Source organism: Ranitomeya variabilis, chromosome 5 (genome assembly GCF_051348905.1).
Source record: "Ranitomeya variabilis isolate aRanVar5 chromosome 5, aRanVar5.hap1, whole genome shotgun sequence".
Classification (NCBI taxonomy): Eukaryota; Metazoa; Chordata; class Amphibia; order Anura; family Dendrobatidae; genus Ranitomeya; species Ranitomeya variabilis.
The window spans coordinates 505,697,493-505,769,581 of NC_135236.1; positions in this window are offsets into that span (position 1 = coordinate 505,697,493).

Consider the following 72,089-nt stretch of genomic DNA (forward strand, 5'->3'; position numbering starts at 1 on the left):
CTATTTTATTATTTTAGGCCTAGGAAGTCTGTCTGCGGTCCCTCCTTCCAATTGTCCTCCACTAACCACACCAATCCTGCCCGTGTACCCCTGGAACCTATTTTAAAGTGCATAGAGCCTACTTTTTTAATTTATTTTCTATTTATAAAGCCCTGATGGACTACGCTGTACCACGCTACGAGCTACCCAGTCGACACTTCTTTTCGAGAAAAGCCTTCCTGTTATGATCCTTAGTGGGTGAGGATCACAAATTACTCCAGCAAGGTGACTAAACATAGGACAAGCTCTAGGGAGGTGGAAAACTGGACTGACCGCAAAACTGAACCTATCCAACCACACTAGAGGCAGCCGGTGAATGTGTCTAAAATCCTAGACATCTCGAGCCAGCCTGAGGAACTAACTACCCCTAGGGAGAAAGAATGACCTCTCTTGCCTCCAGAGAAATAATCCCCAAAGATATAGAAGCCCCCAACAGATAATAACGGTGAGGTAAGAGGAAGGCACATACACAGGGTGAAAGCAGATTCAGCAAAAGAGGCCCACTAATTCTAGATAGCAGAAAATAGAAAAGGGGTCTATGCGGTCAGTAAAAAACCCTTACAAAATATCCACACTGAGATTTCAAGAACCCCCACACCAACTAACGGTGTGAGGGGAGAAACTCAGTCCCCTAGAGCAACCAGCAAGTAAGAAATCACATTTTAACAAGCTGGACAAAAAACATGATGAACGCTGATAATCAGAAACTGAACAAACAAAAACTTAGCTTGTCTTGGAGAGACTGGGAGCAAGGTAGTCACCAGGAATCTGAAGAGCACTGAATACATTGATAGCAGGCAAGGAACTGAGTATCCAGGTGAGCTAAATAGGAAACCAACCAAGGATAACGAACCAGCTGATGAAGCCAACCTGCAGAAAGAAAACACTACACAGTACCGCTTGTGACCACTAGAGGGAGCCCAAGAATAGAGTTCACAACAGTACCCCCCCCTTGAGGAGGGGTCACCGAACCCTCATCAAGACCCCCAGGGTGATCAGGACGAGCTGCGTGGAAGGCACGAACCAAATCGGCCGCATGAACATCAGAGGCGACAACCCAGGAATTATCCTCCTGACCATAGCCCTTCCACTTAACCAGATACTGAAGTCTCCGTCTAGAGATACGAGAATCCAAAATCTTCTCCACCACGTACTCCAATTCGCCCTCGACCAGCACCGGAGCAGGAGGCTCAACAGAAGGAACCACAGGTACCACATACCTCCGCAACAAAGACCTATGGAACACATTATGGATGTCAAACGATGCCGGGAGATCCAAACGAAAAGACACCGGGTTTTCCAAGATCTTATAAGGACCGATGAAGCGAGGCTTAAACTTAGGAGATGAAACCTTCATAGGAACATACTGAGAAGACAGCCACACCAAATCCCCAACACGAAGTCGGGGACCCACACCGCGGCGGCGGTTGGCAAAGCGCTGAGCCCTCTCCTGTGACAATTTCAGATTGTCCACCACATGGCTCCAAATCTGCTGCAACCTATCCACCACAGAATCCACCCCAGGACAGTCAGAAGACTCAACCTGACCCGAGGAAAAACGAGGATGGAAACCAGAATTGCAGAAAAAAGGCGAAACCAAGGTAGCAGAACTAGCCCGATTATTAAAGGCAAACTCGGCCAATGGCAAAAAAGTCACCCAATCATCCTGATCAGCAGAAACAAAACATCTCAAATAAGTCTCCAACGTCTGATTAGTTCGCTCGGTTTGGCCATTAGTCTGAGGATGGAAGGCCGACGAAAAAGACAAATCAATGCCCATCTTAGCACAAAAAGTTCACCAAAACCTGGACACAAACTGGGATCCTCTATCAGACACAATATTTTCAGGAATGCCGTGCAAGCGAACCACATTCTGAAAAAATAGAGGAACCAAATCGGAGGAGGAAGGCAGCTTAGGCAAGGGCACCAAATGAACCATCTTGGAAAAACGATCACACACCACCCAGATGACAGACATTTTCTGAGATACTGGCAGATCCGAAACAAAATCCATGGAAATGTGCATCCAAGGCCTTTTCGGGACAGGCAAAGGCAAAAGCAAACCGCTGGCACGAGAACAGCAAGGCTTAGCCCGAGCACAAATCCCACAAGACTGCACAAAGGAACGCACATCCCGCGACAAGGAAGGTCACCAGAAGGACCTAGCCACCAAATCTCTGGTACCAAAAATCCCAGGATGACCCGCCAACACCGAAGAATGAACCTCGGAAATAACTCTGCTGGTCCATCTATCCGGGACAAACAGTCTCTCTGGTGGACAACGGTCAGGTCTATCCGCCTGAAATTTCTGCAGCACTCGTCGCAAATCTGGAGAAATGGCAGACAAAATCACTCCCTCTCTGAGAATACCAGCCGGCTCAGAAACTCCCGGAGAGTCAGGCACAAAACTCCTAGAAAGTGCATCAGCTTTCACGTTCTTGGAACCAGGCAGGTATGAGACCACGAAGTTGAAACGGGAGAAAAACAACGACCAACGAGCCTGTCTAGGATTCAGGCGCTTGGCAGACTCGAGGTAAATCAGATTTTTGTGATCAGTCAGGACCACCACACGATGTTTAGCTCCTTCGAGCCAATGTCGCCACTCCTCAAATGCCCACTTCATAGCCAACAACTCCCGATTACCAACATCATAATTTCGCTCGGCAGGCGAAAACTTTCTTGAAAAGAAAGCACACGGCTTCATCACAGAGCACTCAGAGCTTCTCTGCGACAAAACAGCCCCTGCTCCAATCTCGGAAGCATCAACCTCGACCTGGAAGGGGAGAGAGACATCTGGCTGACATAAGACTGGAGCTGAAGAAAACCGGTGCTTAAGCTCCTGAAAGGCCTCCACGGCCGCAGGAGACCAATTAGTCACATCAGAGCCCTTCTTTGTCAAATCCGTCAAAGGTTTAACCACACTAGAAAAATTAGCGATGAAACGACGGTAAAAATTAGCAAAACCCAAGAACTTCTGAAGACTCTTAACAGACGTGGGCTGAGTCCAGTCATGAATAGCCTGGACCTTGACTGGGTCCATCTCCACAGTAGAAGGAGAAAAAATAAAACCCAAAAAGGAGACCTTCTGTACTCCGAAGAGGCATTTTGAGCCCTTCACAAATAAAGCATTAGCACGCAGGACCTGAAACACCATCCTGACCTGCTTCACATGGGACTCCCAATCATAAGAAAAAACCAAAATGTCATCCAGATAAACAATCATAAATTTATCCAGATATTCTCGGAAAATGTCATGCATGAAGGACTGAAACACAGAAGGAGCATTAGAGAGTCCAAAAGGCATCACCAAGTACTCAAAATGGCCTTCGGGCGTATTAAATGCTGTTTTCCATTCATCTCCCTGCTTAATGCGCACAAGATTATATGCACCACGGAGATCTATCTTGGTGAACCAACTGGCACCCTTAATCCGAGCAAACAAATCAGACAATAGTGGCAAAGGATACTGAAATTTAACTGTGATTTTATTCAGAAGGCGATAATCTATACACGGTCTCAAAGAACCGTCCTTCTTGGCCACAAAAAAGAATCCTGCACCAAGAGGGGAAGAGGATGGGCGAATATGTCCCTTCTCCAAAGACTCCTTTATATAACTCCGCATCGCGGCATGCTCTGGTATAGACAAATTAAAAAGTCGTCCCTTAGGGAATTTACTACCAGGAATTAAATTTATAGCACAGTCACAATCCCTATGAGGGGGCAGGGCACTGGACCTGGGCTCATCAAATACATCCTGGTAGTCAGACAAAAACTCAGGGACCTCAGAAGGAGTGGAAGAAGCAATAGACACCAACGGAGTATCGCCATGAATTCCCTGACAACCCCAACTTGACACAGACATAGCTTTCCAATCTAAAACTGGATTATGAGCCTGCAGCCATGGCAGACCCAAAACGACAACATCATGTAAATTATGCAGAACAAGAAAGCGAATCACCTCCTGATGAACGGGAGTCATGCACATGGTCATTTGCGTCCAATACTGAGGTTTATTCTCAGCCAATGGCGTAGCATCAATTCCCCTCAGAGGAATAGAAAATTCCAAAGGCTCCAGGACAAAACCACAGCGCCTGGCAAATGACAAATCCATCAGATTCAGGGCAGCACCCGAATCCACAAAGGCCATAACCGAGTAGGACGACAAAGAACAAATCAAAGTAACAGACAAAACAAATTTAGGCTGTATAGTACCAATGGTGACAGGGTTAGCAACCTTTTTTAAGCGTTTAGAGCATGCCGAGATAACATGAGCAGAATCACCACAGTAAAAGCACAACCCATTTTGACGTCTATGACTTTGTCGCTCAATTCTGGTCAGAGTTCGATCACATTGCATAGACTCAGGTCCCTGTTCAGAAAATACCGCCAAAGGATGAGCAGATTTGCGCTCCCGCAAATGCCGATCAACCTGAATGGCTAAAGCCATAGAATCACTCAGACTTGTAGGGTTGGGGAACCCCACCATAACATCCTTAATGGCTTCAGAAAGACCTTCTCTGAAATTTGCAGCCAGGGCACACTCATTCCATTGAGTAAGCACTGACCATTTCCGAAATTTTTGACAATACACCTCTGCTTCATCCTGCCCTTGAGAGAGGGCCAGCAACGCTTTTTCTGCCTGATTCTCAAGATTAGGCTCCTCATAAAGCAATCCAAGAGCCAGAAAAAACGCATCCACATTAAGCAATGCAGGATCTCCTGGCGCCAGAGAGAAAGCCCAATCCTGCGGGTCGCCACGCAACAAGGAGATAACAATTTTTACTTGCTGAGCGGAATCACCAGAGGAACGAGGTCTCAGAGATAGAAATAACTTACAAGTATTCTTAAAATTCTAAAACCCAGATCTATCTCCAGAAAACAACTCAGGAATGGGTATCTTTGGTTCTGACATAGGGCTATGAATAACAAAATCCTGAATACTTTGCACCCGTGCAGCAAGATGATCCACACTAGAAGTCAGAGTCTGAACATCCATGTCTGCAGCTGAGCACAAAACCACTCAGAGTTCAAGGGGATGAAAGAAGCTAGACAGACTGCAGCACAAAAAAAAAAAAATGTACTCAGGTCTTCTTTTAATCCCACTTCTGCGATGCATAAAACACTTTTTGGCCTGCTATACTGTTATGATCCTTAGTGGGTGAGGATCACAAATTACTCCAGCAAGGTGACTAAACATAGGACAAGCTCTAGGGAGGTGGAAAACTGGACTGACCGCAAAACTGAACCTATCCAACCACACTAGAGGCAGCCGGTGAACGTGTCTAAAATCCTAGACGTCTCGAGCCAGCCTGAGGAACTAACTGCCCCTAGAGAGAAAGAAAGACCTCTCTTGCCTCCAGAGAAATAATCCCCAAAGATATAGAAGCCCCCAACAGATAATAACGGTGAGGTAAGAGGAAGGCACATACACAGGGGTGAAAGCAGATTCAGCAAAAGAGGCCCACTAATTCTAGATAGCAGAAAATAGAAAAGGGGTCTATGCGGTCAGTAAAAAACCCTTACAAAATATCCACACTGAGATTTCAAGAACCCCCACACCAACTAACGGTGTGAGGGGAGAAACTCAGTCCCCTAGAGCAATCAGCAAGTAAGAAATCACATTTTAACAAGCTGGACAAAAAACATGATGAACGCTGATAATCAGAAACTGAACAAACAAAAACTTAGCTTGTCTTGGAGAGACTGGGAGCAAGGTAGTCACCAGGAATCTGAAGAGCACTGAATACATTGATAGCAGGCAAGGAACTGAGTATCCAGGTGAGCTAAATAGGAAACCAACCAAGGATAACGAACCAGCTGATGAAGCCAACCTGCAGAAAGACAATACTACACAGTACCGCTTGTGACCACTAGAGGGAGCCCAAAAATAGAGTTCACAACACCTTCCCAGCCCTCCACAGCATGTAAAAGACCGCATTGTCCATGCACTCAGGCAATCTGTGAGTAGAAAGGTGCACCTGACAACAGACGCATGGACCAGTAGGCATGGCCACGGAAGGTTACGCGTCAATACGGCGCACTGGGTTAATGTGGTGGATGCAGGGTCCACAGGGGACAGCCTACTAAGTCTGTCTGCAGTCCCTAATTCAAATTGTCCTCCGCTGACCACACAAATGCTGCCTGTGTACCCCTGTAACCTTTTTTAAACTGCATTGAGCCTACTTTTTTGTTTAAGGCCTACTACCTGTGTCTGTCTGCGCAACTCAATACAGCTGTCCTCCTCTGAAAAAAGCTGAGCTTCAATTGTCAGGTTTTCAGCTTATAGGAATTTGAAAACTGCAGTGGGGCTACTAGTTTGGTTGGGCCTACTAACGGTGTCTGCCGCTCCTTGGTCTTCTACACTTTGCAAAGACTAGCTTCAATCTTCAGGCTTTAGGGCTATTTTTTAAAATAGGAAACTCCATTTGGGCTACTAGTTTGGTTGGGGCCTACTAAAGGTGTCTGCTGCTGCTTGGTGTTCTCCTCCACTTTACATAGACTAGCTTCAATCTTCAGGCTTTAGGGCTATTTTTTAAAATAGGAAACTGCATTTGGGCTACTACTTTGGTTGGGGCCTACTAACGGTGTCTGCCGCTCCTTGCTGTTCTCCTCCACTGAACAAAGCAGTGCCGCCTGTTTAATACTGTTATCAATTTTGAATTGCATTTAGCCTAGTTACTTATTTGGGCCTACTCACAGTGTCAGCCTCTCATTACCGTTGTCCTCCACTGAACAAAGCAATGCCGCCTGGTTAGTCCTGTTACCAACTTTGAACTGCATTTAGACCACTTTATTATTTGGGACTATATCTGTGTTTCCTCCTCATCCTGCCAATTGCCCAGCCAGTGATAGATGAGTCTGCTGGTACATTGACCCAGACCACTACATTCCCCTTGCACGCTACACAGCCAGAATCTGACACTGCTGAAAGTCTGGTTCCCCTTCCCGCATACTATAAAACCTTACACCGGGACAAAGAGGAAGGTACAGATGAAAGTGCAGGTTCCTTCATCAGTTGGGGGGGCATACTCGTTGGCGACATCACTGGCACAGGGCCCCTCAGAGTACGCAAAAGTGTCGCTGCCGGTGGGAGGCGCCCCCGCCGTGCAAACACACCACCGTACTTTGAGGGTCCCTGTGCCAGTGCCAATGCGAACGAGTGGGCCCCCCCTGCTTGCTCAGGATCACAGCACTTGCAAAGTTGAAATACTTACCTCTCCCTGCTCCACTGCCATGACGTAGTCCACATTTCCTGGGCCCACTAAAAACTTTAACCAGCCCTACCCCCCACAACTTTACCCAAATGACCCCCAATTTCCAATGCCTAAATATTATTAGAAGGTAAATTAAGATTGGCAAGCTTCAGTAACAACAATGGATGTTTTTGCCATTAAAATGGGCACTCTAGGTGTTTTCCTGGCCACCACTCACTGCCGACTATGCTTCCCCATTGACTTGCATTGGGTTTCGTGTTTCAGTCGATCCCGACTTTTTGACATAATCGGCCGATTTCACTCAACTCGACTTTTGAGATAGTCGGGTTTCGCAAAACCCGACCCCAAAAAAGTAAAAGTCGCTCAACCCCAATAGTCACTCCTGAGCGTGCCAATATTTCAGTTTTTAATTTGGCATAATCCTGCTCATCCTGTAAGGCCAGGTCATAACAAGCCTTTTGGGGCTCTCCAGTTAGATAGGGGGCCAGCACCTCCACTCACTCCAGCAGCAGGTTCTCACGCTCTGCTACCTTTTCAAGCTCAGTAAAAAAAATGCCTCAGCATCTTCACCTGGGGTCATCTTTTGCAGGGTAAGTCTTTCCACCTTCCAAACCTATGAGTCATCACCTGGACTTGGGGGGAGGGAGTGTTTTTCTGCTGCAGACATCCCCTCTCAGGAGTTCCATCTTTGTTGCTGCTGTTGGATCTGTTGGATTATAAGGGGGTGAAGAGGAAGACGAGCCCAAAGGAGGTTGCTTTCCCTGCTCCATACCTGGAACCACTTAGTCGTACAGCTGGGTTGTTGGGAGAGGACTTTCTGCCCTGGACAGAGGGGACCATGTGACTGCTGGGGGCAGAGAGGAAGATAGAGGGGTGTGGTCAGAAAAGAGCGGGAGAGCAGAGCACGTGAGACAGAGGGGACAGCGCGCCAGAGAGAAAGCAGGCTGCAGTGCCACGCTTACCGAGAGAGAGTGCCCCCCATAAGGGCTGAGATACCAGCCATAGTGAAGGTTGGATGTGAGAGTGTGGACTTGGAAGCCTCCGTAATAAGTGAAGACTTTTCCCCTGACAGTGCAGGGACAGTGACCTGAGCGCGCAGCCTCAGTGACTGCAGTGACAAGCCAAGACTCCCTGAGTGTGACAAGTAAACTGCCCAGTGTGTGTAGCATCGCTATTGCAGAGAGATTGCCAGCTTAGCATACAGAGACTCGTGCAGCAATGTGGCTGTTCTACTTCCTGCTTCCAGTTTCACTCTGAGAAAAGGCTGCAAAGATTTAACCCCAAAGTCTCCAGTTCCCAAGAGACAGAGCAGAGACTTCAGAATCTACAAGTGCTGTTGGTGATGGCACCCACGCTGGAAAGAGGACACTTCCGTCAGGACTGATAAGTTACAAGAACACTCGTTAACCATTTCTATTCTGCTTAACTATTTCATAGCTTCAGTTAGCTTGTTCTGTATTGTTATACTGTTTGCTCTTCCTCTATTAACCCCCTCTGTTTTCTTTCTGCAAGAAGAATCTTACTCCTGCTAATAAATCCCCCACAACAGTTGATCTGTCTGTTTCGTGGTGACATACTCTACCCTGCACCTTATTACAGGATCAGGAATTTATTTGTCTCCCCCTGGGCTTGCTGGTGCTGGAGCTGCTGGTGCTGCTGCTAGCTTTGAATCAGGTGCTTGATCAGCTCCTCTATTTTATCTGACTACTGTTCCATCGTTATGCCCACCTTCATGCAGGACATGCAGTTTGTCCATAGCCATCACACTTGCTTCCTGTGGATCTTGCCCGCACTTCCAGCCACCACATGTGGCAGATCAACTCACTCAGCTGCTCACAGAGGTAATCACAAGAATCCTTTCCATTTAAGCTTCAATTGGTTTATTAAAAACCTATTGCATAAACCAGTGAAAAATTAGACAAACAAACATGGCCCTCCTGGCATAACTGAAAAACAAAATAACATACATTACAGGCTGTGTGGCTGTGGAGATCTGCCTGCTCAGGGAAAAAAAGGTTCAGCTCTCTATAACAAGAGCACAGCTCTGGAGATATCATCTCCAGAGACACTGAACACTGAATGAGTCAGAAGGCTGCCTGTGGAGACACGGGATGCATGGGCGCCAAGGTCGGCTAGCCAGTACCACATAAACAAGGGATTATCCCACCAAATGCCCACTCTCCTTTTAATGTGGGCAGAATACTACCCAGACAACAAATGGTGAGTGTAAAACAGTGTGGCAATATTTTATTGAACCACCAACACGCAACAGCATACAGAACAGTCCCAGCAAATATCCAAGATGGTGCAAATTACAGAGTCTGACCCTTCCGCTGACTCGCTGGAATTAGAGCAGCTTCCAGTTTTGCATACCCCCATCAGTGGCTCCCCATTTTTGGCGGGCCCCCACAGTGAGGAGGTAATGACAAGCTTGGGAAGCTAACCGAGAACAGTAAGGTACGTGGCAAGGTGAACCGATTGTCCCAATCTGGATTCAATGAAGCAGTCCTGTGTTCTACCAGCTGGGTCCATGGTACAGTAAGCTGAGATCCTGAAGAGTCACACGACCAAAAGAAAAAGGCTCTTTATATAGTGTCATGTAACCTATTTTTAGATTTAACAAATGTCCTTCTGTCTAGCACCATAGATTCTGGGCCTACACAATCTACACCTGGCATAATTAAGAAAAAATGTTGAGTCATCACACTGCCTAATTACCTTCTGGACCATCCCATGGGGTAGAGATACGGTGAATAGCCTCCCACCCACTCATCAGCTGTCCACAAAAACATAACCCTTAATATGGCCCATTAACCCCTCTCAGCACTTAGTATGCTGGAACATTTTTCCAGGTTGAAATCACTGAGGCTAACATCCTGAGTGAGGCTGGTTTCACATTTGCATTTTTTGCCTCTGCGTTTTAGCGCAAAAAAACGCATGCGTTTTTTTTCCTATATTTAACATTAAAAATGCATGCGTTTTTTTTGTATGCGTTTTGCCGCGTTTGACGACACATGCGTCGTTTCTATGCTTGCGTTTGGTTGCAGAAATGCAACATGTAGTAATTTCTAGAGGCATTTTTTTGCCGCAAAAAAACGTATTGCTGTCTATGTAAATGCATGCATTTTTTAGCACATGCATTTGGTTGCGTTTTAAACGCATGCGTTTCAATAGAAAAAAACAAGAATACACACTGATAAGCCACCCCCCACCATCAAGGTGATAAAGGGATCCAAACCCTAACCCTACCCCTACCCCTAACCCTAGGGATCCTAACCCTAACCGTAACCCTAACCCTTACCCTAACCCTACCCCTACCCCTAACCCTAGGGATCCTAACCCTAACCCTACCCCTAACCCTAACCCTAGGGATCCTAACCCTAACCCTACCCCTAACCCTAACCCCAACCCTAGCTATTTCTATTTATAGTGGGTTTTCTAGATGATTTTGATGATTGGCAGCTGTCACACACTTCTCAGCATGCGTTTCAAAAACGCAAACGCAGGAAAAAACGCATGTAAACGCGTCAAAACGCCGCTTTTTTTGCCGCATGAGAAAACGCATGCGTCTAAAAAACGCAGCGTTTGCACGCGTTTACATGCGTTTTTTTCACCACCTGCGTTTGCGTTTTAAACGCTGCGTTTTTAAACGCAAATGTGAAACTAGCCTGACACATATCTCCCCTCCAGTATTTAACCAGTGACCTTCTCACAAGAGATTAATCCTCTGCCAACACTACTGCTATCATCGTTGTTGATTTGCTGCAGTGATGAAGTCATGTTGATAGAGCTGCAGCCAATCACTGATCTCAGTGCCTGTACCCCTTGCATCAGCAAGGCCACTGAATTCAGTCATTGTCTGCAGCATTGCTGACATGATGTTATCTTTATAGCTGATCTATAAAAAGGACCACATCTGCTACTCGAGGCAACAGTGGACCCTGTGAGAAAAATAAAAAAATTCACATACTTTTGTTCACTTTTATTTTTGTGTTACTTCTGTGAGCCTTTGGAGCAATAATGATTGAAACAAAACATCTTCTTTGAGGCTGGTCATTCATTTTAAATTTAACTGTCAGTAATGATAGGTTTCTTAAAGGAAATCTGTCAGCAGGTTTTTGCTATGTAATATGAGCACAGCATAAGGCAGGGGTTAAAACACTGAATTCAGTGATGTGTAACTTATTAGGATTTGTTCTGTAATTTGCTTACAATTAATGTTTAACTGGTAATACATTCTCTTTAAGAACTGAATTACAATGTCATTTTAACATAATCTGTCAATGGTTACAAATTAGTATCCTGAAATAACGTACATAGCAGTCCTTTATGTATAATTTTAGATGAATTATTTGTACTTTTCTATGCCTTAGTATATATATACTACCAATCGCAAATCCTATAGACATCTTCCATCTTGTTGGGCACTTTTTAAATTCTGTACTTGTAGTAAATGAGAACGTGGCCAGTACTTTCAATGTGACTTTTTTTTTTGCTCAATATATCTGAATTGTGTAAAGGACATAAAATACCCTAATGGAGAATGACATTGCTCACTGGTGCTACTGTTATCTGTTCAAGAGGGCTTAAATAAATTACAAAATTGGATTGGAGAAATTCCAGAGACAATACATTGACAGGAAGTGCACAATGATGCTAGACTAAGATGTATAAGAAAGCAAGAGCACATCTGACTGTAATACGCAGGAACTCAATACTTGATGGGGACATTCTGCAAAGGTTACTGGCATTATTGACTGTTGCAGAAAAAAAAAGACTTTACAAAGAAGGAGCAAACATCAACCTAGCTTTCTTCTCACAATAAAATATGCTTTGTTTCCAATGAAACGACAAGAGGAATAGTGTAGAAGTCTTAGTTTAGAAAAAATAGAGGTAAATAGAACAAGTCTATTTTATTCTCTTACATTTTGCAGGCCTTTCCTTTATGTATAGTAACAGAAGTGCTATGCCATGAGCAAAAAATTATACAATTTGTGTACAAATTGAACAAACCATAAACTGTATTCTTTATTGTGTATCTGCAGCGCTATTGCCAGCGCATGCTCCACTTTTCTAAAAGGGGCAGCACGCACAAATGGTAAAATGCCCCCAGTTGTCAACTGGGAGGCATTTGGTTAATGTGAACATCTGCAGAGTGCCAATAGATGGGAGGCATCTTGTATATAAGGCTCCCTCCCTAATAGGGAGGTGCCTGAGCAACCACTATAGTTTAGTGTTAGGCCGGCGTCACACTAGAGAGTTTTACGGACGTATGAGAGGAGCAAAAACAACGCATTGCACACGGACCAATGATTTTCTATGGGGCAGCTCCTAGCTGCTGTATATTTCTCAGCTGTATTTTTCGGGGGTAGAAAATCGCAGCATGATGCGTTTCTCAGCGTATTGCGCAAAAAATCGGCCAATGAAAGTCCATGGGGGCGAGAAAAATAGGGATTACACCCAAACCATCAGTGTGACTTGCGAGAAATACGCACCGGTGTTCTATAGAAAGCCGGTAATTCAGCGCGGGGTACAGTAAAATCACACTGACAGAATAGAATAGATAGAATAAATGTCTACACATAGACGGCAGCAGGACTTACCCACCCTCTATAGACCAACCATGGCTACAGGTATAGTACGCTAACATGCTAAACCTTAAATCTATTTACTCCTTTGGGATAGAGTTATAAGCTGGGTAGTTACTTTTCCTAAATATGGTTTATTATCCCAGTTCACTCATACCCTGTTTGAATCCCTATAACAAATCTATAATGATCTAAATGCCATAGCTGTATCTATGTATATATATAGAATCTCAGATTGAGGCCTTTTATACACTATTTAACTTAGTGTGGTGTGGGTTTTACCATGCAGTTTGCTGCTTTGGCAAATTGTTGTCCTCTGTTCTTGTCTGTTTTTTGTGATTCTCACATATTTATTGATAACATGAAATTATTGTTTGAAATATTTAAATAAAGTTTATTACTTTTGCAAATTTTGTTACTTCCATCATGCTGTATAGTCCTAGAAATATTAATATGAGAACCTGGACTGTAGCATTATAGGTTTAAATGTACACATACAGTGTCTGCCATTACTGTGTAATAGTGGGAGGACAGAGCATGGGCACATACAGTGTCTGCCATTACTGTGTAATAATGAGAGGACAGAGCATGGGCACATACAGTGTATGCCATTACTCTGTAATAGTGGGAGGACAGAGCATGGGCACATACAGTGTCTGCCATTACTCTGTAATAGTGGGAGGACAGAGCATGGGCACATACAGTGTCTGCCATTACTGTGTAATAGTGGGAGGACAGAGCATGGGCACATACAGTGTCTGCCATTACTGTGTAATAATGAGAGGACAGAGCATGGGCACATACAGTGTCTGCCATTACTCTGTAATAGTGGGAGGACAGAGCATGGGCACATACAGTGTCTGCCATTACTCTGTAATAGTGGGAGGACAGAGCATGGGCACATACAGTGTCTGCCATTACTGTGTAATAATGAGAGGACAGAGCATGGGCACATACAGTGTATGCCATTACTCTGTAATAGTGGGAGGACAGAGCATGGGCACATACAGTGTCTGCCATTACTCTGTAATAGTGGGAGGACAGAGCATGGGCACATACAGTGTCTGCCATTATTATGTAATAGTGGGAGGACAGAGCATGGGCACATACAGTGTCTGCCATTACTGTGTAATAGTGGGAGGACAGAGCATGGGCACATACAGTGTCTGCCATTACTGTGTAATAATGAGAGGACAGAGCATGGACACATACAGTGTCTGCCATCACTGTCTAATAGTGGGAGGACAGAACATGGACACATACAGTGTCTGCCATTACTTTGTAATAGTGGAAGGACAGAGTATGGGCACATACAGTGTCTGCCATCACTGTCTAATAGTGGGAGGACAGAGCATGGGCACATACAGTGTCTGCCATCACTGTCTAATAGTGGGAGGACAGAGCATGGGCACATACAGTGTCTGCCATCACTGTCTAATAGTGGGAGGACAGAGCTTGGGCACATACAGTGTCTGCCATTACTGTGTAATAGTGGGAGGACAGAGCATGGGCACATACACTGTCTGCCATTACTGTGTAATAGTGGAGGACAGACCATGGACACATACAGTGCCTGCCATTACTGTGTAATAGTGGGAGGACAGAGCATGGGCACTGTTATGAACCTGGTGGTTAGGAGCACCCGGAATGACCTGATGAGTAAACTAATAATCGGAACAAGCTCTGGGAAAGTGGGAACTCTGCTGACCGCAAACCCTACTCCTATTACACAAACTAGAAATAGCCGTGGAGCGTACCTAACTCTCCCTAGACGCCTCTTCACAGCCTAAGAGCTAACTACCCCTAAAGATAGAAATAGAAGCCTAACCTTGCCTCAGAGAAATTCCCCAAAGGTAAAAGCAGCCCCCCACATATATTGACTGTGAGTTAAGAGGAAAGTCACAAACACAGGAATGAAACAGGTTTCAGCAAAGGAGGCCAGACTTCACTAAAATAGACAGATGATAGAAAAGGGAACTATGCGGTCAGCACAAAAGACTACAAAAAACCACGCAGAGTAAGCAAAAAGACTCCCCACACCGACTCACGGTGTGGAGGTGCCACTCTGCACCCCAGAGCTTCCAGCTAGCAAGAGAATATCATGATAGCGAGCTGGACTAGAAATTAGCAGTACTAAAAAATATCTTCAGGAAGCAGTAACAACAAATGAACTAGCAAAGACTTAGCTTCTGCTGGAGTAGACAGGTCCTCAGAGAAGTCCAAGAGAGATCTGAACCAATACTGAAACATTGACAGCTGGCATCAAGTAACGATCTGAGTGGAGTTAAAGGGAACCTATCACCCCGTTTTTTAAAGATTAGATAAAAATAGTGTGAAATAGGGGCAGAGCTGGGCTTTACATTAGTGCTTTTTTGGTGACTTTATTCCCCCGTTAGGCTGCCGAAATACCTTTGTGAAGTGGCCGTTTTGTCCTGTCACTCAAGTTGGTCAGGTCGGATGGGCGTGGTTAAATAGCGGTTCCTCCCCCCTGCTTCTCGGCGTGTCTTTCGTAAACGCGATCTGTGAATGGCACAGATCGTGCTTTTTCTTAGCAGTTGCGCAGTGAATTTGCCTCCGGCGCCTGCGCATTATGTTTTGCCCAACTGTGGGCATAGCATAATTTACATCACTGCGCATGCGCGGGTCGTAACTTTAGATTGAACGATAGATAGTTTGATAGAAATAACGATAGATAGAACGATAGGCAGGCGAGCGATTTTGGCACCAAACTTACGCTCGCAGTTCGGGCTGAGAAAAATTTACCGGCATCCAGATAAACACTATGCCCATATGATCACTTCCGGGGCACCAAGGCTAAAGTTACGACCCGCGCATGCGCAGTGATGTAAATTATGCTATGCCCACAGTTGGGCAAAACATAATGCGCAGGCGCCGGAGGCAAATTCACTGCGCAACTGCTAAGAAAAAGCGCAATCTGTGCCATTCACAGATCGCGTTTACGAAAGACACGCCGAGAAGCAGGGGGGAGGAACCGCTATTTAACCACGCCCATCCGACCTGACCAACTTGAGTGACAGGACAAAACGGCCACTTCACAAAGGTATTTCGGCAGCCTAACGGGGGAATAAAGTCACCAAAAAAGCACTAATGTAAAGCCCAGCTCTGCCCCTATTTCACACTACTTTTATCTAATCTTTAAAAAACGGGGTGATAGGTTTCCTTTAAATAGGGAAGCCAGCAAGCAATAAACGAGAGCAGCTGACAAAGCCAACCTCAGTGACCAACAGTTCCGCTCAAAGCCACCAGAGGGAGTCCAAGAGCAGAACTAACCAAAGTACCATTCATGACCACAGGAGGGAGTCCGAGAACGGAATTCACAACAGTACCACCCCCTTGAGGAGGGGTCACCGAACCCTCACCAGGGCCCCCAGGCCGATCAGGACGAGCCAAATGAAAGGCACGAACTAAATCGGCAGCGTGGACATCGGAGGCAACAACCCAGGAATTATCTTCCTGACCACAGCCCTTCCACTTAACCAGGTACTGAAGCTTCTGTCTCGAAATATGAGAATCCAAAATTTTTTCCACCACATACTCCAACTCCCCCTCAACCAACACCGGAGCAGGAGGATCAACGGAGGGAACCATAGGCGCCACGTACCTCCACAACAACGACCTATGGAACACATTATGGATGGCAAAAGAAGCTAGAAGGACCAAACGAAATGACACAGGGTTAAGAATTTCAGAAATCTTATAAGGACCAATGAAACGAGGCTTAAACTTAGGAGAAGAAACCTTCATAGGAACATAACAAGAGGACAACCAAACCAAATCCCCAACACGAAGTCGAGGACCAACACCACGACGGCAGTTAGCGAAACGTTGAGCCTTCTCCTGGGACAACGTCAGATTGTCCACTACGTGAGTCCAAATTTGCTGCAACCTGTCCACCACAGAATCCACACCAGGACAGTCAGAAGGCTCAACCTGCCCCGAAGAAAAACGAGGATGAAAACTAGAATTGCAGAAAAAAGGCGAAACCAAAGTAGCCGAACTAGCCCGATTATTAAGGGCGAACTCAGCCAATGGCAAGAAGGTCACCCAATCATCCTGATCAGCAGAAACAAAGCATCTCAGATAGGTTTCCAAAGTCTGGTTGGTTCGTTCGGTTTGGCCATTTGTTTGAGGATGGAAAGCCGAAGAAAAAGACAAATCAATGCCCATCTTAGCACAAAAGGACCGCCAAAACCTAGAGACAAACTGGGAACCTCTGTCCGACAAATCATACAAAAAACTACTAATACCTAAAATGTTAATTTTTAATAGATAAAGTTAAAAACTGTATAAGACAAAACCCGCAAAACTACAAAACTGTATCACCAAAATTAATAATAAAAATAATAGAGGCTATGGGTTCCCTATATACCCGTACCACCAAATTTGACAATACCCCAACCAGTAGTTAGTATAGCTAAACTGGTTTATAACATTAGTCCTAGTCGGTCATCATCCCGCAGGGCTGTTCCATATACCAGTCTCCCTACCAGGTGTGCCGTCTCGTGGATAAGAAAAAATGGGGATGGTGGTTACAACAGGTACCAGTTTTTCCTTATGATATAGGGAATAGCCTAAATTAATCTAATATTTAACTGTACACCACCAGTAATTGTACCTCAGGGTATAACGTATAATTCTAGGTGCCAATGGTCTAGCCCTGGTAATCCCTAGACAGGCTGTCCCTGCCTAGCATGCGGAGGTTGGCACCCCTGAATAAACACGCAATTGGCGCCCCCGGTCTCGTCGACTAACCCTCGATACCCCTAATCGCTACACCTACCTCATATATAGCCACGGGCACCCAGATGATTATGCCCGAAGGGAAGGGACAGGGGGAGGGCTAATATCCCCGGATGGGCCAATAAGAACAAGTCTGCACAGGTAGGTATGGAAGGTAGTTAGGTACTTATATATTCCAAATGACATTTTAGCATATATAACATCTTGTCTTGTCACATGTGCATTGCTTATAGATAGCCATAGATATTCACTCAGTTTATAAATATTTAGATACCTTTAAAGGAATGCATAGCTGAATGATATCCCTTTCAGCAAATATATTGCACATATGTCCTAGCACATATTTCTATTTAATTAGTATCCACAGTCCTGCAGAAATGATGACTCATATAATAGAGAATATATTTAGTGTTATATATATCGCTTCAGACGCCCACACTACTAAGGGCTATATTAAGCCACACAAACATACCTCCCTTTATTGCAAACTACCCGGCAGTCCATGTGAGATGATACCCTGAAAAAGCTCCATAACTTATCTGGTGTCCAGATGATCATCTAATGCCATTGTCCAGACGATCTTTTAGTGCCTCAACGCGTTTGTCTGCAAGCATTGTAGCATGACGGCCGTATGCTGTATCCCTGCGCAACGGTTTTTTCCAGTAGCCTCCTGACGAACTGGCATCTTGGCAGGGAAACGCGTTGAGGCACTAAAAGATCGTCTGGATCTGGATACACCTTTTTCAGGGTATCATCTCACATGGACTGCCGGGTAGTTTGCAATAAAGGGAGGTATGTTTGTGTGGCTTAATATAGCCCTTAGTAGTGTGGGCGTCTGAAGCGATATATATAACACTAAATATATTCTCTATTATATGAGTCATCATTTCTGCAGGACTGTGGATACTAATTAAATAGAAATATGTGCTAGGACATATGTGCAATATATTTGCTGAAAGGGATATCATTCAGCTATGCATTCCTTTAAAGGTATCTAAATATTTATAAACTGAGTGAATATCTATGGCTATCTATAAGCAATGCACATGTGACAAGACAAGATGTTATATATGCTAAAATGTCATTTGGAATATATAAGTACCTAACTACCTTCCATACCTACCTGTGCAGACTTGTTCTTATTGGCCCATCCGGGGATATTAGCCCTCCCCCTGTCCCTTCCCTTCGGGCATAATCATCTGGGTGCCCGTGGCTATATATGAGGTAGGTGTAGCGATTAGGGGTATCGAGGGTTAGTCGACGAGACCGGGGGCGCCAATTGCGTGTTTATTCAGGGGTGCCAACCTCCGCATGCTAGGCAGGGACAGCCTGTCTAGGGATTACCAGGGCTAGACCATTGGCACCTAGAATTATACGTTATACCCTGAGGTACAATTACTGGTGGTGTACAGTTAAATATTAGATTAATTTAGGCTATTCCCTATATCATAAGGAAAAACTGGTACCTGTTGTAACCACCATCCCCATTTTTTCTTATCCACGAGACGGCACACCTGGTAGGGAGACTGGTATATGGAACAGCCCTGCGGGATGATGACCGACTAGGACTAATGTTATAAACCAGTTTAGCTATACTAACTACTGGTTGGGGTATTGTCAAATTTGGTGGTACGGGTATATAGGGAACCCATAGCCTCTATTATTTTTATTATTAATTTTGGTGATACAGTTTTGTAGTTTTGCGGGTTTTGTCTTATACAGTTTTTAACTTTATCTATTAAAAATTAACATTTTAGGTATTAGTAGTTTTTTGTATGATTTGTTTTGATCACTATACCAACCCATCGATATTTGATTGAACCTCTGTCCGACACAATGTTCTCTGGAATGCCATGCAAACGAACCACATATTGAAAAAACAATGGCACCAAATCAGAGGAGGAAGGCAATTTAGGCAAGGGTACCAAATGGACCATCTTAGAAAAGCGATCACAAACCACCCAGATGACAGACATCCTTTGAGAGACAGGAAGATCTGAAATAAAATCCATGGAAACATGCATCCAAGGTCTTTTCAGGACTGGCAAGGGCAAAAGCAACCCACTGGCACGAGAACAGCAGGGCTTAGCCAGAGCACAAGTCCCACAGGACTGCACAAAAGAACGCACATCCCGTGACAAGGAAGGCCACCAAAAGGACCTAGCCACCAACTCTCTGGTCCCAAAAATCCCAGGATGACCAGCCAACACTGAGCAATGAACCTCAGAAATAACTCTGCTAGTCCATCTATCAGGGACAAACAGTTTCTCCGCTGGACAACGGTCAGGTCTATCAGCCTGAAACTCCTGCAGCACTCGCCGCAAATCAGGGGAGATGGCAGACAGAATTACCCCCTCTTTGAGAATACCAGCTGGCTCAGGGACTCCCGGAGAATCAGGCACAAAACTCCTAGAAAGGGCATCCGCCTTCACATTCTTAGAACCTGGAAGGTATGAGACCACAAAATCGAAATGGGAGAAAAACAGCGACCATCGAGCCTGTCTAGGATTCAACCGCTTAGCAGACTCGAGATAAGTCAGATTTTTGTGATCCGTCAAGACCACCACGCGGTGCTTGGCTCCCTCAAGCCAATGTCGCCACTCCTCGAAAGCCAACTTTATAGCCAGCAGCTCCCGATTGCCAACATCATAATTACGCTCAGCAGGCGAAAACTTTCTAGAAAAGAAGGCACATGGCTTCATAACAGAGCCATCAGAACTTCTTTGAGACAAAACAGCCCCTGCTCCAATCTCAGAAGCATCAACCTCGACCTGAAAAGGGAGTGAAACATCTGGCTGACGCAACACAGGGGCCGAAGAAAAACAGCGTTTCAGCTCCTGAAAAGCCTCAACGGCCGCAGAGGACCAATTCACCACATCAGCACCTTTCTTTGTCAAATCAGTCAAAGGTTTAACCACACTAGCAAAATTAGCGATGAAGCAACGGTAAAAATTAGCAAAGCCCAGGAATTTCTGGAGGCTCTTCACAGATGTAGGTTAAGTCCAATCATAAATGGCCTGAACTTTAACAGGGTCCATCTCGATAGTAGAAGGGGAAAAAATGAAGCCCAAAAAGGAAACCTTCTGAACTCCGAAGAGACATTTAGACCCCTTCACAAACAAGGAATTAGCACGAAGGACCTGGAATACCATTCTGACCTGTTTCACATGAGACTCCCAATCATCCGAAAATACCAAAATATCATCCAAATATACAATCATGAATCTATCCAGATACTTTCAGAAGATGTCATGCATAAAGGACTGAAACACAGATGGAGCATTTGAAAGCCCGAATGGCATTACCAGGTACTCAAAATGGCCCTCGGGCGTATTAAATGCTGTTTTCCATTCATCGCCCTGTTTAATACGCACAAGGTTATACGCCCCTCGAAGATCTATCTTGGTGAACCAACTAGCCCCCTTAATCCGAGCAAACAAATCAGACAGCAGAGGCAAAGGGTACTGAAAATTGATCGTGATCTTATTGAGAAGGCGGTAATCTATACAGGGTCTCAGAGAACCATCCTTCTTGGCCACAAAAAAGAACCCTGCTCCCAACGGTGATGAAGACGGGCGAATATGCCCTTTCTCCAAGGACTCCTTTATATAACTCCGCATAGCGGCGTGCTCTGGCACAGATAAATTGAAAAGTCGGCCCTTAGGAAACTTACTACCAGGAATCAAATTTATAGCACAATCACAATCCCTATGAGGGGGTAGGACACTGGATTTGGGCTCATCAAATACATCCTGGTAATCCGACAGAAACTCAGGGACTTCAGAAGGAGTGGAAGCAGAAATTGACACCAACGGAACATCGCCATGTACCCCTTGACAACCCCAACTAGACACAGACATTGATTTCCAATCCAATACTGGATTATGAACCTGTAGCCAAGGCAAACCCAACACGACCACATCATGCAAATTATGCAACACCAAAAAGCGTATATCTTCCTGATGTGCAGGAGCCATGCACATGGTCAACTGAGTCCAGTACTGAGGTTTATTCTTGGCCAACGGCATGGCATCAGTTCCCCTTAATGGAATAGGATACTGCAAAGGCTCCAAGAAAAAACCACAGCGCCTGGCAAACTCCAAGTCCATCAAATTCAGGGCAGCGCCTGAATCCACAAATGCCATAACCGAGTAGGATGACAAAGAGCAAATCAGAGTAACAGACAAAAGAAATTTAGGCTGTACAGTACCAATGGTGACAGACCTAGCGAACCGCTTAGTGCGCTTAGGACAATCAGAGATGGCATGAGTGGGGTCACCACAGTAAAAACACAGCCTATTCTGACGTCTGTGTTCTTGCCGTTCAGTTCTGGTCAAAGTTCTATCACATTGCATAAGCTCAGGCCTCTGCTCAGAGGACACCGCCAAATGGTGCACAATTTTGCGCTCACGCAAACGCCGATCAATTTGGATGGCCAAGGACATTGATTCATTCAGACCAGCAGGCGTGGGGAATTCCACCATAACATCCTTAAGGGATTCAGAAAGACCCTTTCTAAAAATTGCTGCCAGGGCACACTCATTCCATTGAGTAAGCACAGACCATTTTCTAAACTTCTGACAATATATCTCCGCATCATCCTGACCCTGACACAAAGCTAGCAAGATTTTCTCTGCCTGATCCACTGAATTCGGTTCGTCATAAAGCAATCCAAGCGCCAGAAAAAAGCGCATCTACATTAAACAATGCAGGATCTCCTGGCGCAAGGGAGAATGCCCAGTCTTGAGGGTCGCCACGCAACAAAGAAATAATAATTTTTACTTGCTGAATGGGGTCACCAGAGGAGCGGGGTCTCAAAGCAAGAAACAGTTTACAATTATTTTTGAAATTCAGAAACTTAGATCTATCCCCAGAAAACAAATCAGGAATTGGAATTCTAGGCTCTAACATCGGATTCTGAACTACATAATCTTGAATGCTTTGTACTCTTGCAGTGAGATGATCCAAACAAGAGGACAGACCTTGAATATCCATATCTACACTTGAGTCCTGAACCACCCAGAGATTAAGGAGAAAAGAGAGACAAAACACACTGCAAAGAAAAAAAAATGGTTTCAGAACTTCTCTTATTCCTCTTTTGAGATGCATTAACACTTTGTTGGACAGCTGTACTGTTATGAACCTGGTGGTTAGGAGCACCCGGAATGACCTGATGAGTAAACTAATAATCGGAACAAGCTCTGGGAAAGTGGGAACTCTGCTGACCGCAAACCCTACTCCTATCACACAAACTAGAAATAGCCGTGGAGCGTACCTAACTTTCCCTAGACGCCTCTTCACAGCCTAAGAGCTAACTACCTCTAAAGATAGAAATAGAAGCCTAACCTTGCCTCAGAGAAATTCCCCAAAGGTAAAAGCAGCCCCCCACATATATTGACTGTGAGTTAAGAGGAAAGTCACAAACACAGGAATGAAACAGGTTTCAGCAAAGGAGGCCAGACTTCACTAAAATAGACAGAGGATAGACAAGGGAACTATGCGGTCAGCACAAAAGACTACAAAAAACCACGCAGAGTAAGCAAAAAGACTCCCCACACCGACTCACGGTGTGGAGGTGCCACTCTGCACCCCAGAGCTTCCAGCTAGCAAGAGAATATCATGATAGCGAGCTGGACTAGAAATTAGCAGTACTAAGAAATATCTTCAGGAAGCAGTAACAACAAATGAACTAGCAAAGACTTAGCTTCTGCTGGAGTAGACAGGTCCTCAGAGAAGTCCAAGAGAGATCTGAACCAATACTGAAACATTGACAGCTGGTATCAAGTAACGATCTGAGTGGAGTTAAATAGGGAAGCCAGCAAGCAATAAACGAGAGCAGCTGACAAAGCCAACCTCAGTGACCAGCAGTTCCGCTCAAAGCCACCAGAGGGAGTCCAAGAGCAGAACTAACCAAAGTACCATTCATGACCACAGGAGGGAGTCCGAGAACGGAATTCACAACAGGGCACATACACGGTCTACCATTACTGTGTAATAGTGGAGGACAGACCATGGACACATACAGTGTCTGCCATTACTGTGTAATAGTGGGAGGACAGAGCATGGGCACATACAGTGTCTGCCATTACTGTGTAACAGTGGGAGGACAGAGCATGGGCACATACAGTTTCTGCCATTACTGTGTAATAGTGGTAGGACAGAGCATGGGCACATACAGTGTCTGCCATTACTGTGTAATAGTGGGAGGACAGAGCATGGACACATACAGTGTCTGCCATTACTGTGTAATAGTGGGAGGACAGAGCATGGGCACATACAGTGTCTGCCATTACTGTCTAATAGTGGGAGGACAGACCATGGACACATACAGTGTCTGCTATTACTGTCTAATAGTGGGAGGACACAGCATGGGCACATACAGTTTCTGCCATTACTGTGTAATAGTGAGAGGACTGAGCATGGGCACATACAGTGTCTGCCATTACTGTGTAATAGTGGGAGGACAGAGCATGGGCACATACAGTTTCTGCCATCCCTGTCTAATAGTGGGAGGACGGATGGAGTATGGACACATACAGTGTCTGCCATTACTGTGTAATAATGAGAGGACAGAGCATGGACACATACAGTGTCTGCCATCACTGTCTAATAGTGGGAGGACAGAGCATGGGCACATACAGTGTCTGCCATTACTGTCTAATAGTGGGAGGACAGAGCATGGGCACATACAGTGTCTGCCATTACTGTCTAATAGTGGGAGGACAGAGCATGGGCACATACAGTGTCTGCCATTACTGTCTAATAGTGGGAGGACAGAGCATGGGCACATACAGTTTCTGCCAATACTGTGTAATAGTGAGAGGACTGAGCATGGGCACATACAGTGTCTGCCATTACTGTTTAATTGTGGGAGGACAGAGCATGGGCACATACAGTTTCTGCCATCCCTGTCTAATAGTGGGAGGACAGAACATGGACACATACAGTGTCTGCCATTACTGTGTAATAGTGGAAGGACAGAGTATGGGCACATACAGTGTCTGCCATCACTGTCTAATAGTGGGAGGACAGAGCATGGGCACATACAGTGTCTGCCATCACTGTCTAATAGTGGGAGGACAGAGCATGGGCACATACAGTGTCTGCCATCACTGTCTAATAGTGGGAGGACAGAGCATGGACACATACAGTGTCTGCCATCACTGTCTAATAGTGGGAGGACAGAACATGGACACATACAGTGTCTGCCATTACTGTGTAATAGTGGAAGGACAGAGTATGGGCACATACAGTGTCTGCCATCACTGTCTAATAGTGGGAGGACAGAGCATGGGCACATACAGTGTCTGCCATCACTGTCTAATAGTGGGAGGACAGAGCATGGGCACATACAGTGTCTGCCATCACTGTCTAATAGTGGGAGGACAGAGCTTGGGCACATACAGTGTCTGCCATTACTGTGTAATAGTGGAGGACAGACCATGGACACATACAGTGTCTGCCATTACTGTGTAATAGTGGGAGGACAGAGCATGGGCACATACACTGTCTGCCATTACTGTGTAATAGTGGAGGACAGACCATGGGCACATACAGTGTCTGCCATTACTGTGTAACAGTGGGAGGACAGAGCATGGGCACATACAGTTTCTGCCATTACTGTGTAATAGTGGGAGGACAGAGCATGGGCACATACAGTGTCTGCCATTACTGTGTAATAGTGGGAGGACACAGCATGGGCACATACAGTTTCTGCCATTACTGTGTAATAGTGAGAGGACTGAGCATGGGCACATACAGTGTCTGCCATTACTGTGTAATAGTGGGAGGACAGAGCATGGGCACATACAGTGTCTGCCATTACTGTGTAACAGTGGGAGGACAGAGCATGGGCACATACAGTTTCTGCCATTACTGTGTAATAGTGGGAGGACAGAGCATGGGCACATACAGTGTCTGCCATTACTGTCTAATAGTGGGAGGACAGACCATGGACACATACAGTGTCTGCCATTACTGTCTAATAGTGGGAGGACAGAGCATGGGCACATACAGTTTCTGCCATTACTGTGTAATAGTGAGAGGACTGAGCATGGGCACATACAGTGTCTGCCATTACTGTGTAATAGTGGGAGGACAGAGCATGGGCACATACAGTTTCTGCCATCCCTGTCTAATAGTGGGAGGACGGATGGAGTATGGACACATACAGTGTCTGCCATTACTGTGTAATAGTGGGAGGACAGAGCATGGACAAATACAGTGTCTGCCATCACTGTCTAATAGTGGGAGGACAGAACATGGACACATACAGTGTCTGCCATTACTGTGTAATAGTGGAAGGACAGAGTATGGGCACATACAGTGTCTGCCATTACTGTGTAATAGTGGGAGGACAGAGCATGGGCACATACACTGTCTGCCATTACTGTGTAATAGTGGAGGACAGACCATGGACACATACAGTGTCTGCCATTACTGTGTAATAGTGGGAGGACAGAGCATGGGCACATACAGTGTCTGCCATTACTGTGTAATAGTGGGAGGACAGAGCATGGGCACATACAGTTTCTGCCATTACTGTGTAATAGTGGGAGGACAGAGCATGGGCACATACAGTGTCTGCCACTACTGTGTAATAGTGGGAGGACAAAGCATGGGCACATACAGTTTCTGCCATCCCTGTTGTGAATTAGACTTTTTTGGCTCCCTCTAGTGGTTACTAGTGATATGACTCTGGGATTTCCTTCCCTCTGTTTGCACCCAGCTGGGTCGTTACTTCAGGGGTGTTGCTATATAAACCTCCTGGAACCTTAGTCCAGTGCCTGGCATCGGTGTTATCAGACACATTCTGTTTGCTCCTGTTTGCTGGTCCTGGTTCGTGCTAAATTAAGCTAAGTCTTGCTTCTTTGTTTTTTGGATTATTTGTTTGCTATCATTTTTGTCCAGCTTGTACTTAATGTGATTCCTGACCTTGCTGGAAGCTCTAGGGGGCTGGTGTTCCCCCCCGGGCCGTTAGACGGTTCGGGGGTTCTTGACTTTCCAGTGTGGATATTTTTGATAGGATTTTTTGCTGACCATATAAGTTATCTTTCTATATTCTGCTTTTAGCTAGTGGGCCTCTCTTTGCTAAATACCTAGCTCATTCTTATGTTTGTCTTTTCCTCTTACCTCACCGTTATTATTTGTGGGGGGCTTCTATCCAACTTTTTGGGGTATTTCCTCTGGAGGCAAGAAAGGTCTTTCTTTTCCCTTCTAGGGGTAGTTAGCTCTCCGGCTGGCGCGAGACGTCTAGGATCAACGTAGGAACGTTCCCGGCTGCTGGTATTTGTGGTGCTAGGATTAGTTATATGGTCAGCCCAGTTACCACTGCCCTATGAGCTGGTTTTCTGTATTTACGGACTTAGCATTATTCCTGAGACCCTCTGCCATTGGGGTCATAACAGTATGCCAGGCCTACATTGAATGTTTAAAGCATTGCAGAAGTGGGATAATAAGAAAGGAAATTCTGAGTTGTTTTTTTTTCTTTCCTTCTCTTCCTCCCCTTTACCTTTGAGTGGCGTGTGCTTGCTGCAGACATGAATGTGCAGACCTTGATTACAAGTGTTGACCAGCTGGCAGCTCGTGTGCAGGGTATACAAGATTTTGTTACCAGTAGTCCTATGTCTGAACCTAAAATACCTATTCCGGAATTGTTTTCTGGAGATCGATTTAGGTTTAGGAATTTCAAGAATAATTGTAAATTGTTTCTTTCTCTGAGACCCCGTTCATCTGGAGATTCAGCTCAGCAAGTTAAAATTGTTATTTCTTTTTTGCGGGGCGACCCTCAGGATTGGGCTTTCTCGCTAGCGCCAGGAGATCCGGCATTGGCGAATATTGATGCGTTTTTTCTGGCGCTCGGATTGCTTTACGAGGAACCCAATCTTGAAATTCAGGCAGAAAAAAGGAGATTTTTGTTTACTTACCGTAAAATCTTTTTCTCCGAGCCACTCATTGGGGGACACAGGACCATGGGTGTATGCTTGCTGCCACTAGGAGGACACTAAGTAGACAGAAAGATTAACTCCTCCTCTGCAGTATACACCCCTTCACTGGATACAATATCAACCAGTTCGGTAGTAAAGCAGTAGGAGCATGAACAAAGACAACTATGTCAAAACCAAAGAAGTAACAACAAGCCAAAACAGGCTAACAGGGTGGGTGCTGTGTCCCCCAATGAGTGGCTCGGAGAAAAAGATTTTACGGTAAGTAAACAAAAATCTCCTTTTCTCCTACGCCTCATTGGGGGACACAGGACCATGGGACGTACAAAAGCAGTCCCTGGGTGGGGAGCAATATGCTAATACCCCATGTACCACTGGCTTACGGCTTAAGTAACTGCCGCTTGCAGAATGCGCCTGCCAAGGGCGGCGTCTGCAGAAGAGATAGAATGAATGTGGTAATGCTTGGTAAAAGTGTGCAAACTGGACCACGTCGCAGCCTTGCAGACCTGCTGTGCCGACGCCTGATGCCGAATGGCCCACGAGGCGCCCACCGACCGAGTGGAATGAGCCTTGATCCCAGCTGGGATAGGCACACCTTTGACACGATAGGATTCTTGAATGGCTGACCGAATCCATTTTGCCAGAGTGGCTTTTGAAGCAGGAGAACCCCTCCTGGGCCCCTCTGGAAGTACGAACAGGACGTCTGACGTGCAAAAGGAAGCCGTCCTCGAGACGTACCGACGAAGAGCCCTCACCACATCAAGAGTGTGTAGAGCCTTTTCGATGCGATGGACAGGTGTCGGGCAGAACGAAGGTAGAACAATCTCCTCATTGAGGTGGAAAGAGGAGACGACCTTGGGCAAAAAGGTGGGAGAGGTCCTCAATACCGCCTTGTCCGGATGAAAAATTAGAAAGGGAGGGCGGCAGGAGAGCGCAGCCAACTCCGAGACCCGTCTGATGGACGTGACGGCTACCAGGAAGACTACCTTCCAAGAAAGGAAGGTTAAGGAAACGTCCTGCAGCGGTTCGAAGGGAGCCTCCTGAAGAGCTCCGAGAACTAAGTTGAGATCCCACGGATCCAAGGGTGACTTGTAGGGAGGCGCCACACGGGAAACTCCCTGGAAAAAAGTTTTCACCGGCAACCTATTGGCAATCTTCCGCTGGAAAAGAACTGACAATGCCGAAACCTGACCCTTTAGGGAGCTAAGGGCAAGTCCCGACTCTAGTCCGGACTGAAGAAACTCTAGTATGGAAGGAATAGAAAATACTAGAGGAGACCGTCCCTGTGCCTCGCACCATGAGAAAAAAATTTGCCAGGTACGGTGGTAACTACGCATGGAAACAGGTTTCCTAGCTCTGATCATGGTGGAGGACACCCTGGGAGAGAAACCCGCTTGGCCTAGAATCCAGGACTCAACAGCCAAGCCGTCAAAGACAGGGCCCTTGAGTTCTGGTGGTAAATTGGGCCCTGTGAAAGAAGATCCGCGCGATCCGGAAGACGCCAGGGGATGTCGGTTACCAGCTGAACCATTTCGGCGTACCATGCCCGACGCGGCCAGTCTGGCGCGACGAGAATCACTGGTACCCCCTCTGCCCTGATCTTTTTGATGACCCTCGGTAGTAGGGGAAGAGGAGGAAAAATGTACGGGAGGCGGAATTGGCGCCAAGGCAGGACCAGGGCGTCTACTCTGAGGGCCCGTGGGTCGAGGGACCGAGCAAGGAACTGAGGAACCTTGTTGTTCATCCTGGAAGCCATGAGATCCACATCCGGGGTCCCCCAGCGATGGCAAATCTGCTGGAAGACCTCCGGGTGGAGGGACCACTCTCCGGAGGCGACGCCCTGGCGGCTGAGGAAGTCCGCCGCCCAATTTTCCACACCTGGAATGTGGATCGCCGAAATGGGCGAATGGTTCGACTCCGCCCAATGGAGGATGTGAGACACCTCGAGCATGGCCGTTCTGCTGCGGGTTCCGCCCTGACGGTTGATATATGCCATGGCCGTGGCGTTGTCGGACTGGATTCTGACTGGATGACCTGCCAGAAGTCGGTGAAACTGGTACAATGCTAGCCTGATAGCTCGAATCTCGAGGATATTGATGGCAAGGCGAGACTCTTGAGCGGACCACCGCCCCTGGGCTGTGTGATGGTTGAAGACCGCTCCCCAGCCCATGAGACTGGCATCGGTGGTCACCACCAGCCACCGTACTGGGAGAAAGGACCTTCCCTGAGTTAGGGAGGACTTCAGCGTCCACCACTTGAGGGTCTTCCTGACCCGAGGGGACAGGATGAATCGGTGGTCGAGGGAGGATGGATTTCCGTCCCAAGCCGACAATAGTGCATGCTGCAGGGGACGGAGGTGAAACTGCGCAAATGGGACCGCTTCCATGGCCGCTACCATCTGCCCGAGAACTCGCATGCTGGCGCAAATGGAGTGGGATACTGGGCGAGAAAGACGCTGGGCTCCCTGCTGCAAGGCCAAAACCTTGTCTTGAGGGAGTATGACCAGACCGCGGGAAGTGTCCAGTATCATCCCCAGGAAGGAAATCTGTTGAGCCGGAATTGGAGAAGATTTTTCGAAGTTTATCTTCCATCCCAGACGAGAAAGAGTATCCACCGTGAGAACGACGGACTCTTCGCACGCTGGGTAGGAAGGACCCTTTATCAGTAGGTCGTCCAAGTACGGAATTACCACCACTCCCCTGGAATGAAGAATGGCCATGGCAGCCGCCATGACCTTCGTGAAAACTCTGGGAGCGGTGGCGAGACCGAAGGGCAAGGCCACAAATTGGAAGTGTTCCCCGCAAAAGGCGAAGCGAAGGAACTGCTGATGCGGAGGGAAAATCGGTATGTGCAGGTAGGCATCCTTGATGTCTATGGATGCCAGGAATTCTCCCTTTTCCATAGACGCGACCACAGGACGGAGGGATTCCATCCTGAAGTGTCTGATTTTTATGAATCTGTTTAGTAGCTTCAGGTCTAGGATCGGACGAAGAGATCCGTCCTTCTTTGGGACCACGAACAGATTCGAATAGAAACCCTTGAATCTTTGTTCTAGGGGGACCGGAATGATGACTCCGTCCCTTTGTAGTGCCCGTATTGCCTGGAGAAACGCTGTGGCCTTTGACCTTTGAGGGCAAGATTGGAAGAAGCGTGTGGGGGGGGGAGGAAAATTCTATTTTGTATCCGGTGGACACCAGTTCTCTGACCCACTCGTCGGAAACGACTGAGAGCCAGGTCTGATGGAACAAGAGTAGACGTCCGCCTACTTTGTCGGAGTCCACCGGATGATGCAAGGAGTCATTGGGCGGAGGATCCCTGGGATGCGGATCCCTTAGATCCGGGAGGTTTAGGCCTGGGTCTCCAGTTGCGATTAGGTCTGTAAGAGACCTGGGTGCCTCGGCCACCGCGCGAACCTCGTCCTGATGCGGGGGTAGAAGATGAGGAAGACCAATTGGTATTGGGCCGAAAAGGCCGAAATGGAGGTTGCTGCTGGTACCGAAAGGGCCGGGTAGGCTTTTGCTGGGGGAGAAATTTACTTTTCCCTCCGGTAGCATCCGAGATCATTTGGTCCAATTTTTCTCCAAATAACCGACCAGCCTGGTAAGGCAGGGCAGTTAGAGAACGTTTAGAAGCCGAATCTGCTCGCCAATCCCTGAGCCACAGGGCTCTCCTGATGGAGATTGCATTGGCGGCTGCCTGTGCAGCGCAATTAGCTGCGTCCATAGAGGCGTTGACTATGAAGTCTCCGGCCTGCACTATCTGGTTAACCAGGATGCTGGCTTCTGGAGGTAAATCACTGGCTTGGATGTTAGAGGAAAGAGTCTCAGTCCAAGAGACCATAGCCTTAGCCACCCAGGAGGCGGCGAAGGATGGGAAGAGAGACGCTCCTGTGGCCTCGAAGGCGGAACGAGCCAGATAATCAATCTGACGATCGGAGGGATTCTTAACGGAGGAACCGTCCGAAAGAGACAGGATGGTCTTGGACGCGAGGTGTGACACAGCCGGGTCCACCGAGGGAGACTGTAGCCAGTCTTTGACTAATTCCCGAGAAAAGGGGTATTTGGCCTCTATGAATTTTTGTCCTATGAAACGTTTATCTGGGCGATCCCTATGTTTTTGTACAACCTCCTTGAAGTGAGGGTGAGTGACAAAAACCTTTTTAACCCGTTTAGTTTTTTTGAAAGACACCGCGTGTTCGGGTTCCGATGCGGAGTCCTCAGTCACCTTCAGGGTCTGGTTTACCGCCTCAATGAGAGAGTCGAGAGACTCCTGGGAGGAGGGGGGGTCCTGAACGTAGGAAATGTCGGACTCATATTCAGAGTCATCCGATTTAGGAGAAGGGGACCGGGAAGCAGAGCTTGCGGGTACTGAAGGACCCGCTAGCTGATGGTCAGGGGATGAAACGTGAACACGTTTTCTAGAGCCCCGGGTGGAAAGTGACCGGGTACGCCCCCTGCTGGTAGACGAATCCCTATCGTCGTCTGAATCCTCCATGGTCCGACCTGGAGGGGGGCCCCGGAGGGAGTCAATTGCCCTGGCTAGGGAAGCCACAGATCGTGACAGAGAGGCTGCCCACTCAGGGGGGCTAGGCTCTACCGGGTCGACGACTGCGGCATCGGCGACGGTACCGGCGTCGGCAAGGGGCGGCTGCACAGAAGGCGAAACACAATCTGCACACAAAGGGCTAGTGTGGGCTCGGGGCAGGGCCGCATTGCAAGTGGCACATACAGTAAAAAACACTGTGTGCTTCTTGTTACCCTTTTTTGTCTCCTTGGATTGAGACATAGTGCGTTAGGGCCAGAGCGGGCAGTATATGCAGAGAAAGGGTTAAGCTTTCTTGAAGCAGCTTACCCACGGTCCTATCTGTGTCCCCAGAGAGATAAGGCGTTCTTTTCTCCTCAGAGCGTCTGTAGATAGCGTGGGCTCCGTGCAGGGAGAGAGGAAATATGGCTCCCGAGATGTGGAAGGCGCCTCTCGTCCTAGACGAGAAGCGCTGATGTAGGGGGGCGGAGCTACGGCCAGGGGAGGAGATTCTTCCACTGCGGCCTACTCCGGCTGAAGAAGCCGGGGACTAAATTTCTGGGCCCTGCCGACGATGAGCGGCGGCGGCCGCGACGGGACGCCGCCGAGCACCACCGACCCCCGGTCGGCGGTGCCTCTCCCTGGGGACCCGGACCGCATCGCTGCCGCTAAGGGGGAGCAGGGGGGAGTCCCCTGAAGGTACTTACAGCCGCAATGTCAAATAACCGACCAGCCTCCGGTTCTCACAGGTCTGTTGCTTCTGTGAGGAAGTGAACTCGATCCATGCACCCTAGATGGGGATGGAGAGGCCCCTGAATGTATCACGCTGCTGCAGCAGATGGGGGCTGCGGCACAACATCCCCTCCGGACTGCATTCTTCTCCAGAATTACATTGCTGTAATGCAGGGTCCTGGAGGGGGTTGGGGGAAATCGGAACCAAGAGGAACCGTTGCCCTGGCGCAAACTTTTCGTGCGCCATACGTCGCAGGAGAGGAACGGGGAGGTATACTCGCCGTGCTCGCCTGTTGTTGGTTCGGGGGAGAGCGGACCTTATGAAAAAAAGGAACCGTCGCCCCCTTCACTCCGTTAAGTAAAAAAAAAAAAAAAAAATTGGGGTCTGGGAAAAAAGACCCAAGTGCCTCCTAAGACTCTAAGCAAGAACTGGTTGATATTGTATCCAGTGAAGGGGTGTATACTGCAGAGGAGGAGTTAATCTTTCTGTCTACTTAGTGTCCTCCTAGTGGCAGCAAGCATACACCCATGGTCCTGTGTCCCCCAATGAGGCGTAGGAGAAAGCCTTGCTGGCTATTTCTCAGGGTCAGGATGAAGCTGAAGTGTATTGCCAAAAATTTCGGAAATGGTCCGTGCTTACTCAGTGGAATGAGTGTGCTCTGGCCGCAAATTTCAGAAATGGCCTTTCTGAAGCCATTAAGAATGTGATGGTGGGTTTCCCCATTCCTACAAGTCTGAATGATTCTATGGCGCTTGCTATTCAAATTGACCGGCGTTTGCGGGAGCGCAAAACCGCTACTCCTCTGGTGGTGTTGTCTGAACAAACACCTGATTTAATGCAATGTCATAGAATTCAGACTAGAAATGAACGGAAAAATCATAGACGTCAGAAAGGGTTGTGTTTTTACTGTGGTGATTCTACACATGTTATATCAGCATGCTCTGAACGCCTAACAAGGGTTGTTAGTCCTGTCACCATTGGTAATTTGCAACCTAAATTTATTTTGTCTGTGACTTTAATTTGCTCGTTGTCTTCTTACCCTGTTATGGCGTTTGTGGATTCAGGTGCCGCCCTGAGTCTTATGGATCTGTCATTTGCCAAGCGCTGTGGTTTTGTTCTTGAACCGTTAGTAAATCCTATTCCTCTTAGAGGTATTGATGCTACGCCATTGGCGGAAAATAAACCGCAGTTTTGGACGCAGGTGACCATGTGCATGACTCCTGAACATCGGGAGGTGATTCGTTTTCTTGTTCTGCATAAAATGCATGATTTGGTCGTTTTGGGTCTGCCATGGTTACAGACCCACAATCCAGTCCTGGATTGGAAGGCAATGTCTGTGTCAAGTTGGGGCTGTCGGGGAATTCATACTGATTCCCCGCCAGTGTCTATTGCTTCCTCTACTCCTTCGGAAGTTCCTGAGTATTTGTCTGATTATCAGGATGTATTCAGTGAGTCCAGATCCAGTGCTCTGCCTCCTCATAGGGACTGTGACTGCGCCATAGATTTGATTCCAGGTAGTAAATTTCCTAAGGGAAGATTATTTAATCTGTCAGTACCTGAGCATGCCGCAATGCGTTCATATATCAAGGAGTCTCTGGAGAAGGGGCATATCCGTCCATCCTCTTCCCCTCTTGGTGCGGGATTCTTTTTTGTGGCCAAGAAGGACGGATCTTTGAGACCTTGTATTGACTATCGGCTACTGAATAAAATCACTGTAAAATTTCAGTATCCTTTGCCTCTCTTTTCAGACTTGTTTGCCCGGATTAAGGGTGCCAAGTGGTTCACCAAGATAGATCTTTGTGGTGCGTACAACCTTGTGCGCATTAAGCAAGGTGATGAATGGAAGACTGCATTTAATACGCCCGAAGGTCATTTTGAGTACTTGGTGATGCCTTTTGGGCTTTCTAATGCTCCCTCAGTATTTCAGTCCTTTATGCATGATATTTTTCGGAAGTATCTGGATAAATTTATGATTGTTTATCTGGACGATATTCTGGTTTTCTCTGAAGATTGGGACTCACATGTGGAGCAGGTCAGGATGGTGTTTCAGGTTTTGCGTGAGAATGCCTTGTTTGTTAAAGGCTCAAAGTGTCTCTTTGGAGTACAGAAAGTTCCCTTTTTGGGGTTTATTTTTTCCCCTTCTGCTGTGGAGATGGACCCAGTCAAGGTCCGAGCTATTCATGAGTGGACTCAACCCACGTCAGTTAAGAGTCTTCAGAAGTTCTTGGGTTTTGCTAACTTCTACCGTCGTTTTATCGCTAATTTTTCTAGCATTGTTAAACCTTTGACGGATATGACCAAGAAAGGTTCTGATGTTGCTAACTGGGCTCCTGCAGCCGTGGAGGCGTTCCAGGAGTTGAAGCGCCGGTTTACTTCGGCGCCTGTTTTGTGCCAGCCTGATGTCTCACTTCCCTTTCAGGTCGAGGTGGATGCTTCTGAGATTGGGGCAGGGGCCGTTTTGTCACAGAGAGGCCCTGGTTGCTCGGTAATGAGACCATGTGCTTTCTTCTCTAGGAAGTTTTCGCCTGCTGAGCGGAATTATGATGTTGGCAATCGGGAATTACTGGCCATGAAGTGGGCATTTGAGGAGTGGCGTCATTGGCTCGAGGGTGCTAAGCATCGTGTGGTGGTCTTGACTGATCACAAAAATTTGATGTATCTCGAGTCTGCTAAACGCTTGAATCCTAGACAGGCCCGCTGGTCATTGTTTTTCTCCCGTTTTGACTTTGTGGTCTCGTATTTACCAGGTACAAAGAATGTGAAAGCTGATGCTCTTTCAAGGAGCTTTGTGCCTGACTCTCCTGGAGTCACAGAACCTGTTGGTATTCTTAAAGAAGGAGTTATTTTGTCAGCCATTTCTCCTGATTTGCGACGTGTGTTGCAGAGATTTCAAGCTGGTAGACCTGACTCTTGTCCACCTGACAGACTGTTTGTTCCTGATAAGTGGACCAGCAGAGTCATTTCCGAGGTTCATTCCTCGGTGTTGGCAGGTCATCCGGGAATTTTTGGCACCAGAGATCTGGTGGCTAGGTCATTTTGGTGGCCTTCCTTGTCACGGGATGTACGGTCATTTGTGCAGTCCTGTGGGACTTGTGCTCAAGCTAAGCCTTGCTGTTCCCATGCCAGCGGGTTGCTCTTGCCCTTGCCTGTCCCGAAGAGGCCTTGGACACATATTTCCATGGATTTCATTTCTGATCTCCTGGTGTCTCGGGGTATATCTGTCATCTGGGTGGTATGTGATCGCTTTTCAAAAATGGTCCATTTGGTGCCTTTGCCTAAGCTGCCTTCCTCTTCCGATCTGGTTCCTGTGTTCCTTCAGAATGTGGTTCGTTTACACGGCATTCCTGAGAATATTGTGTCTGACAGAGGATCCCAGTTTGTTTCCAGGTTCTGGCGATCCTTTTGTGCTAGGATGGGCATTGATTTATCGTTCTCGTCTGCCTTTCATCCTCAGACTAATGGACAAACTGAGCGAACTAATCAGACTCTGGAAGCTTACTTGAGGTGTTTTGTTTCGGCAGATCAGGATGATTGGGTGACCTTCTTGCCGTTGGCTGAGTTTGCCCTAAATAATCGGGCTAGTTCCGCTACTTTGGTTTCGCCATTTTTCTGCAACTCTGGTTTCCATCCTCGTTTTTCCTCGGGACATGTGGAGCCTTCTGACTGTCCTGGAGTAGATTCTGTGGTGGATAGGTTGCAGCAGATCTGGAATCATGTGGTGGACAACTTAAAATTGTCACAGGAGAAGGCTCAGCGTTTTGCCAACCGCCGCCACGGTGTTGGTCCTCGACTTCGTGTTGGGGATTTGGTGTGGCTGTCTTCTCGATTTGTTCCTATGAAGGTCTCCTCTCCTAAATTTAAGCCTCGCTTCATCGGTCCTTACAAGATATTGGAAATCCTTAATCCAGTGTCCTTTCGCTTGGATCTTCCAGTTTCGTTTGCCATTCACAACGTGTTCCATAGGTCTTTGTTGCGACGCTACATTGTGCCTGTGGTTCCTTCTGCTGAGCCTCCTGCTCCGGTGTTGGTTGAGGGCGAGTTGGAGTACGTGGTGGAGAAGATCTTGGATTCTCGTCTCTCCAGACGGAGGTTTCAGTATCTGGTCAAGTGGAAGGGCTATGGTCAGGAGGATAATTCCTGGGTGGTCGCCTCTGATGTGCATGCGGCCGATTTAGTTTGTGCCTTTCACGCTGCTCATCCTGATCGTCCTGGTGGTCTTGGTGAGGGTTCGGTGACCCCTCCTTAAGGGGGGGGTACTGTTGTGAATTAGACTTTTTTGGCTCCCTCTAGTGGTTACTAGTGATATGACTCTGGGATTTCCTTCCCTCTGTTTGCACCCAGCTGGGTCGTTACTTCAGGGGTGTTGCTATATAAACCTCCTGGAACCTTAGTCCAATGCCTGGCATCGGTGTTATCAGACACATTCTGTTTGCTCCTGTTTGCTGGTCCTGGTTCGTGCTAAATTAAGCTAAGTCTTGCTTCTTTGTTTTTTGGATTATTTGTTTGCTATCATTTTTGTCCAGCTTGTACTTAATGTGATTCCTGACCTTGCTGGAAGCTCTAGGGGGCTGGTGTTCTCCCCCCGGGCCGTTAGATGGTTCGGGGGTTCTTGAATTTCCAGTGTGGATATTTTTGATAGGATTTTTTGCTGACCATATAAGTTATCTTTCTATATTCTGCTTTTAGCTAGTGGGCCTCTCTTTGCTAAATACCTAGCTCATTCTTATGTTTGTCTTTTCCTCTTACCTCACCGTTATTATTTGTGGGGGGCTTCTATCCAACTTTTTGGGGTATTTCCTCTGGAGGCAAGAAAGGTCTTTCTTTTCCCTTCAAGGGGTAGTTAGCTCTCCGGCTGGCGCGAGACGTCTAGGATCAACGTAGGAACGTTCCCGGCTGCTGGTATTTGTGGTGCTAGGATTAGTTATATGGTCAGCCCAGTTACCACTGCCCTATGAGCTGGTTTTCTGTATTTACGGACTTAGCATTATTCCTGAGACCCTCTGCCATTGGGGTCATAACACATCCCTGTCTAATAGTGGGAGGACAGAACATGGACACATACAGTGTCTGCCATTACTGTGTAATAGTGGAAGGACAGAGTATGGGCACATACAGTGTCTGCCATCACTGTCTAATAGTGGGAGGACAAAGCATGGGCACATACAGTGTCTGCCATTACTGTGTAATAATGAGAGGACAGAGCATGGACACATACAGTGTCTGCCATTACTGTGTAATAGTGGGAGGACAGAACATGGGCACATACAGTTTCTGCCATCCCTGTCTAATAGTGGGGGGACGGACGGAGTATGGACACATACAGTGTCTGCCATTTCTGTGTAATTGTGGAAGGACAGAGTATGGGCACATACAGTGTCTGCCATCACTGTCTAATAGTGGGAGGACAGAACATGGACACATACAGTGTCTGCCATTACTGTGTAGTAGTGAGTGGACAGAGTATGGGCACATACACTGTCTGCCATCAGTGTGTAATAGTGAGAGGACAGAGCACGGACATATACAGTGTCTGCCATTACTGTGTTACAGTGGGAGGACAGAGCATGGACACATAAAGTGTCTCCCATTACTGTGTAATTATGGGAAGATAGAGCATTGGCACATACAGTGTCTGCCATTACTATGTAATTGTGGGAAAACAGAGCATGGACACATAGCCTTAAACAGTGATGGCAGACAGTGTAAGTTCACATTAGTGTTCTGGGGCTTTGCGGAGGGCTGCGTATGTCCTCCGTTAAGCCCCGCCTACTTCGGCATACTTCTGCATGCATTCTGCATATCTATCTTTAACATTGGGTACACAGGACATGCGGATGTATGCAGATGCGCTGTTTTAAGTGCCCGCCGACCGCACGGGAACGCAACAAGTTGCATCTTGGGCGGATGGCGGGCATGTCAAAACAAAGCATCCGCATACATCCGCATGTCCTACGTACCCAATGTTAAAGATAGGTACGCAGGACGCATGCAGAAGTATGCGGAAGTAGGCGGGGCTTAACGGAGGATGTACGAAGCCCTCCGTATAGCCCCCGAACGCAAATGTGAACCCGGCCTAATAGTGGGAAGACAGAGCATGGGCACATACAGTTTCTGCCATTGCTGTGTAATAGTGGGAGGATAGAGCATGAACATGTAAATCATGCTCTGAGGGTGTTGATCAAGATACAGCAGAGTCACAGACGAAAAATTAACTAATTTCCACACCGTCCACTGTCAGTAACTATTTCACTTAGGAAAAAAAGATATTGCTACTCGGTTTTGATAAACACACAAAGAAATCACATTAAACAAACATTTTGCCAGAAGGCTATATCTGTTGTGGATTCTGTTTTTGGGCTCCCTCTGGTGGTTACAACTGGTACTGGGTGACTTTGAAGGGGGGCCGTCTCTGGTTTCCACCTGTCCATCAGAGGCTGGGTGTTTCCTATTTAACCTGGCTTTCCTGTCATTCCCTTGCCGGCTATCAATGTATCAGTGTGTCTCTGTTACCTGCTCCTAAAGCCTTCAAGACAAGCTAAGTTCTGATTTCCCTGTTTCATGTTTGCTTTCATGTTTTTAGTCCAGCTTGCAGATATGTAATTCTCTGCTACTGGTTGCTCTGGTGGGCTGAAATTACCACTCATGTACCATGAGTTGGCACATGAGTTCAAGTAATTTCAGGATGGTATTTTGAAGGGTTTTTAAGCTGACCGCGCAGTGCACCTTTTGTATCCTCTGCTATCTAGCTTAATGCGGGCCTCATTTTGCTGAATCTATTTTCATAACTACGTTTGTGCCTTCCTCTCATTTCACCGTCATTATATGTGGGGGGCTGCTATTTCTGTGGGAATATTTCTCTGGAGGCAAGATAGGTCTGTGATTCTTCTGATAGGGGAAGCTAGATCTCCGGCTGGCGCGAGGCGTCTAGAGTCCCCCCAGGAACGCTCCCCGGCTACTGTTAGTTGAGTGTTGAGGTTCAGGATCGCGGTCAGCTCAGGTTCCATCACCCTAGAGCTCGTCCTGTTTTTGCCCATGTTATTTGTTAAATTCCCTGCCATTGGGAACATGACAGTATAGCCGGCCCACAGAGTGTTAATTGTTTGGGCTGAAGCAGGAGGAAAAGAAGTGTTGAAGGGTAATTATTATTTTTTTTTTTTTCCCCTCAGAGTTTTGCTGCCTAGCCCTTAATTGCTGTCTAGCTGCTTCTTACCTCCTCTTAACCCTTGAATGGCTCTGACCTTAGCTGTTTAAACATGGATGTCCAGAGTTTGGCTTCCAGCCTAAATAATCTCGCTGCTAAAGTTCAAAACATACAGGATTTTGTTGTTCACACTTCTATGTCTGAACCTAGAATTCCTTTTCCAGAGTTTTTTTCTGGAGATAGATCTACCTTCCTGAATTTCAGGAACAATTGCAAATTGTTTCTTTCTTTGAAATCTCGCTCCTCTGGAGACCCTGCTCAGCAGGTCAGGATTGTGATATCTTTCCTGCGGGGCGACCCTCAGAATTGGGCATTTGCATTGGCACCAGGGGATCCTGCATTGTTCAGTGTGGATGCGTTTTTTCTGGCACTGGGATTGCTCTATGAGGAACCTAACCTGGAGATTCAGGCTGAAAAGGCTTTATTAGCCCTCTCTCAGGGGCAAGATGAAGCGGAAGTATATTGTCAAAAATTTCGGAAATGGTCGGTGCTTACTCAGTGGAATGAGTGCGCCCTGGCTGAAAACTTCAGAGATGGTCTTTCTGAGGCCATTAAGGATATTATGGTGGGGTTCCCTGCGCCTACAGGTCTGAATGAGTCTATGGCCATTCAGATTGATCGGCGTTTACGGGAGCGCAAACTTGTGCACCAGTTGGCGGTGTCTTCTGAACGGGCACCTGAGACTATGCAATGTGATAGAATTCAGTCCAGAAGTGAACGGCAAAATTATAGGCGGAAAAATGGATTGTGTTTTTATTGTGGTGATTCAGCTCATGTTATATCAGCATGCTCTAAACGCACAAAAAAGGTTGATAAATCTTTTGCCATTAGTACTCTGCAGTCTAAGTTCATTTTGTCTGTAACTCTGATTTGTTCACTGTCATCCATTTCCGTCGATGCCTATGTGGATTCGGGCACTGCCCTGAGTCTTATGGATTGGTCATTTGCCAAACGCTGCGGTTTTAGTCTGGAGCCTCTGGAAGTTCCTATTCCTTTGAAGGGAATTGACTCTACACCATTGGCTATGAATAAACCGCAGTACTGGACACAAGTGACCATGCGCATGACTCCCGTTCATCAGGAGGTGATTCGCTTCCTTGTACTGTATAATTTACATGATGTACTAGTGCTTGGTCTGCCATGGTTACAAACTCATAATCCAGTCCTGGATTGGAAAACAATGTCTGTGTTAAGCTGGGGATGTCAGGGGGTTCATGATGATGCACCTCTGATTTCAATCGCTTCCTCTACTCCTTCTGAGGTCCCTGCGTTTTTGTCTGACTATCGGGATGTTTTTGAGGAGCCTAAGCTCAATTCGCTCCCTCCTCATAGGGATTGTGACTGTGCTATAGAATTAGTTCCTGGCAGTAAGTTCCCTAAGGGTCGTTTATTTAATCTGTCAGTGCCAGAGCATACTGCTATGCGGAATTATATTAAGGAGTCCTTGGAAAAGGGACATATTCGTCCATCTTCGTCCCTTCTGGGAGCAGGTTTTTTTTTCGTGGCTAAAAAAGATGGTTCCCTGAGGCCTTGTATAGATTATCGCCTTCTGAATAAGATTACAGTCAAATATCAGTATCCATTGCCATTATTGACTGATTTGTTTGCTCGCATTAAGGGGGCTAGGTGGTTCACTAAGATAGATCTTCGCGGTGCGTATAATCTTGTGCGGATAAAGCAGGGTGATGAGTGGAAAACCGCATTTAATACGCCTGAGGGCCATTTTGAGTATTTGGTAATGCCTTTTGGACTTTCTAATGCTCCTTCAGTTTTTCAGTCCTTTATGCACAATATTTTCCGTGAATATCTGGATAAGTTTATGATTGTGTATTTGGATGATATTTTGGTGTTTTCTGATAACTGGGAGTCTCATGTTCTACAGGTCAGGAAGGTGTTTCAAGTCCTGCGGGCCAATTCTCTGTTTGTGAAGGGCTCAAAATGTCTCTTCGGAGTCCAGAAGATTTCTTTTTTGGGGTACATTTTTTCTCCTTCTACTATTGAGATGGATCCCGTCAAGGTTCAGGCGATTTGTGACTGGACACAACCTACATCTGTTAAGAGTCTTCAGAAGTTTTTGGGTTTTGCTAATTTTTATCGTCGGTTCATTACTAATTTTTCCAGTGTTGTTAAACCTTTGACTGATTTGACTAAAAAGGGTGCTGATGTTGCTAATTGGTCTCCTACGGCTGTGGAGGCCTTTCAGGAACTTAAGCGCCGGTTTTCTTCTGCTCCTGTGTTATGTCAACCAGATGTTTCACTTCCCTTTCAGGTTGAGGTTGATGCTTCCGAGATTGGAGCGGGGGCGGTTTTGTCACAGAGAAGTTCCGATGGCTCGGTGATGAAGCCATGTGCGTTCTTTTCTAGAAAATTCTCGCCCGCCGAGCGCAATTATGATGTGGGTAATCGGGAGCTTTTGGCCATGAAGTGGGCATTTGAGGAGTGGCGTCATTGGCTTGAGGGTGCTAGACATCGTGTGGTGGTCTTGACTGACCACAAAAATCTGATTTACCTTGAGTCTGCCAGGCGTCTGAATCCTAGACAGGCTCGCTGGTCGTTATTCTTTTCTCGTTTCAATTTTGTGGTTTCATACCTGCCAGGTTCAAAGAATTTGAAGGCGGATGCTCTTTCCAGGAGTTTTGTGCCTGACTCTCCTGGAAACTCTGGGCCTACTGGTATCCTTAGGGATGGGGTAATATTGTCCGCCGTTTCCCCAGACTTGCGACGTGCATTGCAGGAGTTTCAGGTGGATAAACCTGATCGTTGTCCACCAGAAAGACTGTTTGTTCCGGATGATTGGACCAGTAGAGTCATCTCCGAGGTCCATTCTTCTGTGTTGGCTGGTCATCCTGGAATATTTGGTACTAGAGATTTGGTGGCCAGGTCTTTTTGGTGGCCTTCCTTGTCAAGGGATGTGCGCACCTTTGTGCAGTCTTGTGAAGTTTGTGCTCGGGCTAAGCCTTGCTGTTCTCGGGCCAGTGGGTTGTTGTTTCCCTTGCCTATCCCGAAGAGGCCTTGGACGCACATTTCCATGGATTTTATTTCAGATCTCCCTGTCTCACAGAAAATGTCCGTTATCTGGGTTGTGTGTGACCGCTTTTCTAAGATGGTTCATTTGGTACCCTTGCCTAAGTTGCCTTCCTCCTCTGAGTTGGTTCCTTTGTTTTTTCAGAACGTGGTTCGTTTGCATGGGATTCCGGAGAATATCGTTTCTGACAGGGGATCCCAGTTTGTGTCTAGATTTTGGCGGACGTTTTGTGCTAAGATGGGCATTAATTTGTCTTTCTCGTCTGCATTCCATCCTCAGACGAATGGCCAGACGGAGCGAACTAATCAGACCTTGGAAACTTATTTAAGGTGTTTTGTTTCTGCTGATCAAGATGACTGGGTTGCCTTTTTGCCACTGGCCGAATTTGCCCTTAATAATCGGGCTAGTTCTGCTACTTTGGTTTCTCCTTTCTTTTGTAATTCGGGGTTTCATCCTCGTTTTTCCTCTGGTCAGGTGGAGCCTTCAGATTGTCCTGGAGTGGACGTGGTGGTGGACAGGCTACATCAGATTTGGAATCAGGTGGTGGACAATTTGAAGTTGTCTCAGGAGAAGGCTCAGCAGTTTGCTAATCGCCGTCGCCGCGTGGGTCCCCGACTTCGTGTTGGGGACTTGGTGTGGTTGTCTTCTCGTTTTGTCCCTATGAAGGTCTCTTCTCCTAAGTTCAAGCCTCGGTTCATCGGTCCTTATAAGATCTTGGAGATTCTTAACCCTGTATCTTTTCGTTTGGATCTCCCAGCATCGTTTGCTATTCATAATGTGTTCCATCGGTCGTTATTGCGGAGGTATGAGGTGCCCGTTGTTCCTTCGGTTGAGCCTCCTGCTCCGGTGCTGGTGGAGGGAGAATTGGAGTATGTTGTTGAGAAGATCTTGGATTCTCGTGTTTCCAGACGTAAACTCCAGTATTTGGTTAAGTGGAAGGGTTATGGTCAGGAGGATAATTCCTGGGTGGTCGCCTCTGATGTTCATGCGACTGATTTGGTCCGCGCCTTCCATAGAGCTCATCCTGATCGCCCTGGGGGTTCTCGTGAGGGTTCGGTGACCCCTCCTCAAGGGGGGGGTACTGTTGTGGATTCTGTTTTTGGGCTCCCTCTGGTGGTTACAACTGGTACTGGGTGACTTTGGTGGGTGGCGGTCTCTGGTTTCCACCTGTCCATCAGAGGCTGGGTGTTTCCTATTTAACCTGGCTTTCCTGTCATTCCCTTGCCGGCTATCAATGTATCAGTGTGTCTCTGTTACCTGCTCCTAAAGCCTTCAAGACAAGCTAAGTTCTGATTTCCCTGTTTCATGTTTGCTTTCATGTTTTTAGTCCAGCTTGCAGATATGTAATTCTCTGCTACTGGTTGCTCTGGTGGGCTGAAATTACCACTCATGTACCATGAGTTGGCACATGAGTTCAAGTAATTTCAGGATGGTATTTTGAAGGGTTTTTAAGCTGACCGCGCAGTGCACCTTTTGTATCCTCTGCTATCTAGCTTAATGCGGGCCTCATTTTGCTGAATCTATTTTCATAACTACGTTTGTGTCTTCCTCTCATTTCACCGTCATTATATGTGGGGGGCTGCTATTTCTGTGGGAATATTTCTCTGGAGGCAAGATAGGTCTGTGATTCTTCTGATAGGGGAAGCTAGATCTCCGGCTGGCGCGAGGCGTCTAGAGTCCCCCCAGGAACGCTCCCCGGCTACTGTTAGTTGAGTGTTGAGGTTCAGGATCGCGGTCAGCTCAGGTTCCATCACCCTAGAGCTCGTCCTGTTTTTGCCCATGTTATTTGTTAAATTCCCTGCCATTGGGAACATGACATATATCCATTGTGCCGGACAGCTCGGCACCCAAGAGAATTGTTTCTGCTGTTTTCTCTATTTGAATTTACCTGTTGGCATGCCTGTCTGAACTGGCCGGTTTCAGTTCAGCTTCAATCTGTCACTGCCCTTTACTCAGACGGGTGCTGTTGCGGCGCCCCAGTGTCCTGGTCGTCGCAGTGATGTCATTATCCTTTCAGGGGAGAAGTGATGTCATGTCTGAAGGCAATGAAAGACAACCACATTTAGGTATCACACACATGCAACATGTTCACACTCCAGACCAGAAGGGGGAGCTCTAAGCCTGTTTAGGGTGAACTCCCCTATTTAACATCCTGATCTGAAGGGAAAAGGAGTTCAGTTCCTGTCAGGCAGACAGAAGGAGAGGAGCTCTGCTGGCATGAAGTGCTGCAACTCTTTGGAAAAGACACTGAAAGGTGAACATACTGCAGAGAGTGTGCAGGAAAGCAGAGCACAGGAGAGAAATACCAGAGGGAGATCAGCCAGGAACAAGCTGCTCCTTTCTGAGGCACAGAAGCCGGTAGCCAGGAACACCGAGGGAGCAACTGTCTCTAAGCCTTGCTCCAGAGACCGGCAGGACAGTCAATTCCAAGTTGGCTGCCCGACCTTAATACCTAAGAAGACACGGTGGCAACTTGTGTGGGTCGGGGCATCTCTAGGGTCCCTATAAACAAGCCTCAGGCCATCAGTCATACGGGTTTGTCCTATCCATACCATCTGGGGGACAGAGAGGAAGAAATAACATCTAGAACATCTACAAGAGTTGTGAGGACCTTAGTGAGAAGCTCATGTGACGCCCGGGAGACCGAGGTACCCAGCACCAGATCAAAGAGGTCCGTCTCTTGAGGGGGATGTCACTAGTGGCTTGACCCAGTGCTGTGGCCTCAGGCGATGCACAGTGCAAGGGATATCATGAAGGAACAGACACTTACTTGATCAGCAGCAGGTCCTCTCAGCTGTGATGACCCCGATCCTGGATCGATGGCTATTGTCCAAATGAAAGACTGAGGCGCTGAAACGTTTAACCAGTTTACTTCAACAAAAAGGGATTTGCAACCAATACTGTCACCGGAGTCTGTATAAGAACTCTGAATTACTTTGACCCTGTCAGGATTTCCACCTCTTATTATGCGCAGTTTCTGTATGGCCCTGCTGCTGTATGTGAACTGGCTGCCGACCCAATCTGTCTCTTCTGTGCTCTGGTTCGACGGACAACCCGAGTCCTTTTTGTCGGCTTACCCCCTTTGGGAGTACCGCTGAACTCTGTGTCTGTTGCTGCGTCTTACCCTGGTGAAGCTGATATCACCTCACTTTCTTCCGGTTGCTGTATTATATATAACGAATATAGCCACGGATCCGGTATCTATCTCTGCGCCTATTTTGGGTAGAAATTATTGCTACCCGGTTCTCACAATGTCCTTTTTCTCTATTCCTCTTTTCCTACTATGGGTATTACGGGCCTATAATCCGTCATAGGGCTGTTAGGAGTTCAGTTATACGACCTCTCACTTTCAGCTCCTCAACCCAACTGCCAGTCCTTTTCTCAGACCAGAATAGATCAAGGGGAGTCTCTGGAGCTCCCCCTTCTGGCCGGAGATGGTAGTGCAGTCTTGCTATTTTAATATTTGTATTTGGTGTCAATAACTATTTTTGTGGCAAATACCCCTAGGGGTGCCACATTCCCCCTTAGTTAAGAACAGTACTCCGGGACTGTGGGACGATAACATTTTGAAATAACAATTGATATGTACAGAGTCTTAAAAATGAAAAGTTACAAAAACCACTCAAAGAAACAAAAAAAATGGAATTCTGTAAAAAGTCACTTCAAATAGCGTCCATTAATACAGTTTTATCCTTGAAGGTACTAGGAAGCAAAGTTCACAAAGCAGTCTTTCCGGAGCTTTGATTTAGTGTTTCCGGGCTGATAAAAGTTCAAGAATATGCAAGAAGTTCATACAGGTAAGTCTCTGTAGGTACTGGGCTTAAACGTTACAGAACGATAACAATGACTATAGTCTTATAGTTGGTAATCCGAATACCTGGCCGGTAATTGACCCTGGGTACTACGCTGGGATCTACGTAATAGCGGTGTCTCTTTATGTGGTGTACTACTGTCTACTGCGGATATAGTATCTGCCCTCTCTGCTATAGATAATTCCACCACTATGGGGTTGGCAAGTCCACCGTGAATGGGATCACTCTGATCAGGAATCTGTTCTTCCTGACCTGGAACCTCTTGTAGTACGGGGTCAGCCTCTTCCTGTCTTGGGACTTCTAATGTTGGGTTCGGTGTTGGATAAAAGGCCACCATGGGAACCACTACTGCACCATGGTATGTTAGTAAGGTTTTGGGAAAGTCTCCTATACAGGTGTGATACATTTCCTTCTCTTTTTCCTTTACTGGTTGAACCTGTATAGGTTGAATAACTTCTGATTCTGGCTGGACAACTTCTGGCTCTTTCAACGTTTCCGGACATAATTTAAGATTGTCTCTTGACACTAGTACAGATGTTAAACCTCCGTTTTTGCTAATGAGACACATTTTAGGATTATCCATTCTTGTTGGTAAAACTGTGTAGGGTACGGCTTCCCATTGATTATCCAGTTTATTGGTTCGACGATTCCTCTTGAGTACTTGGTCACCCGGTCTTAATGGAGTTGCTAGAGCATTCTGGTTGAAAGTTCGCTCTTGTCTTTCTCTGGTTTGCTGGAGGCTTCTTTCCACACTCTCTTGCACTTGGTGATACTGCTTTTGCCGTACGACATCCCAATTGGAGTCTTGAACTTCTGCGTCTGGTTTCAGAATTCCCATTTCTAGATCGATTGGCAATTGGCCGGGTCTTGCACGCATAAGATAAGCTGGGGTGCAGTTGGTAGAGCTCACCGGGACATGATTATACAGATCCACCAAGTCAGGTAATTTCTCTGGCCATTGATTCCTTTCCGTTTCAGGTAAAGTCTTTAGTAGGTCTATCACAATATGGTTCATCTTCTCACATAAGCCGTTTGTTTGCGGATGATAGGCCGTCGTCCGGATCTTTTTGCAACCATACATATTACAGAATTCTCTGAAGATCTCTGATTCAAAGGCTGTACCCTGGTCAGTGAGAACCTGTTCCGGATATCCATGGGGTCTACAAAAGTACGTTTGGAACGTTTTGGCTGCTGTTTTTGCAGTTAGATCTTTTACAGGTACTACTACCAAGAAGCGTGAATAATGGTCCACGATGGTCAAGGCATAGACGTAACCGGACCGGCTCGGTGTCAACTTCACGTGGTCCATGGCTACCAGTTCAAGTGGTTGTTTGGTGATTATGGGCTGCAGTGGTGCTCTTTGGCTCTTTTGATCGTTCCTTCTGAGGTTGCACGGGCCACAGTTTCTACACCACTGTTCGATTGATTTTCTCATCCCGACCCAATAAAATCTTTCTCTCAGAAGTACTTCTAGCTTTTTCCAACCAAAGTGACCAGCACCATTGTGGTAAGCCTCGAGGACCATCTTCACATCTTGTTTAGGCACGATAATCTGCCAAACCAATTCATGTGTTTTCGGATTGGTGTATCTTCTACAGAGTTTCCCTTGATACAGGAACATTTTGCCTCTCTCTTTCCAGAGTTGATGCGTCTCTTCTGGGGCATCCTCATCGGGATATGCACTTTGCTCAGTCAATAGTTCCTTCACTAGCTTCACAGCCGGATAGCTATCTTGGGTGTCAGCCCATCTATGGTGTGCTAACGGATTAAAATTCACTTCTTGTTGTTTCTGATAGGTATTTGACTGACGATGTTTTGCCTTGAGCTGATGAAAGGCTGGTAGTTCAATTTCTTCAAGCTCCCCCGTTTCTTCTTCTACATCTCTCAAGTGTGGCATCCGGGATAGGGCATCGGCATTTCCATTCTTGCGACCTGCTCGATACTTGATCACGAAGTTGTAATTAGATAACCGGGCTATCCATCGCTGTTCTAATTCACCTAATTTAGCCGTGTCTAGGTGGGTCAATGGATTGTTGTCAGTATAGACAATAAATTCTGCACCAGTCAAATAGTGTTTGAAACGTTCAGTCACAGCCCAAACTACTGCCAGTAGCTCCAATTTGAAGGAACTATAATTTTCTGAATTTCTTTCAGTAGGCCGGAGTTTTCTACTTGCAAAGGCGATGACTTTCTCCCGACCTTCTTGCTTTTGTGACAGCACTGCTCCCAATCCCACATTGCTGGCATCGGTGTAGAGGATGAAAGGTTGATGGTAATCCGGGTACGCCAGAACTTCTTCTCCGGTTAGTGCTTTCTTTAGTTGTTCAAAGGAGTCTTCTCTTTCGTCGTTCCACTGAAAAGGAGGGTTTCGGTTTGAAGGTTTCTTCGTCTGCCCTATCAAAGCATCTTGCAAGGGTGCTGCCAATTTGGTAAATCCTTTTATAAATCTACGATAGTAACCCACTAATCCCAAGAATTGCCTCACTTCTTTTGCGTTGGTAGGTCTTGGCCAATCCCTTATGGCAGTTATTTTCTTGGGATCCGGTGCTACTCCCTCCGAACTCACGATGTGCCCTAAGTATTGTACCTTTGGCTTGAGAAGGTGACATTTGGATGGTTTGATTTTCATACCATACTTGGATAAGGCTTCGAACACCTCTGCCAGGTCTGTTAAGTGCTGTTCGTAAGTCTTTGAGTAGACGATCACATCATCTAGGTACAGGAGGATGGTCTCGAAGTTCTTGTGTCCGAGGCAACATTCCATCAGTCGCTGGAAAGTACCGGATGCGTTGCAGAGTCCGAACGGCATGCGATTAAATTCGCTTAGACCCATTGGTGTGGTGAATGCCGTTTTTTCTTTATCTCTCTCAGCCACAGGAACTTGCCAATACCCGCTTGTTAAGTCTAAGGTGGAAAAATAATTAGCAGATTTCAAAGCAGTCAAGGACTCTTCTATCCTAGGCAAGGGATAGGTGTCTTTATGGGTGATATTATTAATCCGCCGGTAGTCTACGCACATTCTCATGGTTCCGTCCTTTTTTTTTGACAATCACCAGAGGGGCCGCCCAAGCACTACAACTATCTCTTATTACCCCGGCCTGTTTCATCTCTCTCAGCATGTCCTTCGCACATTGATAGTGAGCGGGCGGTATGGGTCTATATCTTTCTTTTATCGGGGGATGGTCACCGGTGGGGATTGTATGTTCCACCCCTTCTATCCGTCCGAAGTCCAATGGGTGTTTACTGAAGACCTGTTCATATTCTGTCACTAATCTATACACTCCTTGTCTTTGATGGATAGGTGTTGAATCTACACCCACGTCTAGCTGTTGGCACCAATCCTCCGATTCTCCATCTGAGCCATTATTTTCCACCTGACAGGTCGATTCTAAGGGCTCAACGGTTGTGGTGGCATTGTTGTCAACAGTATATAACTTTTCCACTGTAGCGTACCTTGGCAAAGTGACCTCTTCCTCTCCACAGTTCAAAAGTCGTACCGGCACCCATCCCCGGTGTACCTCGACCACCCCTCGTGCCGTGAGTATAGTGGGCCTGCTGTCGACATACGCTGGTTCTATTAAGGCTTGATAGTCTCGTCCTTTAGTACCAATGGCCGCTCTACACCATACCAGCATTTTTGTTTTTGGTGGGATTACAATAGACGTTGGATCACTCACCCTCACACTGCCGATTTCTCCACCTGCAACTTCTATCTGTTGCCTTAACATTAATACTTTTATTTCCCTCCGGAGAACTCTCTGCTGGCAGGATCGGGCAGTTTCAGCAATTTGTTGTAAGACAGAAATAACTTCGGAAAAGCAATTCTCTAACACATTCATCCCTATCAATACAGTTGGTTCACAGTTCTGCCGATCAACATCAACGACAATTATACCCTGTTTCTTCAATTCTGCTTTACCAATCTTTATGGTCATCTCCCTGAATCCTAGTTTTGGTACCAACTTACCATTACTGGCCCATATATCTAGTTCAACATCAGAGGGTCCTTTATCAATATCTACCTCAGCCCAGTACCTCTTATAAAGGATATATGGTATAGATGAAATCTGGGAACCTGTATCCAGCAAAGCGTTGAGGGGAATTCCGTCCAGCACGATAGGGATGATGGGTCGTCCTCCGATGTATCTGTCGTGCCAGGGTGTTGGGCCTTGAAAATTCATTCCTGCGAAGCGGCCCGCATTCCCAGGGGATTCCCGTTTAAATCACAATTTTGTGCAAAGTGGCCTGGCTGCTGGCAACGGCAGCAAATGGGCTGTCCATCCGGTTGGTAGCGGTCACGGGGCCGTCCTCTCCATGTCGGGTATCTCTGGGACCTCATCCATGGAACATCCTCTCTACGGTTTACCAACTCCATCTTGGGTTCTCTCATCTCCTGCATGGTTTTAGCCATTGAAGCAACAACATCAGTTAAAGAGTCAAGCTTTTGCTGAAGAGTCTCATTAGTAATGGGCCCCAGGGACTTAGCACTGGCACCGGACGTAGCTGATGTCACTGGCATTCCCCGTTGCTGAAGTGCATCTGCCATGGGTTGTGTGAGATCCTGATCCCGAGGTGCCTCTGCCAGCTGGAGACATATAGCGCTCTCCTTTAATTGGGCAAATGTCAATTCAGGGTTCTTAAAAACGAGCATGCTCACATGCCCCCGGTGAGAAGGGGTGTAGAGTCCCTCAATAAATTGATCTCTTAGCAGTTTATCGGCTCCTGTGTTAAAAATGGGTTCAGCCAGTGTAAGTGATTTAAGGGCTTCCTGCAGGTTTAAGGCAAAATCTCTCACGCCCTCATTAGCTTTTTGTTTGCAATTAAAGAATCGTACTTTAGCTTTGCTGCTGGCAGTGGTTTCAAATGTAGCTTTTAATCCAGCAAATATGCGTTCAACAGTACCTTTTAGATCAGTTGCCCATGCCATGACTTCTCACTTAGCATGGCCACTTAACTGCATCATCAGGAGACTAACACGCTGAGCTTCACCCACGGGGAACATATCAAAATGAGCCAGCATCTTTTCCCTGAAACCGTCAAGGGTATTAGGTTCACCTTCATACATTGGAAGATACGGGCCACCCGGGGTATATGGCATCAACACCGGCATGATGGGCGCCACTCCTTGCACTGCTGCGCTGCCAGGCTCTCTATCGACACTCTGTCTTTCAGCTGCATTAGCGTCGCCGGGTGCTGCGGCGTCTCCGTGCTGCGACATACTGTACCCCCTTAGTTAATCCAGACCCCTCCGGTCCCAGCTTCCGTCTAGATAATGTAGATTCGTTCCTCTGTGCAGCAGGATGACAATGACACGCCCCCTGCTGCCTCTAACTGCCGCACGCTCTGTGATGGTGGATTTTGAAGTTTTTCAGTTAGACTGGGGCTTGGGTAATGACGTAGCTCGATTAACAGTTTTGTGCCTAACGGTTATGAGATGATCACATCAGGGGATGGCGGCCATTTTTACCCCATTATAACCAATGGAGAAAAGTCACTTTCAATAGTTTTCAATGGGGAACGGGATTTTCTTTAACAAAGTCAATTTCCAAGATTTTTCATCCAAATTTTCACAGTTTCAGACTCCAATTACGGCACACAATACCCGGTGTACGGGCTGTCATGATTCTCAATGGCGAGAGAACATAGCCCAGCATATATGAGAACTAGCTCTTGGAAGATGGAAACTATACTGACCATGAACTAAACCTGCCGCACAACTAGAAGTGGCCGGGTAGCATGCCTACGTTTTTTATCCCTAGATGCCCAGCGCCAGCCGGAGAACTACCTAATCCTAGCAGAGGAAAAGACAGTCCTGGCTCACCTCTAGAGAAATTTTCCCAAAAGGCAGACAGAGGCCCCCACATATATTGGCGGTGATTTTAGATGAAATGACAAACGTAGTATGAAAATAGGTTTAGCAAAATCGAGGTCCGCTTACTAGATAGCATGAAGACAGAAAGGGCACTTTCATGGTCAGCAGAAAACCCTATCAAAACACCATCCAGAAATTACTTTAAGACTCTAGCATTAACTCATAACACCAGAGTGGCAATTTCCGCTCACAAGAGCTTTCCAGACACAGTAACGAAACAGCAGCTGTGAACAGGAACAAAATGCAAAAACACACAAGGACAAAAGTCCAACTTAGCTAGGAGTTGTCTAGTAGCAGGAACATGCACAGAAGGCTTCTGATTACATTGTTGACCGGCATGAAACTGACAGAGGAGCAAGGTTATATAGCGACTCCCACATCCTGATAGGAGCAGGTGAACAGAGGGGATGATGCACACAAGTACAATTCCACAAGTGGCCACCGGGGGAGCCCAGAATCCAATTTCACAACAACGGACTGGCCCAATCCTGTTCGTGACGCCAGTTGTGACACCCGGGAGACCGAGGTACCCAGCACCAGATCAAAGAGGTCCGTCTCTTGAGGGGGACGTCACTAGTGGCTTGACCCAGTGTTGTGGCCTCAGGCGATGCACAGTGCAAGGGATATCATGAAGGAACAGACACTTACTTGATCAGCAGCAGGTCCTCTCAGCTGTGATGACCCCGATCCTGGATCGATGGCTATTGTCCAAATGAAAGACTGAGGCGCTGAAACGTTTAACCAGTTTACTTCAACAAAAAGGGATTTGCAACCAATACTGTCACCGGAGTCTGTATAAGAACTCTGAATTATTTTGACCCTGTCAGGATTTCCACCTCTTATTATGCGCAGTTTCTGTATGGCCCTGCTGCTGTATGTGAACTGGCTGCCGACCCAATCTGTCTCTTCTGTGCTCTGGTTCGACGGACAACCCGAGTCCTTTTTGTCGGCTTACCCCCTTTGGGAGTACCGCTGAACTCTGTGTCTGTTGCTGCGTCTTACCCTGGTGAAGCTGATATCACCTCACTTTCTTCCGGTTGCTGTATTATATATAACGAATATAGCCACGGATCCGGTATCCGTCTCTGCGCCTATTTTGGGTAGAAATTATTGCTACCCGGTTCTCACAATGTCCTTTTTCTCTATTCCTCTTTTCCTACTATGGGTATTACGGGCCTATAATCCGTCATAGGGCTGTTAGGAGTTCAGTTATACGACCTCTCACTTTCAGCTCCTCAACCCAACTGCCAGTCCTTTTCTCAGACCAGAATAGATCAAGGGGAGTCTCTGGAGCTCCCCCTTCTGGCCGGAGATGGTAGTGCAGTCTTGCTATTTTAATATTTGTATTTGGTGTCAATAACTATTTTTGTGGCAAATACCCCTAGGGGCCCCACACTCAGCAGGGAGGTACTACAACACACAGGCGCTAGAAGGAAGGCTACTGATTTCCACCTGGATAAGGGGATTCCGGATTTACCTTCAGACCAACCAGACTCTGCCTGCCCTGCCATCTGGTGCTCCGGGCTGAGGATACCATCTGAAGTCTTCAGTAAACAAGGTAAAAGACTGCAAACCTGTCTCCTCGTTCTTTACTGCACCTTGCCCATATATAAACTCTTTTACTGGACACCCCTGAGGGCCACAGACCGGGTCAGCCACCGTGACATCCCCCGAACCGCAGGACCCGGTGCCGAGTACCCCATTGCCCTACTCTGGGGGCGATCCACTGTCACGAGGGAATTTCACCACATCCCTCTCCAGCACAGCCTTATACAGTCCTCATTCCTGCAGACTCTGCTCAAGATGGCCCAGCTTCCTCTTCCTGTCTTTAACTTTATAAAACCCTCCCTTTTACATCTTACAGACACCTCACAGTCTCTTAACCATGTTCAACCAACAGCGACATCTTCTGGCCAGTTAACAACATTAACTATAAAGAAACAAATCTATTGACAACAAGTACAAAGATTATTCAGGAGTGAGTACAAATACATTTATCTTCAATTATACCGCCCTGGTGAGCCGACACTCATCTCACATGCCACCTCACCAGAGGTTGACGTCCTCGGCAACCCTCCCCATACAAATTCATCCTGCAAATAGCGCTGTGGAGGTGCAACAGCATTAGGTCAAGTTGGCCTATGCAAAAGTCGTAGGATCAGATGCCTCAGGATGTTATGGTGAAAGTTTTGCGAGGGACCCTCAGTCCCCACTGGCTCTACCTCATGGACAGGTATGTTGGAGTCTACCCGTCTTTTCACCACGTACACGATTGCTTCCTACCACCCATCCAACTTTCCAAATAGCCTCTTGGCCTTAACAATTACCCGATCACCTGGAACATACTCGTCTTTCCGCACAGGTCTAGAGTTGGGGGTACTATTTGTCTCAGACGCTCCCCCACAACCTTGTGCACATCCCTTAGCCACCAGCAATACTCTTGGGCCCATGTGGTGGTATTTCGCAGTGGTGGGCTCATTGTATCAGGCATCTGAAGATCTTCAATTTCCTGACCTGCCCTTCTGAACATGAGCATATTCGGGAAATAACCAGTGGTGCTGTGTACCCTATTGTTAAAGACCCACATTAACACAGATCTAGGTATTCTGGCCAGCAGGCCTTTTGACTGCCCTCCAGAGTTCTCAGCATTTGAAGGAGAGTGCAGTTAAATCGTTCACACTCCCCACTTCCTTGGGGGTAGTATGGGGTCATGTGGGAACACTCAAACCATAAAGGTGATACAGCTCATTCATCAGTGTGCTCTGAAAACATGCTCCCTGATCTGAATGAATTCTCTGTGGACACCCGAGCACTTGTATAAAGTGGTTGCAGACCGCCTCAGCAGCTGACTCTGCTGTCTGATCCGTGGTGGGTATGACCACTGCGTATTTTGTGAAATGGTCGGTCATGACCAGACAGTACGAGAGTCCCAAGATAGAACATCCGATCTGTACATAGTCAATCATCTAGAGGTGCAGACGTTCGAATGTTCTGAACTGGAGCCCATTGTTTAAGGCTCTTACTCAGACCACAAAGCCAACACTTGAAACATGCCTCAGTCACCATGTCTTTTAAGTCAGGGCAGTATACCAGGTGCTGTAGCCATTTGTACATCTTGTTGCTTCCAAAATGGGCACCCCTCTCATATGCTTCCCGAGCAGCCATGGGCCTCAGTGACATGGGAATGACTATCTGCTGTCGGTATTGCAATTCTGATGGTAAGTAAACAGCTCGACACAGCAGCCCTTGAGTAACACTCAGCTTATCCCACTGTCTCATTAGCTTCTGACCCTCTGGAGTCAGACGGGCCTGTTTCTCTGCCCTTGGCCAAACATTACTCCGGACCCACTATTTCACTCTCCATAGATCCAGCCAATCATCTTGAATTTTTTTTTCCCAGTCATCCAAAGTCTTTCACAACACTATCGGCATCCCAGAAGCCACCCCACTCTAATGAGCCAGGTTTCGGAATGCGGGTAATTGACTGAGATTCAGGGTTTCAGTGTCCTCCAGCTCCTCATCAGCATCCTGAATTGGCGACCCTGCTGGAACCCGAGAAAGTGCATCAGCATTGCCGTTCTCTCGTCCCGATCGGAATCGGATGCGATATTGGTACTTGGATAGGCGAGCCATCGACCTCTGTTCAAGAGCCTCTAATTTAGCCCCCATTTTTCCAGGTGGGCCAGTGGGTTATTGTCTGTCATTACAGTGACTTCAGCACCTGTCAGATACTCTTGCAAGCTTTTCGGTCATAGCACACACTAGTGCCAAAAGTTCCAATTTAAAGAAGCTATAGTTGTTGCGCTCTGACTCTCTCAAAGACCGGCTGCCATAAGCAATCACTCTGTCACACCTGTTTTGAACTTGAGATAGCACAGGCCCCAGTCCATGTAATCTTCCATCCTTGTACAACAGCAATAGAGCATCGAACCGTACATACACCAAGATCGGAGCACTGGTCAGGACCTTTTTGCAATGCTTCAAAAGCTTCCTTCCGCTGTGGTCCCAACTTGATGGGTTGATTCTTGGGCTCCCCTTTCATGCCCCTCAATAGCTCATTTAGTGGGCCAGCCAAATGAGCGAACTTGGGTATAAACCTCTCGTTAAGGGGTCGACATTGACTTGTAGGGTTGCTACCTTCCAATAGGTGGAACTAGAGTTCTAGCCTTCTCCCTCTCTGAAGAGACAATTTGCATAATCTCTTGAATCACCTGGTTGTTCAACATGCTGGACACCATGTGTTTCACCTCTTGGTACATCTTCGGCGTGATTTGCCGGTACTTCTCTCGGATTGCTGCAACATTGCCGGTAGAGATTTCATGTTTAATAGTGGTAGCACACCCAAAGTCCTTGTCATGCCTTGAGAACGCCTTCTGAAATTCCAACAAAGTTTCTTCGAGAAGCTTTTGTTGTTCTGGGGTCAAGGTCCGGTGGTCCACCCTCATCAGATCCATGATCACCCCTCCATTCCATGGTTGCAGCCTGCCTTCGCTGGAGACCTATGGCATAAGTCCAGGCTGAACTCCTATCTGGCTGTAACATGAAGCCTCTTCTAGGCAAAACATTCCCATCATACATATAGACTTCAGCCAGCAGGGTACCTCTGGAGATGGTCAACTCACTGTCGAGAACATTTATACAATGTACAGGCACTCACCCATCCTTCACAGTGATGAGGGCACTGGCTACCAGTGGTCTGTTCATCATCCCCTCCTGAGGGGTGCACTCAATCAGGACCTCCAGTCCACTCAGATGGCACCCTGCTCCCACTGGTAACATCAATATCTGCTCCTACCACGGTGGGATTTTCACTGAGGTCTTAGGGGGCACTCTTACCCGTCCGATGGCCCAGTCACACATGGTGATCTTCTGCAGGCTGCAACTTCTCATCATCTGCTGAAGAATCTTCTTAGTCGGCTGGTGTGTGGTGGCCCATTGCCAGTAGTTAGGCCCTTCTTTGGCGTAGAGATGGTGATCCAGATCCCTGAGCACATTTATGCCCAGGGACACATATAATTCTCTCCATGACGGATGGTCTATGAGGATGATCCCCTTCTTGCCAAGGTCCTGCTCAAACAGCTGTACTCACATCCAGGCTATTCCCTGTATGTCCATTTCATGGTTATTGGCAGCCATCAGCCTGATGACGCTTCCATCTTCCGGCTCCATCATGTGCACAAAATGTGTCACGGTTCCACCCCTCAGTGTGTCTGGGATGCAGTTACTGACAGCTCAGGAGTCCAATCTGGTATAGGGGTGTTCTCAACCTGTCAGTACTTTGATTGATAGATTGGCCATCCAATCTGATACAGAGGCATGCTGAGCTGTCAGTGTGCTTATTGGCAGCTCGACTATCCAATCTGAGACTGTGAGGCCTCGGCTGCCTCCATGTGTTCATTAGTTAATGTGTCTCCCAGAACTCTGCCAGACATAAATTCATAGTGAGGTTTATGTTTTCCTGTGCCTTAAGTTCCTGACCTTAGACTTCATTCTGACCATCTGCCTGTTTAACCCCTTCAGCTCTGATCCGTTATCCTCCTGGTACCCTGACCTCGGAACATTACCTGACTACGCTTTTGCCTCGTCCCTCTGTTTATGGCGTACCCTCCTGGCTTCTGACCTTGGACTCTTTGACCATATTGACTCACAGCTTGGCCATGAGAAGTGACTAGTGTCACAAAATGCCTTTTGAAGAACTCCAGGGGCATGTTAGTGCACTTCGAACCTGTGTCAAATAGACAGTGTACCTTTTGACCTTCTAACTCAGCTTCCATAGCAGGACTGCTGGCATAGAAGTCATGTTCAATTCGCATGGGACTTTGCTTTCTGTGGACCACAGCAGGGTGCCTGACTACTGCGGCTGCCAGAAGTTTAACACCTGGAAAAACTGGATGCGGCGCAGATTTTGAAAAACTGATGCGACGGATCCGTTTTTTGACGGATCCGGCTAGCCTATCTAGAGTATTGGATAAAAAAAAATTTTGGAGCATGCTCAGTTTAAAAAACTGGATCAGGCCGCCGGATCCGCCTTTTTCCAGATCTGGCACCTTCCGGCTCCCATAGGCTTTCATTGTAGCAAACAGCCGGAAGCGCCGGATCCGGCACTTCAGGCTTTTTCGCCGGAGACAAAAAATGTTGCAATGGACATTTTTTCAAGAAACCGGAAGCGGCAGATTTGCTGGATCTGGCGAAAACCGGACGAATCGCAATGTCATCCGGTGCAATCTGGCACTAATACAAGTCTATGGGAAAAAAAACCTGATCCGGCGGCAACATTCGCCTGATCCAGTTTTTTGAAAATTAGCCGGATTTAGCCTGACACTGAAAACCTGATGTGTGAAAGTAGGCTTAATCACAGGCTTTGTCTCCTCTTTCCACTCTAAGGGTACCGTCACACATTGAAATTTCCATCGCTACGACGGTACGATTCGTGACGTTCTAGCGATATCGTTACGATATCGCAGTGTCTGACACGCAGCAGCGATCAGGGATCCTGCTGAGAATCGTACGTCGTAGCAGATCGTATGGAACTTTCTTTCGTCGCTTGATCACCCGCTGACATCGCTGGATCGTTGTGTGTGACAGCGATCCAGCGATGTCTTCGCTTGTAACCAGGGTAAACATCGGGTAACTAAGCGCAGGGCCGCGCTTAGTAACCCGATGTTTACCCTGGTTACAAGCGTAAACGTAAAAAAACAAACCGTACATACTCACCCGTCGGTGTCCTTCAGGTCCCTTGCCGTCTGCTTCCTGCTCTGACTAGTGCCGACCGGAAAGTGAGAGAGCAGATCACAGCGGTGCTGCGCTCTGCTCTCACTGTACGGCTGCACTCAGAGCAGGAAGCAGACGGCAAGGGACCTGAAGGACACCGACGGGTGAGTATGTACTGTTTGTTTTTTTACGTTTACGCTGGTAACCAGGGTAAACATCGGGTTACTAAGCGCGGCCCTGCGCTTAGTTACCCGATGTTTACCCTGGTTACCCGGGGAGTTCGGCATCGCTCCAGCGCCGTGATTGCAACGTGTGACCGCAGTCTACGACGCTGGAGCGATATTCATACGATCGCTGCGACGTCACGGATCGTGCCGTCGCAGCGATGAAAATTTCAATGTGTGACGGTACCCTTAGGCAGCCAAGTAAATATCATCAAATGTCAGAGCGACGTTACCTTGAGATATCTCTTGGAGTTTGTCCTGTAAGGACTTATTAGCCATCCCAGTAATTAACTGGTCTCGCAGGAGCTGGTCCAGCTCTGGAAAGGCGCTCATGCCTGTTGAGTCGCGTCTCCGGATCTCCTGTATTGTTCCTGAAGGGTGTTCGCATACCGCATCAGTGTTTACCCCTCACGCTGTGGTCGATTAAAGAATTCCCTCCTCAGATGCGCCACTTGAATATGGATCCCATCCAGCAAAGCAAATATCTTCTTGTTAGTGTCCCTTTCAGATTCAGAGCGCACCATCAATGTCCGCCTAGTGTATTTAGAGCTACTTCCACTTGTAACTCCAGGGTCAGGTTACACACCTTGATTGCACTTCAAACCCTCTCTATCCAATCCTGAAGGCCCATGTTGATACCATCAAACTTGGTCATGTGGTAAAGAAGGGTTCCTGCTGGAACGTATGCTGCCTTGGCTGACACTGCGCGATCAGGCCGTACTGGTGGCACAGGGGCTGATTGGCTAAGCTGTGCTGGGTCAAGCTGACCCTGCTGGGCTGAGAAAACTGGAATGAAGCCCTGAGCCAACTCCAAGGAATTGTTTTCTGTCGTTTTCCCTTCCATAACGATCGCTGTATTCTGCAGACTACGCCAAGTTGTAAATCATGCACCGAGGATGTTGCTCAAGATACAGCGGAGTCACAGACGAGAAAAGAACTAATTTCCACACAGTCCACGGTCAGTAACTAATGGACCATTCTGTGTCCATTAACTGATCAATATTTCTGCATTGATGCCAATTTATTTTCTTAAACTAAACCACATTTCGGAGGGTTTCAGCTTTCAAAAGAGGTCTAAGGGGTAACGTTTCTCCTTATGGAGAGTGACATACCAGCTCTGGCTTGTCAAGGATTGACAAGCCAGAGCTGGTATGCAGGGGCTGGCTGGCATTTTTCAGCCTGGGGGGCAATCACAAGGCACTGGCCCTTCAGTTGCGGTGGCCCTACTTTTCCCTAATAATCTCTGGCCACTGCATAAAAGTAGCAGAGATAACAGGCTTTAAAAACAGGCTGGTTCATAGATATGGGAACAGAACGGAGCTTGCTGCATAGATATGGTAGCAGAACCAAGCTTACTCCAGAGATATGGGAGCAGAACCAAGCTTACTCCAGAGATATGGGAGCAGAACCGAGCTTACTACTGAGATATGGGAGCAGAACCGAGCTTACTCCAGAGATACGGGAGCAGAACTGAGCTTACTACAGAGATATGGGAGCAGAACCGAGCTTACTACTGAGATATGGGAGCAGAACCGAGCTTACTACTGAGATATGGGAGCAGAACCAAGCTTACTACTGAGATATGGGAGCAGAACCAAGCTTATTCCAGAGATATGGGAGTAGAACCGAGCTTACTCCGGAGATATGAGAGCAGAACCGAGCTTACTACTGAGATATGGGAGCAGAAACGAGCTTACTCCAGAGATATGGGAGCAGAACCGAGCTTATTCCGGAGATATAGGAGCAGAACCAAGCTTTCTACAGAGATATGGGAGCAGAGCGGAGCTTACTGCAGAGATATGGGAGCAAAACAGAGCTTACTACAGAGATATGGGAGCAAAACAGAGCTTACTACAGAGATATGGGAGCAGAACCGAGCTTACTACAGAGATATGGGAGCAGAGTGGAGCTTACTGCAGAGATATGGGAGCAGAACCCAGCTTACTACAGAGATATGGGAGCAGAACCGAGCTTACTGCAGAGATATGGGAGCAGAACGGAGCTTACTACAGAGATATGGGAGCAGAACCGAGCTTACTGCAGAGATATGGAAGCAAAACAGAGCTTACTACAGAGATATGGGAGCAGAACAGAGCTTACTACAGAAATAAGGGAGCAGAACCGAGTTTAATAAGTCTACTACATGGAACCAAGCCTGCTACAAAGAAACTGGAGCAGAACCGAGATTATGGCATACATACGGTACCATAATCTAGATTACTACATTGATACAGTTCTAGAACCAAGTTTACTCCTTAGATATGGTGCCATAACGGAGCTTACTTACAAACATACATACAGTACGGCTATACAGTGCCTACTACTGTCACCACTACACAGCGAATACATAATATTATAATATCACCATTACCTCTACATGAAACTACATTCTATACAAAGACCAATGATATCAGCATACACCCTTTACTATGACTGAATCACATTTAGCTGCTACTAAATTTAAAAAAAAATGTTACCTAAAAAGAGCAATATTACAACCTAACAGTAACCGTATATTGGTAGATACCAGTTCCGCAGAACAAGTGATTACAGTACAGTTATATATATAGTAACTAACACATGACGTTCTTTCTGATTCAGATCGTTCACTTTTCTATCTGGCCCAGACCGACATGACAACTTCTTCAGCCAGGACTCGTCTGCACAGATTACAACAAAGGCACATTTGACTTCTCACATTTCTAGCGCCGTCTCCATCTATTCCCAACCTACAAAAACTTCCCAATCTGTGTGCACCTGCAGTGTGGACCACTGACCCCAATATTTAATCAATTGTGTCATTACTAGGATTACTCCCACCCCCCCAAAATTAAAGTATCCCACAGAAAGTAGTAATGCCCCTACTGTGCAACGACATGTATGGGCCTTTGAAGGATATAATATCCCAAGTGCCCCCTTCCAGCAATAAATACCCTTGAGTGCTCACTTAAAGTAACACTGTCCCCCCCAAAAAAAGGATCCCGAGTGCCCCTATCAAAAACTAATAATGTGCCCATTCATAACAAATAATGTCCTCTGAGCACCCACACAGCTCTGTATATACAGAATGATGGTCCTACAGCCCCCAATACCCCTTTATTATACATTGAGGACCCCAAAACTCCCTATATATAGTAAAATGGCTACATAGCCCCCTATATACAATATGATGTATCATCATAACTGCCTCCTATATATATTATGAGGCTTTAAAGTTTCCTATATATACTATAGCTCCCCACAAATTGTATGTCATCAAAACCCCTTATATATAGTATGATGGTCCCCTACAGCTCTCTAATTGCGATGTTATATTCCTCACAGCTTCCTATAGTCCCACAGCTAAACAAACCTACTTCTCATCTCTCATATCCTCCCTGTCTCACAACACTAAACAGTTATTTAACACCTTCAATTCTCTCCTCCGTCCCCCAGCACCTCCTCCCTCCCCACTTATCTCCGCTGAAGACTTTGCCTCATTCTTCAAGCAGAAGATTGATAGCATCAGAGACAGTTTTGGTCAACAAGCCCCAGAGCCCTTCCTCCCGACTTCCCTGCCCTCCACCTCCAAAACCAACTTCTCCACCATTACAGAAGATCAACTCTCCACTCTACTCTCAAGATCGCATCTCACCACCTGTGCGCTTGACCCACTCCCATCCCACCTCATCCCAAACCTCACCACAGTCTTCATCCTAACCCATCTCTTCAACCTATCATTAACAACTGGTGTTTTCCCCTCAAGCTTTAACCCCTTAACGACCGCCGATACGCCTTTTAACGGCGGCCGCTAAGGGTACTTAAACCACAGCTGTGGAAAAAGTGTATAGCGCCCCCCACAGTCCGATTTTCTCCGGGGTCTCGGCTGCCGGGGGTAGCCGAGACCCCAGAGAACATGATTCGGGTCGGTTTTTACCGACCCCGCTTTTGCGATCGCCGGTAATTAACCGTTTACCGGCGATCGCAAAAAAAAATAAAAAATCCGGACTTGCGTTTTCTTTCTCTCCCCTCTAATGTGATCGCACATTAGAGGGGAGAGAAATAGGGTCCCTCGAGCCCCCCACGGTACCTTATGTACCGAAAAAGATCCCCCTCCAGTCCCCGACCCTCCTCCTTGCTCCCAGTGCTCCAAAATGGCGGGCGCATGAGCAGATGCGCCCGCCAAAAAGATAACTCCGGCCGCCAGAGCCCAGCCTCCCTGCAGTGTATTGGGATCGGTTTTTACCGACCCCTGGAGCGATCGCAATCCCGGGGGTCTTTACAGACCCCCGGGGTTGCGATCGCTGCATATAGTTTGTAAAAAAAAAAAAAAAAGTTTGCTTTTCATTTCTCTCCCCTCTGATGTGATCGTACATCAGAAGGGAGAGAAATAGAGTCCCCAGAGCCCCCCACCATACCTCCGGTGTGTCCCCCGGTCCCCAGCCCACAGCCCACAGCTCCCGGCCCCCCTTCTTCTCTGCTGGAAGAAAATGGCGGGCGCATGCGCAGTGTGCCTGCCATGATCTGCCAGCAGAGACCCAGCAACCTGTGAGAATTTTCTCATAGGCTGCTGGGCTTTGATTACTGTGATATGTCCTATCACAGTGACCAAAACCCCTAATGTTTGATAAATATGGCAGCACTTGGGCTGTACCTCTCTCTTCTCTCCTTGTAGTTGTTCTGGGAGAGAAGAGAGAGAGACTACATATCAAGCGCTGCCCTGTCAGTAATAAAAAAAGCCATTTCTATACCCGCCAGCATCGAATTTACCAACCCCCGTTCCCCGTAATCCCTGCATCATAAGCAGGGGATTATAAAAAAAAAAAAAAAAAAAATATTATAATTTTTTAAAAATTTTTTTTTGTTAGGGTTAGGGTTAGGGTTGGGGTTGGGGTTGGGGTTGGGGTTAGGGTTGGGGTTAGGGTTGGGGTTGGAAATGGCCCGCAGAACTTTCAGCGCGGAGCAAGCCTACAGCCTGCTTTGCTCCGGCAGCTCCGGCAGTGAAACAGAATCTGCCTCTGAAGCTGAGCAGTTTTCAGACAGTGATGACGACTCTTCCTCCACGGGATCCCCCGGCCCGATGGTAGCGGAGTCGGTCGTCACTGCTGAAGCCAGAGGCAGGACCAAGTACCGCAGTCCCCCCACCACTGTGGTATAATGACACCTCATTTTCCCCTCAAATTCCCCCTTTTTCTGCAGTCCCTGGAATAAAAGTAAATGTCGCCAATTTTACCCCCATTGATTTTTTTGAAATTTTCATTAGCCCCGAAGTCCTGCAATTAATCGTCCACCAAACCAACCTATATGCCCGCCAGTATATTTCCCAAAAACCCAATGCCTTTCATTCCCGTTCCTGGATCCCCACAAATGTCCCCGAAATAAAAAAATTCTTAGGCCTCACCCTGAATATGGGTATAGTAAAAAAACCCACTCTCCGCTCTTACTGGGCAACAAAAGCTGTCCACAGCACCCCTGTATTTGCAGCAGTCATGACCCGAGTCCGTTACGAAGCCCTGATGAGATTCCTCCACTTTAGTGATAATTCCCAAGCCCTCCCAAGAACTGACCCCAACTACGATCGGCTAAATAAATTAAGACCCCTAATTTCCCTCCTAAAAACTTCCTTTCTAAATTCCTATACCCCAGAGCAAAATGTGGCAGTCGACGAGTCCTTGATGAGCTACAAGGGCCGTCTGTCATTCCGCCAATTTATTCCCTCCAAGAGAGCCAAATACGGCGTAAAATTATACAAAGCATGCGAGAGCTCATCAGGGTACACGTCCACCTTTTTAATTTATGAAGGTAGGGACCGCCAAATAAACCCCCCAAACTGCCCCCAGACAATTGGTATCCCAGGCAAAATTGTCTGGGAGCTAATGAAGCCCTTTCTCAATCAAGGGTACCACGTGTATACGGACAACTATTACACGAGCATCCCCCTATACAAATCCCTCCATGCTGCAAATACAGGGGCCTGTGGGACAGTGAGGAAAAATAGAGTGGGGCTTCCGTCACAGTTGGTGTCCAGACGCTTGGAGAGGGGGGCGTCATTCTCACTTGCAAGCGACCAACTTCTTGCAGTGAAGTGGAAAGACAGGAAGGACGTCTACATGCTTTCCACACTGCATACGGACACCACTGTGACGGTCAGAGAGAGGGGTGCCACCAGGGACAAAGAAAAACCTGTCTGCGTCACTGACTACAACAAACACATGGGTGGCGTAGACTTGTCAGACCAGGTTCTGCAACCATACCTGGTCAAGAGGAAGACCAGGGCATGGTATAAAAAGGTGGCAATCTATCTAATCCAAACTGCCACTTATAACAGTTTTGTCCTATATAAAAAATCACAAGGACCACTTACGTTCCTGCACTTTCAGGAAAAAGTTGTAGAGAGCCTCATATTTCAGTCCATGGCACCGGGGGAAGCCTTCGACTCTGAGGATTCCCGGAGACTTTCAGAACGCCATTTTCCTCACCCTGTTCCTGTCACTCCCACCCAAAGGTATCCTCAAAAAAGGTGCCGAGTCTGCAGAAAGCATGGCAGACGGAGTGATTCCGGATTCTATTGCCCCACATGCCCATCCCAACCAGGCCTTTGTATCTCCCCCTGTTTTGAGACCTACCACACCACCTACAATTATTAGTTTGTTTTTTTTTTCAATAATTTTTATTTTCTGCTTAGTGGCCCAAGTAGTACAATTTGGAACAATTGATAAATATTATTTTAATTAGTAGATCCCATTTTACCCCATTTCATAATTAATTCCAGAACTTGATCAATCCCATACCAAACTACTATCCCAACAAATTCTCATCCACGTACCCACGTCTGTACGCTCTAGAGTGTGGACCCCACAAATGTTCTTGCAAAGTCAGGTCATCTGACAATTCTAGAACTTGATCAATCCCATGCCAAACTACTATTCCAACAAATTCTCGTCCACGTACCCATGTCAATAAGCGTTAGAATGTGGACCCCAGAAATGATCTTGAAAAGTGAGATCATCTGAAAATGAATTCTAGGACTTTATTACTCACAAACATTTTTGACCATTTATCTATTTTTGACCATTTTTTATGACTGTCTTGCTACACAAAACTTTGGCTTCCATTTATATTACTTATATTTATGTTGATGATACGGGCATGATCATTTTATTGTAGGATTTCTAAAAAAATTAGGAAGTTCCGTACTTATACACTATGGGCTTTACTTTATGGTTCTTGCCGAACCTCTAGTACCAGACAATACTTTCTATAGAGAACTGGTTGTTTTGTGCATATAGCGGTTCTGACCTTGGCGGGTGGGAGCTTGCTATGGTGTACCACGTCTATTGGCACATTTGTCCCCATATAGGGATTGATGGAGCTAAAAGGACGTTGTACGACCAGTCTCTGAAAGTGTCTGCCATTCTTGCCCTGATGGTGTTCTTTCATCTTTGGAACAAACTCCGATTTGCCACATAGTTGGCTGCATTTTCCTACACATTTTGCCCTTCATTCCAGTACAGTTTATTCTTCCTGCTACAATATACGCAAATGCGGGACAACTGTTTTGTTAGCAAGACCAATTTTATATTCAGCCAATGTGTTTTAGGAACATGCCTCCCTCTGTGAGTAATAATTCCTGGAAGGATTTTCTTTTTTGCTCAATGTCTCTAGAAGCTTTGAATGGGTCCTGGATCTTCAATTTCAAATAAAGCCAAATTTGTCACATTGTGCCCCTTTCTGACCAAGCCCTGCCATTTGTCCAAACAGAACTTTTTGACTACATATGGGATATCGCTGCACTCATAATAAAGTGGGTAACGAATTGTGGGGTCCACTTTTTGATGTTATTTCTGAAAAAGTGAGACATTCAGGTCTAAAACAAGGTTCTCGTGGAAAAAAATGAATTTTTTCAGTATGCCGACCTAATGTTATCAAACTCTGTGTCCTACATGTGGGTTCAAATTGCTCAATATACCCCTGATTAAATTCTTTGAGGGGTGTAGTTTCCAAAACAGGGTCAGTTGTGGGGGGTTTCTGCTGTTAGGCACATCTACAAACCCAAAATGGCGTCCGCTCTCACAATTAAGAGATTAAAAAGTCAAACGGCGCTCCTTCCCTTCCAAGCTCCGCAGTGCGCCCAAACAGAGGTTTACCCCCACATACAGGGTATCGACATACTCAGAACAAATTGCACAACAACTTTTGGGAACCAATTTCTCTTGCTACCCTTGGGAAAATAAAAAATTGGGGGTGAAAAGATCATTCTTGTGAAAAAAAAAATGATTTTTAATTTTTTCGGCTCTACGTTATAAACTTGTGTGAAGCACTTGGGGGTTCAAAGTGTTGACCACATGCCTAGATAAGTTCCTTAGGGGGTCTAGTTTCCAAAACAGGGTCAGTTGTGGGGGGTTTCTGCTGTTTAGGCACATCTACAAACCCAAAATGGCGTCCGCTCTCACAATTAAGAGATTAAAAAGTCAAACGGCGCTCCTTCCCTTCCAAGCTCTGCAGTGCGCCCAAACAGAGGTTTACCCCCACATACGGGGTATCGACATACTCAGAACAAATTGCACAACAACTTTTGGGAACCAATTTCTCTTGCTACCCTTGGGAAAATAAAAAATTGGGGGTGAAATGATCATTCTTGTGAAAAAAAAAATGATTTTTAATTTTTTCGGCTCTATGTTATAAACTTGTGTGAAGCACTTGGGGGTTCAAAGTGTTGACCACATGCCTAGATAAGTTCCTTAGGGGGTCTAGTTTCCAAAATGGGGTCACTTGTGGGGGGTTTCCACTGTTTAGGCACATCAGCACCTCTCCAAACGCGACATGGTGTCCGATCTCAATTCCAGGGAATTCTATGTTGAAAAAGCCAAATGGCGCTCCTTCCCTTCTGAGCTCTACTGTGCACCCAAACAGAGGTTTACCCCCACATACGGGTATCGACATACTCAGAACAAATTGCACAACAACTTTTGGGAACCAATTTCTCTTGCTACCCTTGGTAAAATAAAAAATTGGGGGTGAAAAGATCATTCTTGTGAAAAAAAAATGATTTTTAATTTTTTCGGCTCTACGTTATAAACTTGTGTGATGCACTTGGGGGTTCAAAGTGTTGACCACACACCTAGATAAGTTCCTTAGGGGGTCTAGTTTCCAAAATGGGGTCACTTTTGGGGGGTTTCCACTGTTTAGGCGCATCAGCAGCTCTCCAAACGCGACATGGTGTTCGATCTCAATTCCTGGGAATTCTGTGTTGAAAAAGTCAAATGGCGCTCTTTCCCTTCGGAGCTCTGCTGTGCACCCAAAAAGTGGTCCCCCCCCACATATGATGTATCGACATTCTCCGGACAAATTGCACAACAAATTATGTGGTTCATTTTCTTTTTTTACACTTATGAAAATAAAAAAATTGGTTCTGAAGTAAAATGTTTGTGAAAAAAAGTAAAATGTTCATTTTTTCCTTCCACATTGCTTTAGCTCTCGCGAAGCACCTGAAGGGTTAATAAACTTCTTGAATGTGGTTTTGCGCACCTTGAGGGGTGCAGTTTTTAGAATGGTGTCACTTTTGGGTATTTTCAGCCATATAGACCCCTCAAACTGACTTCAAATGTGAGGTGGTCCCTAAAAAAAATGGTTTAGTAAATTTTGCTGTAAAAATAAGAAATTGCTGGTCAAATTTTAACCCTTATAACTCCCTAATATATATTTTTTTTTCAAAATTGTGCTGATGTAAAGTAGACATATGGGAAATGTTATTTATTGACCATTTTGTGTGACATATCTCTCTGATGTAAGGGAATAAAAATTCAAATTTTGAAAATTGCAAAATTTTCAAAATTTTCGCCATATTTCCATTTTTTTAATAAATAAACGCAAGTAATATCGAAGAAATGTTACCACTAACATGAAGTACAATATGTCACGAGAAAACAATCTCAGAATCAGCAGGATCTGTTGAAGCGTTCCCGAGTTATGACCTCATAAAGTGACAGTGGTCAGAATTGTAAAAATTGGCTCGGTCATTAAGTACCAAATTGGCTCTGTCACTAAGGGGTTAAACATGCCTCCATCACACCTATCCTCAAAAAGCCATCTCTTGACCCATCCTCACTCAAACCTACTTCCCCTGACGAAGCCGCTGCGGCGGCGATACGCGTGGGGCCAGTCTCTCTCACACCCCATTCTCACTTCCAGCTGACCCGTCCCGGCATGTGGGCTCTAGGCGATTCCTTGAGCCATATACTCTTGGGGTTCTGATTTACCCTTGTGTCAGGTAGAGTAGATACGGCATGGTGCTGCTTTTCCACACACTCAGCAGTGTTATTCTGCCTATTTGATACACTGCTTCTCCCTCTCCCTCCGGGTTACAGAGCATAGAGATTCATCATACATATTGCTGTAACCTTTCCCATTATTGGGTTATCTCCTTTTGGGTCTTGATTACTATGCTGGTATGTATGCACTGGTTCAGCTGAAGTACACTGATGTATTTTACATATACATTTTGATTGTGTATATTTATTTCTACTGGGGTGTTATGTACGCATATGTACATTTTTAGATGGTTTTATGTCATTTGTTGTGGTGTTCCAATAAACGTGTTTCAATTTTTCACTTTATATGGTCGTGCGGGCCTGTTTAATCCAATCCTTTTTTCTTCTTGCTTTGGCCATCCTCTGTATCTAGCTATCGCCCTATATCACTTCTCCCTTATGCCTCCAAACTACTGGAACAACACGTCTACCTTGAACTGTCCTCCCATCTCTCTTCTTGCTCCCTCTTTGACCGCTTACAATCTGGCTTCCGGTCACACCATTCCACTGAAACTGCCCTAACTAAGGTCACCAACGACCTCTTAACCGCCAAGAGCGACACTACTCTGTTCTCCTCCTCCTTGACCTGTCGGCTGCCTTTGATACAGTGGACCATTCCCTATTATTACAGATCCTCTCATCCCTTGGCATCACAGACTTGGCCCTATCCTGGATCTCATCATACCTAACAGACCGGACATTCAGCGTCTCTCACTCACACACCACCTCCTCACCTCGCTCCCTATCTGTCGGAGTCCCACAAGGTTCAGTCCTTGGGCCCCTGCTCTTCTCCATTTACACCTTTGGCCTGGGACAGCTCATAGAATCTCATGGCTTCCAGTATCACCTCTATGCTGATGACACACAGATCTACATCTCTGGACCAGATATCACCTCCCTACTAACCAGAATCCCTCAATGTCTGTCCACTATTTCATCTTTCTTCTCCGCTAGATTTCTGAAACTTAACATGGACAAAACAGAACTCATCATCTTTCCCCCATCTCACGCGACCCCCCCCCCCAACGAACCTAACCATTACAGTAAATGGCTGCCCACTCTCCCCAGTCCCACAAGCTCGCTGCCTCGGGGTAATCCTTGACGCTGATCTCTCCTTCAAACCACATATCCAAGCCCTTTCCACTTCCTGCCGACTTCAACTCAAAAATATTTCACGAATCCGTTCATTCCTCAACCAAGAATCTGCAAAAACCCTAGTTCATGCCCTCATCATCTCTCGCCTTGACTACTGCAACCTCCTGCTCTGTGGCCTCCCCTTGAACACTCTCGCACCCCTCCAATCTATTCTAAACTCTGCTGCCCGACTAATCCACCTGTCCCCCCGCTATTCCCCTGCCTCTCCCCTCTGTCAATCCCTTCACTGGCTCCCCATTGCACAGAGACTCCAGTACAAAACCCTAACCATGACGTACAAAGCCATCCACAACCTGTCTCCTCCATACATCTGTGACCTCGTCTCCCGGTACTTACCTACACGCAACCTCCGATCCTCACAAGATCTCCTTCTCTACTCCCCTCTTATCTCCTCTTCCCACAATCGCATACAAGATTTCTCTCGCGTATCACCCCTACTCTGGAACCCTCTACCACAACACATCAGACTCTCGCCTACCATCGAAATCTTCAAAAAGAACCTGAAGACCCACCTCTTCCGACAAGCCTACAACCTGCAGTAACCACCGATCAACCAAACCGCTGCATGGCCAGCTCTATCCTCACCTACTGTATTCTCACCCATCCCTTGTAGATTGTGAGCCTTCGCGGGCAGGGTCCTCACTCCTCCTGTACCAGTTATGACTTGTATTGTTTAAGATTATTGTACTTGTTTTTATTATGTATACCCCTCCTCACATGTAAAGCGCCATGGAATAAATGGCGCTATAACAATAAATAATAATAATAATAGATAGTATGATGATCCTGCTTCCCCTCTATATACAGTATCATGTCCCTACAGCCCCCTATATGGAATATGGTAGCCCCACAGCCCCATATGATGTATGATGATATACACTCACCGGCCACTTTATTAGGTACACCATGCTAGTAACGGGTTGGACCCCCTTTTGCCTTCAGAACTGCCTCAATTCTTCGTGGCATAGATTCAACAAGGTGCTGGAAGCATTCCTCAGAG